The sequence below is a fragment of the Lupinus angustifolius genome, chromosome LG20 (genome assembly GCF_001865875.1).
Source record: "Lupinus angustifolius cultivar Tanjil chromosome LG20, LupAngTanjil_v1.0, whole genome shotgun sequence".
Taxonomy (NCBI): domain Eukaryota; kingdom Viridiplantae; phylum Streptophyta; class Magnoliopsida; order Fabales; family Fabaceae; genus Lupinus; species Lupinus angustifolius.
In genome coordinates this window covers 14,665,916-14,738,004 of record NC_032028.1, presented here as the reverse complement: position 1 = coordinate 14,738,004, position 72,089 = coordinate 14,665,916, and the positions used below count along the sequence as shown (strand labels likewise).

Genomic DNA, 72,089 nt, shown 5'->3' with positions numbered 1-72,089 from the left:
AAATATAAGACAAATATGTAAGAGTCTTATTTATTTATTTCAACATCTTGAATGTAACATTGATAAGATTTTAGTCTGACATAACACTATTAAATAAATTTTTTAGACTATACTTGTCAAAAGAGATCACCTCAACTAAATTGGGTTAACCCACATATGACACAAACTATACCAAGCCAGGCTAAAAAATCCAGTTATAATTTATATTACAATATTTCAGCCCAAGCCCACCCTAAATGGGCTGTGGTGGGCCAGCTTGTATAACCTTCTAAAAAACAATATTCTACTTATAATCTCAGAAATGAAATGAGAGTGTCACCCTTCACTCAAAATTTTACCATGTGGCTCAGCTTCACAATCTAGAAAGCACAAATTGGACTTCATACAGTATATCTGATCTATCCGTACACTATCAGTGAAGAAAAATCAGATGTTGCCATTGCCAAATACACCTAGGCTTTGTTTGAGAATTAGGAGAGAAAGGAAAGGGGAAGGATCAAAGAGTTAGAAGGGAAAGGGAAAAAGAGGGATCAAAGAGTTAGGAAGGAAATACTCTCCATAAACTAATGATAATGTAAGAATATTTTTTATTTTCCTTTAAAAATGTAATTAACAATGAGAAATGAACAATAATATGTAATTATATATTATTACTAAACATATTTAGCTATTTTGACATATTATCTCCTAAACCCCCAAATTGAGGGAACTTAAAAAATAGACACATGAAGGGTTTAAGAAACCCTCCAAAACCTTTCCCTCTTCATAATCAAACTCTCTAACAAGGGGAAGACTTTACAAAACTATCAATTCCCTTCTTCTCCAAAATCTCAATCATAAACAAGGCCTTAATCTTCATCTTCATCTGTGTACTTTAACAGTAGATATTGAAAAGTATACATATTAAACGAAAATAAATAAACGCCCAACGTAATGCAACAAACCACTGAAATTAGGTAGCTAAACTATAATATATCATACAACAAGAAAAGGAAATATGTGAGTTATCATGATATCGGTCAAAAGTAAATTTGAAATAGTATAAGTGGTTTGCTAAGATGAATGGAACCTATTTGGCGAAGGATCAAAATAGCATGAAGCACCTAATTATTATGGACAAAAAACACCCTCTTTAATTTTATTCACATAAGAGTTATTTTAGTAACTTATTATTATTATTATTTTAAAAATTAAAAACAGAAAATATATTTCTCTTTCTCCACCTAAGAGTGGAAATATGCTAGACCAAACTTTAACTTAAACAGACCAAACCTATATGATATATAGGAGTTTGGGTTTGAATTGTTAGTAAGTTTAAAAAACTTTCGAAACCTATGCATTGTCTTCTTAAAAGCATGACATGTTAGTCTATTTAAAGGTATGTTATACAATATGGTCTTAAAATATACTACAATGTCTACATTTAAATAGACTAATAGGCATACTTTTAACTAGATTCTAGATTAATCTAACTAAAACAATTAAGCTATATTTTTTGTATACATTTTTAAACTAAAAATACATATATAATAATATTACATAGTATAATATTAACATTACTATATAATATAATTAAATAGGTCAACCTATTTGACTTAAAGAATATTTTAGATGATTCGAAGTCTGACATATCAAGCTAAATAAAATTTTAAAAAGTTTGAATCTGACATGTTCATGAGTAAAACATGATTTGACCTAGCCTGTTATAGGTAAATGAGTAAAGCATGATCCGACGTGTTTCCACCCAGGGATGACAATGAGTACTCAAATCCGTAGGCACCAGCAAAAAATACCCGCAATGGGTTGGATTTGGGTCTCTATTTTTGCACCCGTAAGTATTTGGATATGGGTATTTTTCAAACCCGCTGTTAAATTGGCTGGATCTAGGTAATGTGGTAACTAGACCCCACATACCCGAACCCATTGATATATATATATATATAGTAAAAATAACTCAATTTCCTTATTTTCTAATTTCTAACCCTAACACCTATTGTTCCTTTCTAAATCCTAATTCCCTTATTCTCTTCATCTCCCGTCTCCCTCACTCCCTTTTCATCACTCATTCACTCTCCAACATTATCAATAATTAGAGGTTAGTATTCTTCAATTGTTATATATATCAGTAATTTTTCAAGGATTAAGATTATACTTATATTCTTATTCTCCATAAATGAAACATTGAGACAATGTACACTGATGATGCGTGTCGATCACTATTTATATATATGCATGCGACTTTCTTAATATGATACAACATTTTTGTTTGTTTCTTTTTCTATTTTACCGTTCTACCCTCCCATCCTTTTGCTCTATAGGTGTATTATATGAACTAGATGAATTTTGAGTTTTAGCTACTTCTATGAGTTTTCTCATTGTCGAGAAGCAATATTTAGTAATAGAGGTCTCATTGTTCTCAATCTTGAAAGTGCACATGTCAAGAGGAGCACTTTGGAAAGCTTACTCATTATGTGTTTTCGTTTTGATGAGGACAACTTGTGTTTCATAAGAGCTTGAAGATCATCAACAAATCAACGTGCTTAAGTCTCAATATTGGTATTAGACTTAGACTAGTAATTAGTTTAGGTTGAGTCTAAGGCTTAGGTAAACTCAATACATGTCTCATATACATAATTCGTTAAATCATTTTATTTTGAGATATGACATTCATAATATGTTCATGCATCATATATATACATGTTATCTGTGCATACTAGGCATAAAATTTAGTGTTGAACATGTATAAATTAAGTGCATAACGTATTTGAGTTTTTGCAATTTAAAAATACACTTGGAAATATGCAGTTAATTGATTAAGGTGTGTTTTAATCGATTAACATAAGTTTTTGAAAAGCTGTTGAAACAGAAAACTTGGAAAATAGAATCAGTTACAATTTTGTAACACGTTAATAGATTAACTGGGCTGCAGAATGGATTCTTTATAAACCGCGTTTTCAGAACTCAAGCCATAACTTGCATGTTAGATTTTAAGAGAGTTAGAGCATATTTCGTGTTAGTTGCTGCATCTATATGAAATTGCATTTGTGAGATTAGAAAAGAGAGAATTCTATGCTTTAGGATCGAGAGGTACTTCATGTTTAATTTTTCATCATTTCATCTCATATGTTCATGCATTTCTTGATGTTTTTGGAAAGATTTCATATTCTGTAAAATCTGTTTTTAACTAATGCATTATCATGTTATATGAGACTTGTGTTAGAGTTGTAGAGTAAGGTCTTAATTGTTAAATTTGAGCATTGTAATTGCTTTAGATTACTCTATGTTTTTGTTGTAAAAAGTGTTGTAACTTTGGGAATCTCAAGGTGTCTTACCACCAACGAGATTGTGTTGTATCTTCATTAGCTTAGAGATCTTGATAGAAAGAATAGGTTCTTGGTTGGGGCTACACCGCAAGAAAGGTTTTCTTGGGCGGTAGAAAGGGAGTCAAACCAATGGATAAGGTTCTTTAGTTTCGAGAAAGAGTCTAAGTGTTGTAATTGGAAGAATTGTTTGTAAAACGTTATTTCAATTATAGTGAAGAAAGGCCTAGATGTAGTTTACAAGTGGACCCGCAAACGAACTAGGATAAAAACCTTGTTGTAGGCTTTTTCTTTCCCTCTCTCTCTTTATTGTTTTAATCGATTACTTTGTATAATTGTTTTAATTGTAATAATCTGTTTCTATACTATACTGGTGTAACTCTGATATATCTGTTAGCTCTGTATATTTGCTTCGATCTTAGTTGATTGTCGTGCAAGAAACTGAATCTGTTTGTGTAATCTGAGCAATTTTAATCGATTAAATTGCTTGCGTTAATCGATTATTCCTTCTCTGTTAATCAATTAATCTGGGGTTAATTCAGCATTATTTGTTGTTTGCGAAAAGCCGATACTCTGACCGCTACACATATTCAACCCCATCTTCTAGGTGTATTTTAGCCACTGATACCTAACAAATTTTTCTATGAACAACATATTTTGTTTTCTTAATTGTTCAATGACATCAACACATTCATTCATAATTCATCATGTACTATTTAATTGACTTGGTTTTTTAAACTTGGTTTGGTTTTTTATATTGACTTGGTTTCGCATAAAGGAATGAAGATAACAGTAAACAAGATTGAATTTATGAACATAGAGCCATCATTCTCAAAAAATAAAAAAATAACACTTCTTTAAAATCCAGATTTTGGTTACTTTAAAATACATGTACTTTTCAACTATATGTTTCTATAAGATTGACAATTAATAATGATATGTTTACTTTTTTCTTTTTTGAAAATATGATGTTTTAGAGAATATGTTTACTTTTTTCTTTATTTTAAATTTATTGCCATTCTTTTTTGAATCTTTATTATCATTTTGTGACTGAAATTTATTCCCATTGTGTGACTGAACTTTGTTTTTGTTATATGTAGAATATTTAATCCACAATACTCTAATCCTATCGAAGAAGACTCTATTGTGCAAACTCTACCAAATATGGGGGAGTCAAACTCAATGCATATAAATATGGAAACAAGTGCAAATCAACCTGATACTCAACACTCAACTAGAAAGAAAATTGAGGCGATAAAACGAAAATTCATTTCACCTATTTGGAAACACTTTGAGTTAATGGTAATATGTGGTGAACATAAATTTGTTTGCAATTATTGTCATGCTAAACTCTTGGGTGAATCAAAGCAAGGAACATCACACTTACACAAACACTTTGTTAGTTGTCCACAAGAATAAGTCAAGATATAAGACAATGCTTGCTCAAAATTGAGAAACAAGGGAAAGATAATGTATGTGTTGGTTCTTATATTTTTAAAAAGATGTTTCAAGGACAAAACTTGTCAAGATGATCATTCTCCATAAGTACTTGTTGTCAATGGTTGATCACTATGGCTTTAAAGAATTTTATGCATCTCTGCAACCTCCATTTAAGGGATTTCTTGTAATACCATCAAGAGTGACATAATGAAACTTTATGAGTATGAGAAGGAGATTACAATTCCTATTGTCAAAAAATTCAATTCCTATTACAATTACCACTAATATGTGGACAACTAGCCACCAAAACAGAGGTTAGATGTCTATCATTTCTCATTACAATAATGAGTCATGGGTCCTACAAAGTCGAATTGTGAGGTGATAATTCTAAACTTAGTATTATTATTGTTGCTTTTGTTTTTTATTAATGGTTCATATCTTTAATATTGAAACATTCATTTTAATGTTAGATATATAGATGTGCATGCTCCACATACTGCCAAAGTTATTGGTGATGTCTTATTTCAGTGTTTGATGGATTAGAATTTAGATAGAAAGTTATCCACCTTAAATGTTGATAATTGCACTACAAATGACATTGTGATAAGGTTCATTCTAGGGAAGATTATACTAAGATCATTTATTTTGGGTTGTAAATTATTTCACATGTAGTGTTCTACACACATTCTGAATGTAGTTGTTAAAGATAGATTGTCCATCATCACTAATGCTATTATAAAAGTTAGAAATAGTGTTGGTTTTTGGACAACTACACCTAAAAGAAAAGAAAAATTCCAAGAGACATGTGAACATGAAAATATTCCATATGACAACAAGCTTGTTCTTGATTGCAAGACTAGGTGGAATTCAATATTCTCAATGTTGAGTGTTGCCATAAAGTATAAGGATGTTTTCAGACGCTTGCCACAACGTGAGGAATAATATAAAGATGTGCCAAATGAAAGTGATTGAAGATGGCGAGTGAAATTTGTCAAAAGTTGAAGTTGTTTTATAAGGTAACTGAATTGTTTTCTGGCACAACATATCCGACTGCAAATGTTTATTTTCCAAAGTAGTGTAAAAATTAATAAGTATTGGGGTATTGTTAATGTGTGACGGTTGTTTGCACCATTTTAGATCCTAGGTATAAAATGACTTTGTTAACTTTTTATTTTCGAAAATTTTATGGATCTTAATCATATTACCAAATAGAAAATATGAAGTCTATTTTTCAAGACTTAGTAATAGAGTGTGGTAGAAATCTCAAGGATAATAAGATCAATTCTTCATCTTCAACATCAAATGTAAACATGAACTGTGGAATCGATGATGATGCAGATTTTGATAATTATGTTATTAAAAATTAGAACTCTGCAAATTGTAAGTTAGAGTTAGACGCAACTTAGAGGAATCACTATTTCATAGACCAAAATGTGAATTGGACATCTTAAATTGGTGGAAGACAAATAGGGCAAAATATCCTACCATGCAAATGACTGCTAAGGACTTGCTAACAATTCATATCTCCACTGTGGCTTCAGAGTCTGCATTCAGTACTAATGATCTATTCCTTACTCCTCATCATAGTAGATTACACCTATATATAATGGATACATTGATGTGCTTTCAAGATTGACTATGGACTAATTTCAGAGGTAATGTAATTTATTACATTTAATTGTACATGTTTAATTACTCATAAATTATAAATATTATACTAGATGATATCGATGATGTTAATAAATTTGTTGAAGTTCTTATGTAAAAATTTGTGACAATATTAATTGTTTTATCTTTAAATTGAATGTTTATATTTTGTAGGAACTAATTGACCCAAATGTTGTTTTTAGAGGGATCCTAGAAATTTGATATGCCTTATTATCTTATTTTAAATCATGCTCTTAGTAAAAAAGATTTGTGTTTAAGTACAATTTAAAGTTGTAACTTGTGTACTTGTGTTTTAATTATGTTTTATAATTTTTGATATTATTTTCTTATTTTTTGATTGCCACATGCCGGATTAAAGTAGGAAAGATATCAACAAATGTATAAGTTGTTTGCAATTTTCTAAATATTTTTTGAATTTATGGTACCCATTGATCCGCTGGGTGCCCAAGAACATGTGGATAGCAGACCTGACGGGTATTTGTGTGGGTTTGGGGTGGATCTGATTTCCAAAATGAAAGAACGGGGCGAGTCCGAGTAGTGTACTACCTGGACCCATCCAGATCTATTGCCATCCCTATTTCCATCCTTACCTCCGCCTCACTCAAATTCTACCGTTCTTTTCCGATCCCAACCTCAATTTTTTTACCCACTGCCCATCTTCCACAACGCCTCCCATCTAAACTCATTTTTATCATTAATTTCGTTGTATCACTTATATGTTGGGTATAGATTCTTTGGTTTTAAAAATTGAAATGACATGATTACAATTGTTATCACTATTCATCATCTCAAAGCTTATCACACCACCATATAAGGAAGCGGAAATCTTATAAGTATGTTGGCATGTTTGCGTTTATTTTTGAGGAATAATGGGAAAGAATTTAGGAGGAAGAAGATGCAAGAAGAGAGTGAACATTTACTTTTCCTTTTTAAAACAACTCAAACAACTTAAATAATATTTTTTGAACAACACCCAACAGTAAGAAAGAAATATTTAGGTTAAGATTGAGAGGAAAATGTAGGATTTGCGTGAGGCAGATGGGGGTTTATTTTTGAATTTTTATTTTTTAGAATAATAGAAAGTTACTAAAACAACCTTGTTATGTGAACAAATTTAAAAAAGGTATTTTTTTATCCAAAATGATTGTTTGCATGATGCTGACTTAATCCTTAATAAAATAGGGTTTACTCATGGTAGTAAACCCCAATAATAATTTTTACGGAAGCGCACCTAACTACGATGTGAGAGATATCTTGGTGTTGCAGCAACTCATTGAAAGAAGGAGAGGAAAACATAAATTCTTATTGAATGAAAACTTGATTAATCATAAGACTATGAAGGCATACAAACTTTTATAACTAACATGACTACCTTGCTTGAAGGGCAAGTTATTGAACTATAATAACTAACATAACTACCAAAATATCCAAAGAGGAAACTAACAATGTCAATAAAGTCCTTAGAGTAAAATACAAATATAAAATGTGTTATTATTATAACATGTGACATGCCAAAGAAGAATATTATAAGGTTTCCATGAAGATGATGTTGAGTTGTTAATGTCTCAGTCATGAGCCAGATTTGGCCGGTCAGGTCGTAGGCCAAGTGGCAGGGATGCTTGATCACGAGGCCTGGTCTTGATGGAAAGAACTAAGTCTAGTGTGCTAGGAATACTCAGTCAAGATCCAAATATCTTGGTCAAGGCATAGGACCATTTGGCGCATGATTTATATTTATGGGTATGAAAATAGAGGTTTGTGGCAACTATAATCTTCCAATACCACTCTCAAGTTGGAAAATGGAGTTCATAGAGCTAACTTTGAGATGAACTATTTGCAAGCTTTGTTGTTAAGGGGTTTAGTGAATGCATATACTAATTGTGCACTTGATGGAACATGTAATAAATGCACCAAACCTTGTTGTATCTTCTCTTGAACAACATGACAACCAATCTCAATGTACGTAGTTCTGTCATAGAAAACATGATTGTGGGTCACATAAATTATTGATTTGTTAGTAGAGCAGACAAAGGTAGCTTCTGATTCGTTGATTTTTAAGCCATGAAGCAAGTACTTTAACCATTGAATCTCATAAATCAAGGTTCCTAGTGCTCGGTATTCTCCATATGAGGAAGATCGACTGACTGTATTTTGCTTCCTAGTTTTCCATTAAATGACGGTAGAGCCTATAAAAATGTAGAATCCATTGATAAACTTTCGTGAATTAAGGGAACAAGCCCAATTTGAGTTCGAGAAAGCAATTATTTTGAGAGGAGAATTTGGTGGGAAAAATAAACCTTGAGCATAAGCTCCTTTTAGATAATGTAGAGCTCGAAGAATATCCTTCTAGTTAGAATATAAAGTTTTAGCCGTGAAAAGGCTTAAGTGTTTTACTTCATAAAAATTGTATGGTCTTCAGATTGTAAGATATAGATGTTTGCCCTCTAGTCTTCTATAGGAAGAGACATTATTGGGTGGAGTTCATTTGTCTAGTTGGAGATTCATAAAAGGATCAATAGGAGTTTGGGTAGGCTTTGTGGCTAATGAACTTGTGTCTTCCAATAAGGATAATGCATATTTTCCTTGATTCATGTATATTCCAGACATATATCTTGAAATTTACAACCCTAGGAAATACCTTAAGATGCCCAAGTCTGTAATTTTAAAAACATTGTGAATGACATGTTTAACATGGTTTATTTCTGCCATACCATCTCCAGCTAATGCCATATTATCAACATAAACTAAAATAGCAGTGAAAGAGGATGATGTTTTCTTTATAAGAAGAATTTGATCAGCATGAGAATAGGAATAACATAAATAAATGAGTTTAGAGGACAAGGTAGCATGCCATTCACGATGAAGAAAGGATGGTTAACATCTAATTTCTCAAAGAACCGGGATTTTGAAGTTTTTGAAGCAATAAAACTCTAACAAATGTGATTTTGACCACATTGGAAAAATGTCAAAATAGTCCACTAATACTAATTGAGTATACCCTTTTGAAACTAACCTAGACTTGTAACACTTTATCGTGCCATTTGCATTGTATTTGACGTTATATACCCATTTACAACTAATGATAATTTTTAATTTTGGCAGAGATATAAGGGTTTAGGTATTATAAGCTTTATTGCTTGGAGTTTAGTTTGCATTGCTTCTTGCCAATAAGGACTCAATGAAGCTTGTTTGAAGGTCGTTGGTTCATTGATGCTAGTAATAGAGAGACAAAAATGTTAATATATAGGGGAACACTACTCATAGCTAGGAATAGAGGATATATGATATAAGACTGTGGGTTGAATTTTAGTGTCTGAGTCTAATTGAGAAAGACGGCAATGATAATCTCTTAGGGGAAAAGGTGGACCTTTGATTCTAAGGGATTTTCTTTGTGGGTAATAAGGTAGTGAAGGGAAAATTAGAGGATTTTCTCGCGGAATATTGTCTAGAATTTTAGGAGTTTGAGGATGAATATGAGGAATTGGTGGAGAGTAGGGAGGTTCCAAGAGAGGTTGAGGAATGAGTTTGGGTCTACAAGTTATTTGTGGTGTTGAAATAGAAGTATGTTCATGAGTGAAAGGAAATGTGTTTTCATAGAAGTGAACATTCATGGAGACAAAGATGCCATTGGAATATAGGTCATATAGGATATAGCCTTTGGTGTCTTCTTTGAAATCAAAGTGTTGGTTCACAAGGGCTCTAAACTTCACCTAGAGGGGGGTGAATATGTGGTTTGGTACTCAATTATGGTTTTGCGATTAAAAATATATTCAATGATTTTCCTTTATGTTTAATCGATTAAAAGATGTCTTAATCGATTAATTGCTTCTTCATATAATCGACTTACTTTAGATCTTAATCGTTTAATGAGTTCATGTTTCTTGAAAAACTTGTTTTCTTGATACACCAATATGCAAAGATTTAACAAAAATCTTGTATGCACTCTACCACATTAATTTATGCAGCTAATTACATAGAACAAAATATGCAATTAACTCAAAATGATTTGAATTCCAAGTAAAGTGAATCAAATATTGTGAAAACTTAAAGAGTAAGGGATAAGAAAATTGAGACAATGTCTTTTATCATGGTTCGATTTCTAATCCACGTGCAATCTACTTGTAGAGTGTACATAGCTTCTAATGGCTCATCGCCACTTCAAACCAGGGTTTCTCCAACCTTTTCTCTTCTTCTTGGTGATACCACACACCAAAGAGAAATAGTCATTATAATCGTCTAAATATGTACAAAAGAATAATGCACCTAAATATGTTGAATATACACACACTTCCAGAATCTAAAACCTTCCCAAAAGTCTCACAGAACCCAAAATATGAAGATGTGAGATGCATGGTTTTCTAAACTTCATATGATTGAAAATCTTGTAATATTTCTTCATGATTCATGATGTATTCTCCTATCTCATTTTGTGTATCAAAATACTTTTCTCTCTTTTCAGAAACACTTGGAAGATTCACTATTTGAATGTAACAATGAAAATCAATAATGCAATCAATAATTTTCTAACAAATGGGAAAATTTGGTTTAAAATACAGTTATGTTTTGTGGTGCAATTAATCGATTAAACAATTTACTTAATCGATTAACGTTCTTTTAAAAAAAATTCTGCAACTGTAACTAGCCTTTAATCGAATAACCATTAACTTAATCGATTTACGTGTTCCTATTTTGCACAACTTAATCAATTAATTCAACCTTAATCGATTAAGGGTTTTCTGAAAAAAGTTACTTTGATGTCTTATGAACCTTCTACATGATTTGTAAAAGTATGGTGCATGATTTTGATTGATGTATGATTTAACCTTGGTTTAATGCACCAAAATCATGTGATCATGTATTTATGCATGTACATGTAAATCATGTATGTATGCATATAAGTCTCATTATTAGTTAAAATCATATTTTAGGTGGCGAGACTTCTATTAAGATTCACCTAACATAAACTCTACCCAATCAAACATCTTAAGACCTAAGATAATAGAAAATACTCTCTGCCTTCTAGATCTTCTTGAATGCTGGAACTTTGAGCCTTAGCTTTATTGTTTGTTGATTTGTCAATATCTTTAAGCTTGTCTTTAAACTTTGTCTTCATCAAAATCTATGTGATGCATGCTTGCATTTACACAATTAACACACATTTTCGAGCTTTTTGGTAAAAGTTGGCTATGTGGGATAAGATAGTACTGACATAGGTAAGGCAAACAAAAACCTTTAGGTGATCAATGGTGGTGGTTTATCGTATAAGAGTTGGTAGGGGCTATGATTTTGGAGAACGGGAATAGGTAGTTTATTCATAATATGAATAGTATGTTGGATTGTAAAATTCCATTGTTTGGGAGAAAGATGAGATTGGAAGTATAATGCTCTAGCAATATTTAATATAGTTGATATTTTCTTTCAACCACCTCATTTTGTTGTGAGGTCTCCACACAAGTTGTTTGGTTGAGAATGCCTTTGGAAGCTATAAATTGGTGAAATAAGAATTCTACTTCATTATCACTCCTAAGGCATTTCAATTTAACACCAAACTATGTTTCAATGAAGAAATAAAATGGATCAAGTGTTGTCTAGTTTCACCTTTAGATTTCATCATAATAAATCAAGTGAATCTAATATAATTATCAACTAAGGTAAGATAGAATTTGTGCCCAAAATGGAAGGGATTGAATATGGTCACCATATGCCAACACACAATAATTGAACATATGTATGACTTTGTATAGTGCTATTGCTTTAAAAATGGCAAGTGTCACATGGAATTGAACAATCTTTACATAAAAATGTTGATAAGCCTATGAACGTTTGAAGGTTGGATCCTTGATATGTTCTATGTGTAGGAGCAAGGATCAACTAACAATGATTTAATCCAAAATATTATTGAAGTTGTTCATTCATGTGTGACTCAGTTTACATATAAAGTCAAAAATAAAACATAACATTAAACATGTAATAGAGTTGTCTGTCCCATGTGTTGATGGTCCTCCCTTTGATTTGGCTTGGCCAAGATGATGCTCATGCCCAAGGTTGATCCAGGTTCATTGAATTTCCAGGAAAGGAAAAAATCTCCATCATAACTTCTTATTTTTGAATTCCCACATGGCTTGTTTCCATTATGGAAATAAATAATATGGTGCATTGGAATCCCATACGGATTGCTTGAGGTTTGGGATGGTAACATCTCCTTGAATTGAATCCCCACATGTCTTGCACTCATTATGAGTATAATAATTCCATATTTGAAATTTGAATCCTTTAATTTTGTAATTTTTTGTTAGTTAGGTAACCTATTATGCAATTCCAATAACTTGTTACCAACTACTAAACAGTTCAGGTAACCTGTTACCTAGTTCTGGTAACTTGTTACTCAGGTCAAGTAACTCATTACTTAGCAATTTGACTTTTCATTTTAGACATATCCAATTCTTTACAAATGATTTTGATTTTTTTGAGCATTGCTTCTAAATATCAAAGTGAGTGCAAGGATAGAAGTACCTATATGAAGACTTAATCTTTAAACATCTTGAAGCTTGAGTCTTCTATGTCTTCATGGTCTTCTTCCTTTTCTTATATTTGTGATCTTGGTGTCTTCACCAAAACCGTGCCAAGGTTAGGAGCAAGATCTTCTTCACAATCTCCCCTTTTTGATGATGACAACAAACCAATATTTTTTGAAAATGGAGATGTGAATTTTTCTGAGGTTCAGCATATTGAGTATGATATAACTTTATTGTATGTTCGAATATGCTCCCCAATATCTTGTATACTACCCTTTTGTTTTATTGTATGTGCCTGAAAAGGTTTGACGGGAAAATACAATTCCAACTTTTCTCTCCCTTTTCACTTCATCAAAAAGAAGAAAAACTAGTTTTGTCCACCACAATATACATATATATAGAAAATGGTAACAAGATATGTTGACTTATTTATAAGCCAAGGTCATAAGTTTGTAAGATATGAATTTTGAATAATATCAAATGCTAGAGAATAATTAACATGTCATAACATAGCATTGAAAAGTAGTTTAGAGAATGTAATTCATACATAGAAAATAGTTAAAGAATGCATAGCATAGATGTTCTGAAATGATATCCAAACATACAAGTAAACAAATAGCAATAATAATAGTTTTTGAAATAACAACAACAACATCAAAATACTTAAGCAAGATCCTAGATTGCTAGACCACTACGCCTGATGATCTGGATCAACTTGTTGAGAATCCTAGTCCATGTAGTCCAATTGATTTGATAAGAATTTAAATTCTTCTTGGACTTGATGATTTGCTGTATCAAGAGCATCCATACGTGTAGTCAAACAAAGATCATTCAACATAAACTGAAGGATGAGTTGGAGGGTCAATAAAATGATTTTTTGGATTAGTAGTCTGTTGATCATTGTGATGCTTGTAGATCATGTCAGTGGTATCTCGAAAGAAACCAATTTTGTGGATTACATCCACATCAATATTATCGTGAGCATCGAGTGTGATTTTAGAATCTCCAGGAAACGAAACACCAAAATACTCAATTATAACAATTATGAGAATGACATAAGGCAATTGTCCGAACTGACCTATAAAGGTCCAAATTTGTCTCATTATAATTAATGTCCAGTTAATTGGAACATTATGTTTCATAGCATACATCAAATATAGTTCCATATCATTTACTTGCGAATGGTTTGAAAGCTTTGGAACTACAATGTAATTTAATATGTAATGAATCAAATGGTCCTCTAGGTTTAAGTTACCGACAGACAAAATATTTCGGTTTCATATAGAGTCACCAACAAAGCTTTTCTTACGCATTTCAATTTCCCGTTTGGAGTATCTACACATAGAGTAGTAGAAATCCATTTTATTGAACTCTTCTAAGTCGCATTGAATGCCAAACTCTACTATCGTTCATATGTGTGGTATATTACCGTAAAGTGAACTTAGAGCTTTGAAGTCTATGGCAATCTCATTTACTTTGATGTAAGAGACGATTTTATTCTTCTTAAAATTTAAATTATAGTAAAATACCCGTACAAGTTCCAGATAGTAAGAACAACGTATTTCACAAAATTCATAGAATTTTTGTTGTTCAAAGAGGGTTGGGAAAATGAAATTATTGTCCTCAAAAGAGCTTAACATACCATACTTTGGACTAAAGATGGGTCGTTGCATGAAGTGCTCCTTGAAGGTTTTGTGTTGATCCTCGTTTGCCGAAAGGTGCGCCAAATCCAATGTGTTGACTTCATTCTGGTTTTGTTGTCTTCCTTGAGTCACATTGGTTCTTTGCTTATTGGTTCTAGAGTTTGAAGCCATGTTGTTGAGTTTTGAAAAACTTTGGTTTTGAAGATTTTGAGATTTGGGTTTTTTGATTTAAAACTCTAAACACAAAAATGATGATATGAATGTGTTTTGGAGTGAAAATGTCGTATGAAACACCATAAAAATCAAGCAAAAATATTTAGAAATGAAGTTTTTCGAAGTTGTGGGGGGTTACCACAGTCGGAAGGAGGGAAAATGGAGAAGATGACGTTGAAAAATTTGATTTTTGCCTTAAATTGTGTAGACTGTAATCGATTACCGTGACTGACTAATCGATTACTCAAACTTTATGTTTCATAATTAAGCGATTAACTCATCCTGTAATCGAGTACATTGGTCGGGTTTTAGATTTCTTTGCCACTGATGCCTTGTAATCAATTACCCTTCCATGCATAATAAAATTGAAGCTGTAAAAAGAATATAAAAGTACATGTAGGCATACAATATATATAATGAAGCACATATAATATATGTTCACATGTTATGATAGATATACTTCATCAATGATGCCTAGTTCTCGTCTAAGTTTATAAAAGAATCTTTAGCCAAAGGTTTTATAAAGATGTCTGCTAGTTGTTCATATGTATCAACAAATTCTAAGAGAACATCTTTCTTTTGGACATTGTCCCTAAGGAAGTGATGCCTTATATCAATATGTTTGGTCCGAGAATGCATAATCAGATTCTTTGTGAGATTTATAGCACCAGTATTATCATATCTTAGGGGAATGCATCCTAGGTCTAAGCTGTATTCTCGCAATTGTTGCTTGAACCACAATATTTGGGCACAACATCTTCCTACAACTATGTATTCTGCCTCAATAGTACTTAGAGCAACACAAACTTGCTTTTACATGACCAAAAGACTAGGGCATTTCCAAGAATATGACAAGTACCATTGGTACTTTTCCTCTCAGTTTTGCATCCAACAAAATCTAAATTTGAATATCTCACCAGATTACATATACTTCCTTTAGGATACCATAATCCTACATCAAGTGTGCCTTTATGATATTTTAATATCCTCTTCACAACAATAATATGTGACTCTTGCCATATAGTCAATTTTTCTTTTGTAACTGTTTTCTCAGTCAGGTAACCTGTTACACAGTTCTAGTAACCTGTTACCAATTGCCATATAGTTTAAGTAATGTATTACCTACTTCTGGTAACTTGTTACTCAGGTCAAGTAACTCATTACTTAGAAATTTTACTCTACATTTTAGACATATCCAATTCTTTAAACATCTTGAAGCTTGAGTCTTCTATGTCTTCATGGTCTTCTTCATTTTCTTCTTTTTGTGATCTTGGTGTCTTCATCAAAACCGTGTCAAGATCATGAGAGAGATCTTCTTCACACCTTATGCATCAAATCCTCCGGCTCCACATAGAGTTGTAGCTCCACCACATCCTAAATGTCCTGTTTTAGCCCATGAAGGAATCATTCCATAGTTGCTTCACGTTCCTCATGGATATTTGACCTTGGCAAGGCCAATTCCATCTCCTTGTGGTATTCATCCATGTATTTTTTAACTTGGGTTAGCCTTTGGAGTTTGTTGTTAATGCCCCTTTTGGTAGGAAATAGGTACAAATCTCATCCTCATGACTATCTTCATTTCCTCCCAAGTGTCAATTGGCTTAGCTCCACACTTCTGCCTATCTTTCTGGTATTGGTCTCACCACACCATGGCATACTCCTTGAATTCCAAGGTTGCCACCTTGACCTTCTTCACTTGACTATATGTGTGGTAGCCAAACACCTGCTCCATTTTGAGTTCCCACTCTAAGTAGGCTTCTGGATTGTTCAACCCTAAAAAGGTTTGAACTTTGATATTTACTCCATCACTCCTATCTACACATCGCCTCTTTCCATGTGTTTCTTCTTCATGCCTTCCTCCTCAACCTCTTTCCTCATGTATCCTTTCCCTATGCCTCCTCCTCCTTAATGAGTTATAATCAGTTGAGTCACTACCACATCGCCTCTAATTTGGAACCCTCAATTGCTCCATTTGCCTTTGGAGGGACTGAAGTTGAGTGCTCATCACTTGTAAAGTTATAGTCATGTTGGTCGCCAATGGGGATATGGTTGGAGTTCTGTCTAGGCTGGACATTGTATTTAAACTTTCATGGAAGACTAGCTCTAATTACCACCTGATAGCAACCTCCAGAGGGTGGGTTTCTTTCTTTGCTGATTGTTCTTGTCTGAAAGTTAATTAACTCGCATAATTGAATTTGTTTAAGGAATTATTTATATTGTCTCGGTTTTGATGTTTATTTTTGGGTTTATAATTTGTGTATGGGGTTGTGTATTGTTTTGTGTGTGGGGTCGAATGGGCGTGTGTATGAATATAGACAGGAAAGTGTATGGTTTTTAGTGTATAGATAAAAGAACTTGGTTAAGAGACAAAAATGAAATAATCCAAGGTTGCTCGATAATCCAAGGTTGCTCACCATAAACAAGGATTCTTGATGAGAACTAAAGGTACGACACCACATCACTGGTGATAAGCCTATGAACGCCACAAAGAAGGATCACTGATAAGTTCTAAGTGTTGGAGTAAGGCTCAACTGACAAGGATTTAATCCAAACAAATTCAAACTTTTTATTTCATGTGAAAAGACTTACTAAATATAGTTTTGTGGCTGTCTACATGGCTCCACGAAAATTGCAAAAAAATAACACACTTTAATGGCCTAATTAAGACAATAAAAATCAGCCAATGGACGATATTAATCAGCCCCCAACCCACACGAGTTCCCTTGCAAAATGTTATTATTTTGAATTAAAAAACTACCTATAGAAGGATGCAAATAAAATATTATTAACTACAATCATAACTCCCTTAAATTTGAACTTGAATGGTTTGGTGATGACTCACACGACCAAGGATGTCCAAGTTTAATGTATTTCCTAAAAAAGGAAACAATACCACACTCTTAACTTCTTGGCAGTCATGTAAGGAAAATTACTACTTTCAGCCTTCAGAATCATTTTATAAACCATTATTCAGAGCAAAAGGTGTTAATTTAAGATGGGAACCATAACAAAAAGGCTCAAAATCTACTAGATTCCAATAGTTAGGGGAAACAGTTGCAGAGACGAAGAATGAAACAAGGTGTGGAAGAATATAAAGTTCGGGGCAACATCCAGCAAATAATAAGGCTACATCCAGCAAATAATATCTACATCATTGTTAAGATAAGTCCAACACTAGATGAGAATTTGATTGAAATAATGTCTACAAGGCTTATGTTGGGTCCAGCCATGGAAAGAATTTCAAGGCCATAGAACATGTCATCCATTGCAAAAGAAAAGTAATTGGGCGACACATGCCTAAAGAAGAATAACCAGTATAAGATGTGGTACCAAAGTTTAATAATTTGCAACGATTTCACACTTCAGAAGTCCTCAATAAAATAGAGGCATTCTGCTTCAGTTGAAAGAGGTAGACTTGAGAGAAAATTATAAACAACAAGAGGAAAAATATAACATAAATCTTTGCAAGTGAGAAAAAATAGAAAGTATGAGTAAATCCTAAAGATTGTAGAATGAATAGAAAATATATTGGGTTAATTTTGGGTTTCATCTCTATTACTCATTAGTACTATTTGTAGTATCTGAATAAAAGGGGTGGAACTAGGAAACAATATATTTGCATCTTTTATGTTACAAGTGTGTTAAAATGATATTGTAATTATCTTGTATATAATAGAATGTTTTGGAGGTTTTACCCTTGACATTTGAGGATTTTCCATGTTAAAATTTAGTGTCCCATTTTTCTTTGCATTGCACAGATTTATTTCAGTTGTGTTACTAAGTTTGTAAATTTAGTTTCATCCGATCTACTTTGGTGTTCATTGTCACATCGCAATATTATTTAATTTAAATTGTGAATTGATTACAGATTCCAACAACTTATAGAACTCTTATCTTATGAGGTACATGTTCCATCCTAACTCCAAGACATGTCACGACCGGCTACATCTGCACATGTCACGATCAAACGTCGCACAAGTAAGATCTGACTCATACATATCGATCATGCTCGGATAGCCTACCTAGCTAGATAAAGCACAATAATTAGTAGAAAAGGCTTAGTTAGCAATGTATAGGACCACAAACATTTGCTACAGGACTATCACATAGTCTGAATAGGATTGTCACATTACCTGAACAATACAAGCCTCTATTGCACGGCTAAACATGCCATATGCACCTGTACCACCCTATTCCATGTGTCAAGAATAAACCTAATATACGGCTATGACAGCTAGGACATGTAACAAAATAACCCACCTTGAATAACGCACTATACCAACCAAGGTATGGGCATGTCAGGACCGACTGACACAAATACAATAGTCCAAGCTTGTATGGAGTAGGCCTAACATGATTGGATGGTATGTCATGTCAATATCTACCAGAGAATATTCCATGCTCATTCTTTATAAATAGAGGAGACCCCTCATAAGGAAGTTAACACCTAATACCCTATTGATGACAACCAATTCGGGTCGAGTTGCCTTTTTATGATCCTTTTGTTTGAAATTTTATTAAGTGTTGTAGAAATGTTAGAAACAAAGAAGAATATGGAAAAGATGTGAAATGAATGGTGCCATAAGCAATGGAACTATTTGATAAGCCTAAGTGATTTTCACTATAAGAATTATGAGATTCTTGATAAGAACTTAATCTTGGTTCAACCAATAATTTATGAGAACAAACTCACTAACAATAGATAATTTCTAATAACTTCAAACTTATATTTCTCATGATTTTCATGTGTACAAATAGCGTGGGCAACCAATACTCTTGACATCCAAGAATAAAATGAAACCACCACTTGAATAACCTAGTTATAACATTAATTATTCACTTATGGCTAATTCCAAGCAGCCATTACTTCAATTCCCACACCCCACCCATGAGGAATAATAATTCACACACTAAAGACAATAAAAGATACTTAAAACATATCTATAATAGCTGCCAAATAGTCATGACAACCAACAAAGCCATATAACAAACCCCCTATCTCATCTTCATGTGGCAATTACACTTTCTTTTCAAATTATGAGTGAAACTCACTCATGAATTACAAGATATTATTCTCACCATAAAATAGTCAAGATTCCTATACCTAAGTTGCTAACTACATGTGAAATAGGAAGATGGGATGCTCAAAGTACATAAGTTTTCTACTTTCACAATTCTTCACTTATTGAATGGAAAAAAACTTAATGACTTTGGTGGATTAAAAAAATCCACACCATGCTCCTTCTTCAAACACGTGACTTTCATATGGACATTCTTTTGGATGACATAATTTGTCAATATGAATCCTTCTTGAACTAATTTCGAGCGTGTTTCCATTAGAAGTACAACCATGTGGTCGAGTGGTTGTTGTGCGTTCTTTTACTCTTGTTCTGGATATTAAGCTTCCAATATATTGTATGACTTCTTGACCCACATTGGGCTTGCTTCATAGGACTCACAAAATTTATCTTATACTCTTGAATCTTATTATCTCTACACACTTTTTCAAATATTGACTTGTGCGTCCAAATATCTTTTCAGGTATCCACCCATACGCATCTCCACTATGTCTAGCTCGGAGTCTAGAGTTCCAGCTCAGATACCTTTGCACTAAGAAAATTATATCTTTTCAGGTATCCACCAAGATGCATTCAGATAACATCTAGTTTAGATTCCATAATTTGAGCCGACTATCTCCACCTCCACACCAAAAAAAAAATACCCTTTATTGGTATGATTATGTGTGCTGAAAATTCTAATTTTTCATGTCTTCCATAAGACAAGTGTTGTATCATTATTCGTGTAATTCTGGTAACGTATAATTAAGTTATTAAAGTTAAAAAGCTCATAGATGGGCTGTATGTTACGTCTACCGGTCCATCTCTGGTATAAATTGATCGACTAATCGTGTTGTTATTTAAAGAGATTGGAGTGTTCAAAATAAATCTTGGTTTTTATACCACATTGAAGATGGTAAAAAGAAACTTACATGAATTGAAATATGTGAAACTATTTACGGAGTATAATTTTGCAAGTCACAATTAAATTAGCACTAATTTTTACAAAACTAATAAAATAGAAATAGAAACATTGGGTTAGTACACCACCGAATACAGATAGCAATGAATACCTAGACCTGTGGTTATTCGCAATCGGTCGGATTTGGGTTCATATTGTTAGATCCGCGAATAGTTAAGACCCGAGATTTTAAGACTCTTTGTTAGATGGGTCTGGGTTCGGACAGTCAGATACCCAAACTCGCTATTCCTTCATATATATATATATATATATATAAGAGATCCATTTACACTCAAATTAAGTTACATTCAATCTTAACCATTGATTTTTCAAATCTAATGGACTAAATGAGTGAGTGAAACAAGTGATGAGAGAGGAAAAATGAATCTTAAATGACCTTTAAGTTTCAGTCATTTGGTCCGTTGGATTTCAAAAAATGAATGACTGAGATTGCGTGTAACTATTATAACTTAACTTGAGTGTAAATAGATATCTCCTTATATATATATATTGTTAATCCATAATGTTAATTCAAAAATGTGATTATTATGTTGTTAAACACATATGTTATATTCTTAAGTAGTAATGTGATGTTATGTTGTTAATTGATATGCATAACTCAATATTTTGTTGATTGAACAATTCTTACTAAATCAATTTTACATCATGATGTTGAAATAATTAATTTAAAATGTGTTTAAAACTTTAAATATGTTTTATAATTTTTTTCTTTCGTTGATTACCTACATAACATATATGATTGTAGGAACCATATACACAATTACATAAATTATTCACAATTATTTTGAATTTGTAGATACCCACAGATCCGTTGGGTACCCAAGGACCTGTGGGTAGCAGACACAACGGGTATCAGCATGAGTCCAAGACGGATCTGAGTCCAAAACTGAAGCAACAGGGTAGGACCGAGTAATGTTCCACCCGTATCCAAGCAGACCTATTGCCATCCTTATCACTGAATGATTTTTTTATTAGCCGATATAGGATGGAGGACTAATCCCTTACAAAATGGTAACTACTACTTTTAACTAATATGAGATCTTTTATCTAATTTTCCTATGCATAATCAATTACCACAATAGGATTTTGACAAATAGATATCAAATAATATTAAATTAACTTTTTAAGTTAATAGCATTACACATGATAATATTTTTTTTGGGAATAGATAGATTTATTTTAGTATAAATGATTAATATTCCTTTTAACTAGGGGTAAAAATGAATAAAGTCTAATTTGGTTCTGAGCCGAATTTCGAACTGAGTTCAATGTTGAACTACTTTCTCTGTTCAAGTTCGACTGAATTATAATTTACAAAAACAACTTCTGAGCTAGTTAACGAAGCCAAATTTATGCCACTCATAAACATATATTGTGGATTGTACATACACATAATAGATTGGATACTAATTAAAGATTATGTAGTAAAAATTGTCTATATATATATATAGAAAGTGACTCTAATTAAAACAATTTTTTATGTGAGAAATAAGAACAGTTAACATGTATCATTAAATATTACATGAATTGTCAACATGAAAAGATAAACCCACATGATATTTTAAAATGATCATGTAACAAAGTTTTAATTTTAACCACTAATACATGATTGTATGACTCTGATTTACTATTGTCACAAGTCTTATATGGAAATTGTTTTCAATTGGATTAATCTCGTGTATATATATATATATATATATAGATATATATATATATATATATAACTTATGAATCTAAAAACTAATTTTTAACTTGAGTGATTATATATAACTAATTATACGTGACTCAAATTTGTCTTGTTTATTTAATGAATTCAATTTTTAGTTAAAGTCTTTTAGTTTATCAACCAAGTTTATCATGTTAGATGACAATTTGAGTTTTGAACAAATTAGTTAGTTTACTTCATTGTGAGTGTTACTTTTAACACATTCCTAAATAATATCATGAGATTAAGCTTGTATATAACACTGACCAATTGGTTTACTAATGTATATATATAAAATAACATAAAAAAATTAAAAACTATTTTCATGCTTGAAAGAACATGACCGTGGCTAATATATGTGTTAGGGATAAAGTACTATGCGGAAGCACATGATGGATCAATTAGGAACTAAAGAGAAGTAAGTGAAGGAGCAAAAAAATAACACATAAGATTTAACATAGAAAACCTCCTCCGTATGAGAGGTAAAAAACTACAGGCGCTCACAAGGAAAGTTCTACTATGTAAAAATAAGAGTACAATAAATCATCTTATAAAGAATAAGACAAATGACAATATTTTGTTTCAAAAATACTCTCGTAAATGGAACAAGAATCTTCACTAAAATATACTCAACACTCTTGTGTTTTGTTTATGTTGTTGTTGCGGTCGCTAGACATGGCAAAACCGGCTGCCCGACCCGTTTAGCTTGTGCCCGCAATAATTTAAGCGGGCCGGGCATGCCCGCATTGGCTTAACGGACAAAATTTAATGTCCTGCCCATTTTAAAATGGGCTTGTGGGCGGCCCGCGGACATTGTTGAATAATTAAAAAATTCATATAATGAATAAAATAAAGTAGTTGAAGATAAAAAAATAACAAAAACTTTCATATTTTATATGAAGTTGATCAAATCACATTATATTACAATTTTTTAGGGATTAAAAATCACATTACATAATAACTTATTTGAAATTACTTAATTTTTCCTTAAATATTGTTTGTGGGCCACTAACATTGCTCAATGGAAATGTTCGCAGGCTTGGCGGACAAATTGGACAGGGCGAAACAGGCAAATGGAAAAAATTTGCATGCCCTGTTCGCAAAAAAATGTGGGCTATGCGGGCGCGCCCATGGGCAATGCCCATTTTGCCATCTCTAGTTGTCGCTCAGAAGATTTTGTGATGCCTAATCACAATACAAGCACTTCCATTTATAGGTAAATATATTGTCATGGAATGAATAAATTATCCATTTTTAACACGGATGGAAAAAGCTCCAGGGAACACAATTATGAAAGCCATCCTTAAGTAACATCCAATTGCAAAGTCTTAATATATCAAGAAACTTAGTAGTAAAGCGAAAAAACTTCGAAGGGAAGTAAACTTGAGAGTCATGTTTCCTCACAATCTCCACCTTGGCTCGAATTCAATAAGTTGTTCATCGTCCAATAAAACCCTGAAGGATACTCAAATGATGTAGAGACTAACCAAGTCGAGACAATACTGAAACTTGGTATTTGGAAGTGGCTTGGTAAGTATATCTACTGGATTCTCTTATGTGTCAATCTTTTTCACTATAATTTCATCAACAGTAACAATATCTCTGATAAAGTGACGTTTCATATCAATGCGTTTGGTCTTGCCATGATAACGATTATTCTTGGTCAAAGGAATATCAATTTGACTATCACAAAACACTGTAAGGAGACTCTATGCTAGACCAAGTTCATTTACCAAACCTAGGAGTCAAATATCTCATTCACATCCTTTGTTGTCGAAATATATTCTACTTCAGTCATAGGCAATGCAACAATGGGCTGAAGAGTAGCTTTCCAGCTAAAAGCACTATTACAAAGAGTAAAAATGTAACTAGAAAGAGATCTCCTTCTATCAATATAAGCACCATAATCTGAATCAACATAACCTACAACATCATCAGTTGTAGCCATGCTTATGCCAAATACCAAGCCAAGGCCAGAATCACCTTTTAGATACCAAAAAATCCATTTTACAACACTCTAATGATCCTTTCTAGGATTATGCATATATCGACTCACCATGCTAACAACATATGCTAAATCAGGTATAGTGCACACCATAACATATATAAGATTACCAACTACACTAACATAAGGAATATGCGACATATGCTCCATCTCTTCCTTTGTGTTGGGCAAAGATTCGAGACAACTTAAAATGTGCAACAAGTGGAGTAGAAACATATTTGCACTCATTCACATTAAACATTTTAAGCACTTTCTCAATATACTTGTGTTCAGATAAGAACAATTTACCAGCTTGACAATCCTTGCGAATCTCCATACCAAGAATTTTCTAGTGTGAAGAAGATTTGGCTCCTGACTTTGGCAAGGTTTTGATGAAGACACCAACATCACATAAAAGAAGAAAATGAAGAATACTTATGAAGACAATAAAGACAAAACTTCAAGAAATTAGAATATAAGTCTTTAGGTGCTTCTATCCTTACACTCTCATTTATACGCTTAGTAATAATGCTCAAAAGTATTTTAAAAGAAAATTGATAAACACAAGTATAAATAAAAACAATTTTCAAAATAATGTATAACAAGTTACTAGATCTACGTAACAGGTTACTGTGACAAAGTAACAGGTTACCAGAACTAAGTAACAAGTTACATGAGTGAGAAACGAGTTATCCAACAACAATTGATCAGGATAATCGATTACACCATGTGGGTAACCAATTACACAACACGGTAAATAATTACCAAGTTGAACAGAAAAATTGGTTAATCTATTACACCATTTGAGTAATCGATTACTTCCTGTGAAAATTAATTTCTCAGTTGGACAGACTTGTTGGGTAATCGATTATTGAGAGCTGTGACACCAATTTCTCAGATTCAAATCGCACAATTTTCAACCCAAACGAAATGGTTTCATTCCAAAAAAATCCTACCTTTTCATAGAGGTATTATTGTTGATTGGAAAGTCTATATAAAGGCTTTGAATTTCATTTGAAATAACAAGAGAACCATAATTTTCATAACACAACTCATATTGAAATCACTCACTAAAACTACAACTTTATGAAATACTTGTTCTACAAATGGTGCAACTTGTTCTTAACTTTCAGAACTTGATTTGCAAAGTTGCCTTAAGTGTTATTGCAAGTTATTCAAACCTTGTGAGCATTAGTACTAAAGTATATATTGAGTTGTTGGAGTGCAAGAGTTTATAACTTCAAAATATTGTAAAGGCAATCCATTGCCATTGTTAAACATATTCTTCATTCAAAGTTGTGAATTAAATTCTTTCACAGGGTGTGATAAGAAAAGGGATAGAGTCACTTGGAAAGGGTGTTTTCCAAATAGTGATATAGGTGTTAGAGAGTGAGTAAGGTACAAGGGAATCTCTGGGTGAGAAATTGTAATTACTACTCTTAATATCTAGTGAAGAAATCTCTTGTGCTGCAAGAGTACTAGAGTAGCCTTTAGTAGACAAGAAGGTGAACCAGTATAAAAACATATGTGTTCTCTCTTCTCCCTTATCTCCTTACATTTTGTTGATTATTTTTGCATATTATTTTCCACTGCTATTAACTCTTGAATTGTGTAGAAAAATCAGTCATAGTTTTAAACAACTAATTCACACACCCCTATTAGTTTTCATCTCAATCTTACAATTGACACTAGAGTTTTTTTGAGTAATGCATTCTCAAAACTGATCCTGTTTCGAAGATGGTCGCAAGATCATTTCTAGGAGAAGGTTCCAATATCAATCGCCCTCAAAGCTTTATTGAAGAAAGCTACGACTTTTGGAAGATCAGAATGAGAATCTTTAGAGTCTCAAGATCTGGACATTTGGAACGCGATTGAGGAAGGACCCTATGAACCTTCATGGTTGTCAATAGTATAAAGGAAGTAAAGCCAAAATCCTCATGGAATGAAGAAGACAAGAAGAAAGTGCAATATGATCTGAAAGCAAAAAATATCTTCACTTCTGCACCCGGTATTGATGAATTTATTAGTGTATCAAACTGCAAATATGCTAAAGAAATGTGGGATACTCTAGAGACCAATCACGAAGGAACCGAGGAGGTAAAAAGGTCGATACTAAATACTCTTTCCTAGGAATACATAATGTTTCATATGAAGTCTAAAGAGAAAATACTTGATTTTCAAAAGAGATTTACTCTCCTTACAAATCATCTCATTGTACTTGGAAATTTTTTATCAAATAGTGACTTGAACCTGAAAGTTCTAAGATCACTTGCCAGAACATGACAACCAAAAGTTACAGCCATTTCTGAAAAGAAAAGTTTATCAAAAATGTCCATGGCTGCTTTGTTTGTTAAATTGTAAGAACATGAACTAGAACTCAGCCACCTTGAACAACATGAAGAGCAAGAAAAGAAGAAGAAGAATATCTCTCTCAAGGAAAAAGTGGATACATATGATTCATCAGGAGTTGAATCTGAAAAAGAAGAGATGAAAGATATAAGTTTGTTTATAAAGAAGTTTAGCAAGTTCCTTATAAGTAACAAAAGCGCTAAAATTGAACAGATGAAGAAATTTACCAAGAGCAATGACACTTCCACTTCAAACCAAAACTTTACATGCTTCGAATGTGGCAAGCCTGGTCATATGGAAGTGGACTGTCCAAATCTGAAGAAGAATACCTTCAAGGGTAAGAATGAAATGAAGACTAGACAAAGAGCCTACATTGCTTGGGAAGATAATGATACAAGTTCCGCCTCTGAACCAGAAAATGAAGAACATGCACATCTCTCTCTTATGGCATCTCATCACTCAGATGATGAAGAGGTAAATGAATCTACCCTATTTTCTTCTTCTAAATTGCAAATTATTTACATGATGAATACGTCAAACTTACTAAGTTGTTTTTGAAACAAAACAAAAGTGAGTTAGAAGTATTCATAAATAAACCATCTTCTTCTTCATGTCAAAACTGCATTACTCTTGAAAAGAAAGTTTGAATATTAAGTCTTGAACATAACAAAAACAAGAGTCACAAAGAACTGGACAAAATTATCAAGGTTCAGAGACATTCTACAGACCGAAGAGGTCTTGGCTATTCTAACAGCCAAGTTTCTAAGAAACAAAATGTCTCAACAAAGGTAAACTTTCAAAAAAAAAAGTAACCCTGCATCTAATATTAATAATAACAAATCTAGGATACAGAAGCATCATCTCATATGCACTTACTGTAAGAACCATGGGCATACATCAAACACTTGCATGATTAGAAAACATGGTGTACCCTTAGGTGATTATAAATGGGTTGAGAAAGGTTGTAACCATGTAGGACCCAAAGAAAATTGGGTACCTAATATTACTTAACCTGTTTTGCAGGAAAATTTGAGAGCCGCTGCAATTTATGATACTTGGACAGTGGTTGCTCAAAGCACATGACGAGCAACAAAGATAAGTTCTATGTCCTTACTCCAAAGGACAAAGGCTATGTCACATATGGTGATAATAACAAAGAAAAAAAATACTTGGAGTTGGTAGAATCGGTAAGCCACCTTCAACAACTACAGAATGAGTATTATATGTCGAAGGACTCAAGCACAACTTGTTGAGCATAAGTCAACTATGCGACAAAGGATTTCATGTGGCACTCTACTCGGGTAAATGCATCATTGAAAGTAAGGATTCTAATAACTCTATACTAATTGGTAAGAAAATAAATAATACTTATATGATTGACATAGATTCCTCTTTACCAATAAAATGTTTAGTTGCTAATAATAATAATGATGCATGGATTTGGCATAGGAGACTTGCTCATATTCATATGGATCATTTGAATAAACTGATTAATAAAGATTTAGTTGTTGGCTTACCCAAAATGTGTCAAGAAGATCTTTGCTCTTGACCTTGGCACAGTTTTGATGAAGACACCAACATCACCAAAAAGAAGAAAAGGAATAATACTTATGAAGACAAATAAGTAAAAGCTTCAAGATAAATTAGTCTAAGTCTAAATAAATACTTCTATCATATACTCTTGAATACATAATAGTAGTAATGCTTAAACTATTTTTAAAAGAAAATTGAAACACTTTAATATACTTAAAACAATTTTAAAAAATAGTGTGTAACGAGTTAGTGCATCTAAATAACAGGTTACATGTGTGAGAAAAGAGTTATCCAACTTAAAACTGATCAATGTAATCCATTATTGTCTTTGAGTAACAAATTACCAGTTTTAATGAAGTTGAGTAATCGATTACTGACTTGCTGTAATCGATTACTCTGAATCTATTTTAAATGCCCAGTGGACAGAATGTTTGGGTAATCGATTACCCACTGGTTGTAATCAATTACTGAGAGCTGTTGTATCAGATTTCAGATTTCAAAATAAAAGGTTTTCATCCCAAACAAAATATCTTCACTCCAATCTATTCCTACCTTTTCATAGAGGCACTATGGGTGATTGAAAAGTCTATTTAAAGGCATTAAATTTCACAACACAAACGCACAACTCTCATACAAATTTTAAAAGCTCTTACACACATACTGAAATTATTTTTCTGCACTTTTGGCAACTAGTTCTTAAACTTTCAAAGTTGATTTTTCTGAAGTTGCTTAAAGTAAAGTGTTTCAAAGTTTACCAACTTATAAAGAGCATTATTACTAAGTATACAAAAGAGTTGATTGGATTGCAAGTTATATTAATTTCAAACTTGTAAAAGCAATCTGCCATTGTTGTACATTCTTCATTATTATTGCAAAATACTTTCTTTCACAAGGGTGTGATAAGAAAGGGGATTATAATCACTTGGAAACTTGTTTTTTCAAGAGTAAATAAGGATTAGAGAGTGTGTAAGGTACATAGAGATCTCGGGGTGAGATATTGTAATTGCAACTCATAATCTTTAGTGAAGAAATCTCTTGTGCTGCAAGAGTACTGGACGTAGCTTTCAGTGGACAAGAAGGTGAATCAGTATAAAAATCCTTGTGTATTCTCTTTTTTTTTATCTCTTGATTTTTATCTGTTAATTTTATACATAATTTCTCCACTGCACTTTAACTCTTGATTTTGCAGAAAAGTGGCCATAATTTTAAGTCAACTAATTAACCCTCCTCTTAGTTACAATTTCATTCTTACAAAATGAAGTTTGTTAAAGACAAACTATGTAATGCTTGTCAAATAGGTAAACAAATAAAGACTTCTTTTAAACCTAAGCATATGGTTTCTTCTGATAGACTATTGCAATTTGCAATTACTACCCATGGACTTATTTGGCCCCTCAAGGACCAAGAGTTATGGTGGTAATTACTATGCTCTTGTTATATTAGACGATTTCTCAAGATATATTTGGACTCTATTCTTAGTTCATAAGAATGAGGCATTCAACGCCTTTAGCAAATATGCTAAAAGAGTTCAAAATGAAAAATCTCTGAAAATCGCTGCTATAAAAAGTGATAATGGGGGAGAATTTCAAAATACTTCTTTTGAAGAATTCTGTGATGATCTAGGTATCAATCACAACTTTTCTGCTCCTGGAACACCACAACAAAATGGTGTTGTAGAGAGAGAATTGGTCCTTAGAAGAACTTGCTCGTACAATGTTGAATGAAACTAATCTCCAAAATATTTCTGGGTTGATGCAGTTAGTACAACTTGCTATTTTCTAATAGAGTTCTTATAAGACCCATTCTCAAGAAAACCCCTTATGAACTCTTTAAAGGTAGAAAACCAAACATTTCTCATTTCCATGTATTCCATTGTAAATGTTTTATTTTAAATAATGATAAAGAAAACTTAGGCAAGTTTGGTGCAAAAGCTGATGAAGCACTCTTCCTAGGCTACTCTCTTACGAGTAAAGCTTATAGAATTTTCAATAAAAGAACTTTAGCCATGGAAGAATCTGTTCATGTATCTTTTGATGAAACCAATCATATATCAAAGGATCTGTTAACTCTTGATGAAGAGGACTTACCAAGTTCCCTTTTAATGGAGGATTCTTTTACCAATGCCAGAACCCATATTGAGCACTTGAAAATGGATGATGTTCTATCATCTCAAGAAGAACAAGTTCATTTTGGTTTACTCAAAGAATGGAGAACTCACCGAGACCATCCTATTGACAACATTATTGGCGACATAAGTAAGGGTGTTACTACTCGTTTAAAGTGAAATGATGGTTGTTTGAACATGACCTTCGTTTCTCAAATAGAACCTTCCAAGATTGATGATGCAATCGATGATGAACACTGGATTCTTGCTATGCAAGAAGAATTGAACCAGTTTCAGAGAAATGAAGTTTGAGAACATGTTCCTAGACCAAATAATAAGCATGTTATAGGAACTCGTTGGGTATTCCATAATAAATCAGATCAAAATAGAATTATTGTTAGGAAAAAACTAGACTTGTAGCACAAGGATACAATCAGGAAGAAGGTATAGATTTTGATGAGACCTTTGCTCAAGTTGCTAGACTTGAAGCCATTCGGTTGCTACTTGCATATGCACGCTCTTGAAATTTTCACTCATATCAAATGAACTTAAAGAATGCATTTCTTAATGGTTATATACAAGCGGAAATGTTTGTAGAACAACCTCCAGGTTTTGCAGACTACAAACATCCTTCTCATGTCTATAAAATAAAGAAAGCTCTCTATAGCTTAAAGTAAGCTCTGTGTGCTTGGTACAAACGTCTAACAAACTTTCTTATTGAAAAAGGTTTTACAAAAGGAAAGGTCGACACTTACACTATTTATTAAGAAAATAAATCATTATACTCTTCTTGTTCAAATATATGTAGATGATATTATTTTTGGTTCTACTAATGAAACCTTGTGTAGTGATTTTGACAAAAGGATGCAAGGGGAGTTTGAAATATCTATGATGGGGAAGCTAAATTACTTCCTTGGATTACAAATCAAACAATTCAAGGATGGTAGTTTTGTGAGTCAATCCAAATACTGCAGAGACTTGCTGAAAAGATTTGAAAGGATGACTGCAAGCCAATTTCCACTCCTATGGGTTTTGGCACATACATTGATACAAATTAAGCTGGAAACTACATTGATATATCAAAGTATCGAGGTTTGATTGGTTCCCTACTTTATTTAACTGCTAGTAGACCTGATATAATGTTTACTGTCTTCTTGTGTGCTCGGTATCAACCTAAACCAAAATAATAACATTTAGTTGCTGCCAAAAGAATCATTAAATATCTAAAATGTACAACTGACGTTAGACTATGGTATCCAAAAGGCTGTATATGTGATTTGATTGGATATTCAGATTCAGATTTTGATGGATGCAAAACTGAGAGATAAAGTACAAGTGATACTTATCATATATTAGGAAATGCATTGGTCTCATGGTCATGCAATAAACAAGTGTGTGTTGTTCTAAGTATCGCAGAGGCTGAATACATAGCGGCAGGTAGTTGTTGTATCCAAGTGTTGTGGCTTAAACAACAATTGCGAGATTATGGCTTGGACTTAAGCTGCATACCCCTAAAATGTGATAATACTAGTGCTATAAATCTGACAAAGAATCCAGTAATGCATTCTAGAACCAAGCACATAGATATAAGACATCATTTCCTTAGGGACCATTTCCAAAAGAAAGATGTATCTGTAGAATTTGTTGATACTTATGACCAACTAGCAGATATATTCACTAAACCCTTGGCAAAAGAACTTTACTATAAAATTAGACGTGAATTAGGATACTTGATGAATCTTACTTGTCTTAAATGCTTATTCTTGATTATATGTGTGCTTTATTATGCTTATAATATGCCTACTTGTACTTAAAATTGTTTTATTCTTTTCAAAATTTTCAAATTATTGGATATGTAATCGATTAAAAATGATCAATAACCGATTACCAGGAATCAGGTATGCCTGAGAATTCAAATTTTGGGTTTAGTAACATATTACTCTGGAGAGTAACAAATTACAATATTGAGCAGGAAGCTTCAGTAACCAATTACCCTCTTGTGTAATCGATTATGTGAGATGTCAGTGTAAATTCTGGGAATTATTTTATGTTGAGTAACCGATTAATCACTTTGTGAATCGATTAGTCTTAGCTTTATTTAAGTTTCCCTCCTCATTTTTCAAGCACTTATTCTTCCTCCTCAAACCCTCTTTTTCGTGTTCAACCTATAGTTTTCCTAAAAACCTCATTTTTATCTGATTTGTGTGATTTTTGAGTCATTTTATATCACATTTTCAATTCTAAACACTTCTATTCCATATATACCGTGTTTAGTGGCCCCAATTCTAAACACTTCTATTCAAAACTCAAAACCTAACCCTTCAAAACCGCAAATCCATGGCGTCATCATCAAGAGCTAAGAAGCAACGTATCGGTGTGTCCTAAAGAAATCAATGAGCTTCATCTTCTGAGGCTAATACTTTGGACTTGGCACGTCTTCTTGCAAATTATGTTTAGAGCATTTTCTTGGATGCTCCATTTTCGCTCCTAAGTATGGTAATGTAAGTAAATTTGAATTTGAATATTTTCATTTCCCTACTCTTCTAAGGCAACAAGACCTTTTTGATTTCTGTGAGGAATCAAAAGCCTATTATCCTGAACTTGTTAAAGTGTTTTACCGTAACTTGAACTTTGGGAAAAATCGTCTTACATTCTATGTTAAAGGAAAGAAATTGTTCTTGACATTAAGACCTTGAGTTCAATTTGTTGTAACATACCTTTTCAAGGTAGCATCAAAGATTTCGGTCTAGCATGCGATTGGGATAACTATGATAGAAAATAGTTCTACTATTCTATGTGTAGATTCTCTAAGAGAGAAATTGAAATACGTAAGCAAATGGTGCTAGGTGAAACTGTAAAGAGTAGAGATATCCTTGTTGTAGGAAATCTCACTCTCGAAGATTGCTTTCTTCATTTCTTTCTTAGCTTTGTCATTCTACCAAAATATTCAAATCATTCTCAAATAAATGACATGGAATTGGAATTGATGAATGCTCTTAAGCATAACCTGTCAATCAATTGGGCTAACACAATAATGAGACATATGTGGTATGTTTGAGAATCTCATAGCCCTTTGCCTTATGCAATCTTCATAACTAACATACTAGAGCATTTTGGTGAATCTACTACTGGTGAATCCAAAGTCACACTTGATGCACGAGATAGCAAGATTGACGTGGATGTAATCCACAAAATGGGCTTCTTCTGAGATTCCCTTGATAGACTATATAAGCATCAAAGTGATAGACAGGTTGCACCTTCTGATCATAATGTAAATGCCTCTACCAACCCTCTTGGAAAAAAAACCTATGAGTTTCATGTTGAATCTTCATCATGTGTACCCAATGCCTACAAACCAAATGATCATGGATGAGTTATTCTCTCTTCGAGGCTACATATATAATCATATGGATGCTCTTGACGCTCATAATCAACAAGTCCAATTCGAGTTTCAACGTCTTTATTATAAGATCAATAGCACTGAACCTGAATCTTAGATCTCTGTCTGTCTAGGATTTCTTATTGTAATGTTGTGTACTCGTGGACAATATGAAGTTTTGTTGTTTTTATGTTTTATGGTTGAATTTGTATGAACATTTTTTAAATTTTCTGTTATGCAATATCACTTTTATGATTATCATTATGATTGTTATATACATATTGTATGATATATATATATATATATATATTATGTTGGACTCTTGGTTTTTCTTATTTTTGAGGAAGTCAAAAGGGGGAGAAAAGTTGGGGAGTGTATTTTATGGATAAAACATTTCAGGCACATAACTCCAAATCAAAAGGGAGCGTACAAAATAAGGGGAGCATACTCAAGACGAGTCAAGAATATCACAATGTATGCTACTCTCAGAAAATTACACTGTCAAGAAGATATTGTTTGTCATCATCAAAAAGGGGGAAATTGTGAAGAAGATCTGACTTCTGACCTTGGCAAGGTTTTGTTGAAGATACCAACATCACATAAAAGAAGAAAAGGAAGAATACTTATGAAGACAAAGCTTCAAGAAATTAGAATATAAGTCTTTAGGTACTTTTATCCTTACACTCTAATTTATACGCTTAGTAATAATGCTCAAAAGTATTTTGAAAGAAAATTGATAAAGACAAGTATAAATAAAAAAAAATTCAAAATACTGTGTAACAGGTTACTAGATCTAAGTAACAGGTTATTATGACAAAGTAACAGGTTACCAGAACTAAGTAACAAGTTACATGAGTGGGAAATGAGTTATCCAACAAAAAATGATCAGGGTAATCGATTACACAATGTGGGTAACCGATTACAGAACACGGTAAATATTAACCAAGTTGGACAGAACATTTGGGTAATCTATTACACCATTTGAGTAATCAATTACTGCCTGTGAAAATTAATTTATCAGTTGGATAGACTTGTTGGGTAATCGATTACATCGATTAAGCAATCGATTACTGAGAGTTGTTACACCAGTTTTTCAGATTCAAACCACACAACTTTCAACCCAAATGAAATAGTTTCATTCCAAACGAATCCTACCTTTTCATAGAAGTATTCTGGTCGATTGGAAAGTCTATACAAAGGCTTTGAAACTCATTTGAAATAACAAGAGAACACACAATTTTCATAACACAACTCATATTGAAATCACTCACTAAAACTACAATTTTCTGAAATACTTGTTCTACACTTGGTGCAATTTGTTCTTAACTTTCAGTACTTGATTTGCAAAGGTGCCTTAAGTGTTCTTGCAAGTTATTCAAATCTTGTGAGCATTGGTACTAAAGTATATATTGAGTTATTGGATTGCAAGAGTTTATAACTTCTAAATGTTATAAAGGCAAGCCATTGCCATTGTTAAACACATTCTTCATTCAAAGTTGTGAATTAAATTATTTCACATGGTGTGATTAGAAAAGGGATAGAGTCACTTGGAAAGGGTGTTTTCCAAAGAGTGATATAGTTGTTAGAGATTGAGTAAGGTACAAGGGAATGTCGGGGTAAGAAATTGTAATTACTACTCTTAATATCTAGTGAAGAAATCTCTTGTGCTGCAAGAGTACTAGACGTAGCCTTCGGTGGACAAGAAGGTGAACCAATATAAAAACATATGTGTACTCTCTTCTCCCTTATGTCCTTACATTTACTTGATTATTTTTGCATATTATTTTCCGCTGATATTAACTCTTGAATTGTGCAAAAAAATTAGTCATACCTTTAAACAACGAATGGTATATAACTGTTCTTTGAGACGAAGCTTGTTTACGAGGCTCTTGGTCATGTATAAAGTTTCTAACTTCATCCACAAAGCTGCAACGATTTCTTTAATGGTAACTTCACAAAGAAAATCCTTGGACACGCCAAGTTGGATTTACGAAAGCCCATTTTCATCTAACTCGTCCGATTGATCATCATTCATGGAAGTTGGTTTCTTTGACTTCCCATATGAAGCTTTCTTTAATCCGCTCTGGATAAGAACGACCTCATTTGTACTCGCCAAATAGAAAAGCTAATCTTGTCATCAAACTTTTCAATTTCAAATTTAGACATTTGAAGCTCTCAATTGACTAGGAGCTCTAATGTCACTAGTTAGGGATAAAACACTATGCGGAAGCACAAGATCAGATCAATTGGGAACTAAAGAGAAGCAAGTAAAGGAGCAAGAAAATAACACAAAATATTTAACGTGGAAAACCCCCATAGTGTAGAGGTAAAAAACCACGAGCGCTCACAAGCAAAGTTTCACTATGTAAAAGAAGAGTACAATAAATCCTCTTATAATGAGGAGGACAAATGATAATATTTTATCTGACACATACTCTTTCAAATGGAAAAAGAATCCTCACCACAATACACTCAAAACTTGTGTGTTTTGTTTATGTTGTTGTTGCTGTGAAGATTTTATAATGGTTAAATACAATACAAACACTGTCTTTTATAAGCAAATATATTGTGATGGAATGAATAAAATATTCATTCTTAACATGGAAGGAAAAAGCTTCAGGCCACACAATTATGAAAGCCATCCTTCACTGTTAAGTAACATCCAATTGGAAAGTCTTAGAATATTAAGAAACTTGATAGTGAAGTAAAAAAACATCCAAGAGAAGTAAACATAAGAGCCATGTTTCCTCACAATATGTTTTATGGCTGGCTTGATGGTGGCACAATAATGCTATCTTTGATACTATTGCTTAGGACTTATCCTATGTTACTAAGAATGTTCATCAAGATTATAGAGATTATACTTCCACATATATCTTTTCGATTGATGTGGCTTTGGCTAATCTACATTGGTGTTGTCCTGAGAATGGGTGGATAAAGCTTAATATTGATAGCAGTTGTATTATTCGTGATCAAATAATTGAAGGAGGAGGAGTTATTTGTAACCATGACGAACATTTTCTTTCAGGATTCTCTCGTAAGTTTGGATTTGGGTCTCCCATTCTGGCTGGATTGCTCAGTATCAAATATGGTCTTCACTTGACTTGGACTCAGGGTCATCGTGCTGTTATTTTAGAGAGTAATTGTCTCGAAGCAATCCACATGATAACGAGAGACACATACTCACTTTCTCCATTTAGGTCAAGTTCTTAATAATATCTGCGAGTTGCTTAACATAAATTGGGAAGTTCGTGTACATTATATCTTCAGAGAAGGGAATATGTTGGCTAATTTCATAGCTAAACTCAGTTTGCATCCTATGTATCATCTCAGTTGTGGGACATGTCTCATGTTTGATCGCTAAACATCATGCAAATGGACTTATACCTCATCGTTTAGTTTTTCTGTCTTTCTTTTCCGATATCCCAAAATAAATATATGTTTTCTGAATTCTCCAAAAGCCTCTTAATTGATATTATTTCTTCTCTTTATGATAATATTTTAGTATATTCGAGTAGTGGGGGATTAGTTTCTCATGTTAGGTTGCCACGCATTTTGTCTATACTCAACCATCATCATCACGATCTTCTTAACATATGAAAATGCCTCGGAAGCATAGCCATAATAATAAATCATCCGTGAATTTTTGAATTAAGAATACATTTTCAATTAGATGTGATCTAATACAATATGATAAAGCTCAAATATGGACTAATATGGTTATGTTGCAATCATATCATTATAATTTGATGTCATACCTCATTTGTGAATTAATACGTGTTGCGCAATGACTCATATCTCTAGATAACAACAATATAAGTTATGGACTTGGGCTGATGTAAAGGGTTAGGTAGATAGCTATATATATATTGATGTTATGTAAACATAATGTAACAAGGAGAAGAATAGTAAAACACTAATCCTTATTCTCTAATAATATATAGTGGTAGCCGCTCAACGCTCCCAGGGACGTAGGCATAATTGGCCGAACGTCGTTACCAAATCTCTTGTGTTATTCTCTTGTCTCTATACTCTTTACTATTTGATTGTTTGTTTGTTCCCAACAATACGATTACAGATATTACCACAATATCATGATTGTATGATATTATGTGGTTCATAATTTGTTACAGTACTAAACTCATATATATGACTTATATATATATATATATATATATATATATAGGATTGTAAGATTACAATACAATGACACATAAAAGCAAAATAACAAAGACGAGGCGAGTGAAAACTCTTCAAATTTAAATAAAGAAGCAAGAAAACTTAAACCCCAAATATAATACTCAATCTCAAACATAATAGACAAGAAACAAAACTACCTTCTGTTAGTAATCTAACTAGTTTTTTTGTGATCAAACTTTTTTCTGATAGCTCCAATCAACTAAGAAGACAATCCAAAAGCCTTCTTTAAAAGCTCCTCATCAATCCCTTAGCCAAATAAAGCAGATGGTATCTTTTGAAGGCCAGGGTTTTGGCTATAGAAACTTCCAAATAGTGTAGCAGGTTTGTCACCAATGTTCATAAGGAAATGTACAAGACCTCTTGGAAAAACCATGACTTCTCCTTCTTCCAGTATTGTAGAGAAAACTTTATTGGTAGAATCAACAAAACCTGAATACACTTTCCCCTTAACCACATGAACTAGTTCTGTAGCTCTTGGGTGAAAATGTGGTGGATTGATGCCCCCAACTTTTATATCCGCCCTTGCAAAGGACATACCTAAAGTGTTAAGGCCAGGAAAATTGGTAGGGCTTGCAGATATCACTCCTAGGCCTGTATTAGAGAAGATTCCAGCCACTTTCGGGCCGGAGAAAACAAAGTCTTCGGTGTTAGTCTCAGAGGAATTCTTGCATGGGATAATGGTATGCAGGCCATGAATTGTTCTTATGGAACCAAACTTTGGGTTTGGTATGCAGAAGTCTTGAACTGGATCAGGGTCAGAGGCCAATGTGATGCTAAAAAGCAAGGGGAAAATAGGAAGCAAAAGCAAAAGGGTGTTGTGTGAAAGAATTTCTCTCTTTTGTATTTGCCTCATTTTATTTGGATTCAGTGTCGCTACCTGTATGTTTTTGAGCAATGAGTGTGATTTGAGTTGGGTTATATAGATGTGAAACATATAAATGATATACTTTATGAAGCTCTTTTGATTTCCATTTTAAAATAGTTACACCATAATTATAAAGTAAAACATAGATGCGTACCACCTATCTATGAGTTACACCATAACTTGTTATAGAAGACTGTTGTAATAATAATAATAATGTAAAAAAACCATATAGAAACTAATATCATACACTAAAACTGGTACTACATACCATCACTATATAACTGTGAGCTACACTACTCTCTCAAAATGATTACATGGGATAAGATACAAAACCTTTATTACAGGATCTTAGGCACATATTATGTAATTTTTAGATCAAGAAAAAACATCTATTCCAATTAGTAAAGTACAACCCGATCAAAAGACCCAGGGATACAGACTAGCAGACAAGGTAGAGGTCTAAAAGAAAGCTAGAGCTTAAGTTGCTCACATTAAAGATTTAATCCACCGTAGAGACTAGCATATTGACAAATTGTTCTAATAACATCAGACCCTATGTTGGAATTAGCATTGTGTCCCTGGAAGATACAAAGGTTCCTAAAAGACCAAATAGCATACAATGTTTCAACCACAACACTCTTTACCAGTTTTATCCTCATGCTTTTCCCTCTAGTGTTTTTTTCCAGCCAAGTCAAGTCATTACACCAACTCCCATGTTGGTGGTTTACCTTCATCCAGCTTAGGACAGAGTTCCAAATTTCTACAGATTTTGGACAGGAGAAAAAGATGTGTTCCGCAGTTTCCATCAAGTCACAGAATGTGCACTTTTCATCTGTCCCAGTGCCAAATTTGAGCATTCTATCTTTCGTAGGGAGTCTATTGTGGCAAGCCATCTAGAGAGTGAATTGTGCTCTAGGCCAAGCCATGTTTCCGTAAAAGAGTTTTTTCCCGCTGACCTACGGCTTGGGCCCTCTTAATTCTAAGTACATCTTTTTGGTTCTGAATTTACCTGTTATGTTAGCCTCCACCCAGCACATGCTCTGCATAATCTTCGTTCTGCACTTGATTATAGCTCTGAGAGTCCAGGAACAAGAGGGACTAGGGTGGAAGTTAAAGATATCTGCTCCCTTCAAGTAGTAGGTGTGGATCCATTTGACCCATAATTTATCTATTTTTGATGCCAGATTCCATAACAGCTTAGTCATATTGGCCTTGTTCCACTCCTCCAGAGATGTTAAGTTCAGTCCTCTAGCTTGTTTGGGGTCACAAACATGGTCCCAGGCCACAGGAGCCTTCTTGCAGTTCTCATCCTTACCACTCCATAAGAAGTTTCTACACTTTGACTCAAGGTGGTGAAGTACCTTTTTGGGGATAGGGAAAACCTGCATCCAATAATTGATTATGGAGAAGAGGACGCTTCTAATCAATTGAATTCTGCCTACAAAGCTCAACAATTTTGTGCTCTAGTGATTCAATCTTGAAGTTATCCTTTCAATCAAAGGGGTATAGAGGTTCACAGTAAGTTTCATGTTGTAGAGAGGGACTCCAAGATACTTAAAAGGGAGGGATCCCATAGTAAATCCAGTAATGCACGTGATGTGCTCCTGCAAAGCCAGGTCCATCCCCCAAAGTCCACTTTGCACTTCGGATGGCTTGCCTTAAGCCCGGTTTTGTCTGAGAATTCCATGAATTTATCCATGAGGAGCTAAACAGATTTTTGGTCACCCCTACTAAACATAAGGACATCATCAGCAAAACAAAGATTGGTAATGCCTAAATGTTCACATTTGGGGTGGAAGTTAAAGTTATGCTCATATTTTAATTCTTGCATAACTCTATGCAAATATTCCATGACTAACACAAATAGAAGGGGATAGATAGGGTCTCCCTGTCTCAAGCTTCTTTTGGCATTCAGCACATCAGAAAGAGATCCATTGATAGAATATCTGTATGAAACAGTTGTGACACACACCATGATCCATCTCACAAATTGGCGAGGCAATCCAAGCTCGGTCATTATGCAATGGAGAGCATCCCAGTCAACAGTGTCCTTCCATACCCTCTCACAAGCTCTTGTGCAAGGATGATATTGTCATGTATGAGCTTTCCAGGAACAAAGGCTGACTGACTTTCATCTACCACCTAGTCAATGACTTTGTTCAGTCTCTTTGTAAGAATTTTAGAGATAATCTTGTAGAAGGTAGTACAGCAAGAGATAGGCCTCATGTCTTTCATTGTGCATGCATCATTAGATTTTGGTATCAGAGTGATTAAGGTACAGTTGACTGTAGGGTAAAGGCTTTGCTTGTTGAAGAATTTTTTTACAACCTCTAATACCTCTACTCTAATAACATTCCAGGCTGCCTTGAAGAAGTGTGAGGTGTACCCGTCAACCCCTGGTGCTTTGTTGTCTCCAATGTCATTTAAAGCATCCAAGACTTCTCTTTCATTTACATTATGGACAAAGGTATTAGCCAGGTCCCTGTTGAGGCATTTGCCCTTCCTTAAGGCCACAAGATTCACCCCTTTCCTCACCTTAGTTGTTGACCCCACCAGATTCGTATAGAACCCCAGGACCTGATGCATAATTTCCTTTTGATTGTAGACCACCTTACCCTTAGGAGTTGTCAAATGGTGCAAGCCTTTTCCTTTGGCTTTGTCTTTCACAGTTGCATGGAAAAAAGCATTGTTCCCATCTCCTAGCTTTAACTACTCAATCTTCAACTTCTGCCTCAGGACATCCTTCTCTGCCTTGTGAAGCTTCATAAGGTTTCCATTGCAATTTTTTACTTCCAAAAGTAGGTTTGTATTAAATTTGTCTCCCTGTAAATGTTCCTGGGCTCTATTCAAAGTGTCCCTAGCTCTCACAATCTTCTCAGATAACATGGAGAACCTTTTCCCCAATAACCTCATGTTGGCCTAGAGTCTATACAGTTTCATCCACAGGCAGTACATGGGGATGCCCATAACATAAGGCTTCCAGTTCTCTTGTACCATACTTAGAAATGCATCTTCTTTTGTCAGGCAATTTAAGAATTTGAACATGTACCTTTTGACCTTGGAGGGCTTGATGCTAGACTGCACTAGGAGAGGACAGTGGCCTGAAATGCCAGGCTGAAGGACCTGAACTCTCATATCTTGAAACTGTTGGAACCAAGATACATTACAAAGAACTCTATCAATCCGTGAGTAAATAACCCCCTCTATGTGTTTGTTTGACCAAGTGAAATGAGGACCTTGAGTGTCAGCCTCATAGAGGCCTATTTGATGCATCATGTGCTCCAAGTCCACATATTCGCTATGGTGCACCACTTTACCTCCACACCTGTCATTAACACTCAACACATTATTGAAATCACCCAAAATAATCCAAGGGCCTGCCAGGCCATTTGAGATTTGAGCAATATTTGTCCAAAGAGTTTTTCTTTTTTCAAGCTGGTTGTGGGCATAAACAACAATGACCCAATATCTGAAAGTGCCATCCACCTCAGATACACTCGCCTGCAAAAGTTGATCTTTTGAGTAGACTAATTGTACCTTCACTTTTGTATAGTCCCATAGACACCACATCCTTCTGTTATCATGATTGGCATAATTGTCACTGTAGTTCCAATGGTGGCCCAAATGCTTCCTGACCTTATTCGCATTGTGACTTTTAACTCGTGTTTCCAGCAGAAGGGCTATAGACACCTCTAAGGACCTGAGATGGGAGCTAATCTCACGTTGTCTAGCCAAATTATTCAACCCCCTTACATTCCATGAAAGGATCATGGAACCATATGGTTCTCCCCTGCACTTGCTTCTCCAATGCGAAGAGGAGAGTATCCATTATGACACTGTAAATCAAATGAATTAGGATCACCCTTAGGGAAGGGGGTGTCATGTCTACTACTGCCAACGACTGTCCAAGGATGTTCCAATTGGGGTTCCTTTGCTGTTTGTTCATCAAGCTCCCCGACATGGGTCGAAGGTGTTTCTATTTCTTTCTGTTTCCAAACATTTGGCTTGGGTTTAGGTTGAAAGCGAGGTCTTTTGAGAGTCATTGTGGCACAATCGTGCCCAATGGACAAGCATTTGTCACAATACTGAGGCTTCCACTCATACTCAATCGTTTTTTCAACTCTCCTTCCCAAGTGGTCTTTGAGGGTGATCTTCTCTTTCAGCTTGGTTGTGACATCAACCTCAACCAGTAGTCTAGAATAAGTCACCCTAAGCTTTCTAGTCGTGCATTCATCTGTTACGACCAGTTTTCCCACTCCACTAGCAATCTTAGAAATGCTTTTTTCTCCGCATAGATGTAGTGGAAGTTGTGATAGTTTAATCCAAATGGGAAGAACCCTTAGTAGGTCCTCTTTCAGTTCAAAGTCAGGAGTCCATTTCCGTAAGTACATTAGGATTCCATATATGGAATAAGGTCCTTTGGATAGCACCTCATCCTTGTCCTGACTTTGTTTGAAGCGAATAAGGAAGTACCCTTTTCATTGTAGTATAGTTCTGGGAGGCTGACAAAGTTCCATACCTTCTCCATGAAGTATTTCATTGCATTCATGGATAGGTCCTTCCCTAATGCATACATGATCATAGCATCCTCCCAGAATTTTAATTTCGAAGCAACATCATCCTCCTCAATTTGGATTTCAACCTCGTCGTCAACATAAGTTGGGGGGATGAATCCGATTGCTAAACCTCTATCATGACTCATATTCCCCTTGATTACATCCACCCATGGAAATTGTATCTTTCATGTATCTTCATTCTACACGGTGTCATCGGTACTTGGATTTGCTCCATTATCTCCTAGTGACACCGTACGATTCTGTTGGTGTTCTTTGGGTGATCCCTCAACCAACCTGTTATTTGTTTCCGTTCCTTCTTGTGTTTCCTCGATTGCTACTTCTGGGAGTTGTGTGGGCTTTCTTTGGGCTGCCGCTGTGTACGGTGCCGTCGCCTTTTTCCTCGGCTGGCCGACACGCCGTTGCACCATGGAACCCTAAATCGCCTTCTTAATAATAATTCTAGCATATTATGGTCCTACTATTTGTCAAATATGATTTTATACGGATAGACATCACATGTCTCAAATGATGTCTCACTCTCTATCCACGTCAATCAGAATGCTACTTTTTATTACCTTTTGTTTTTTAAAAAATAATAATTCATAAATACACATGTCGTCTTTTCCATTTCCATGTTATATGTACAACCTTGTTTAAATTGATTAAGATTTTTCAAAAAAAAAAAAATTTATAGTGTTGTACAAATGACTCATATTTCAACGGACTTCACTTTTTTAGAAAATAACAATACAAGTTAAGAACTTGAGCTAGTCTAAAGAGATTGAGATAGATAGCTATTAGCTGTGTGTGTGTTATCAATGACCGTGAACGTGCATAAATGATTATTCTCTAATATATAATCATAGTATGTTAACATTTTTGGAGATATAGACGTAAATTGATTGAACCTCATTAATAAATTTGTTATATTATTTTTTTTTCCATATTATCTTTAATATTTGATTGTTCGTTTGTCTCAACAATTAAGATTTAAAGGTGAATAAATCATAAGCTATTTCACGCCTTGTATAAAGAGATGATGATAGTAACCATGCTTAAAATGATTTTTTTGGGTAAGTAACCATGCTTAAAATGATTTTTTGGGTAAGTAACCATGCTTAAAATGATTAATTAAGAATCTATGTTATATTCATTAGGAAATATAAAATGTCCGTGCACCACTAGCACTAAGGTATGTTGATGTCGGCTCATTGGTAAACCATTCATTTCATGTCATATGATCATTCCATGTACTCATCGATGTTATGGTACTCTTCTCTTCTCTTCTCTTTTGTTTTGCTTGTCTGTGAAGGAAGGCATGCTATCGAGTAAGAACAATCATAATGATGAGTTTTAATGCACGCATTGGTGACGTAATTATTTGTCACTTGTTAGCAAATAGCACAGGTGGTCCTCTTGGAATGAGAAAGTGAAATCATATAGCCCAATTTATGGAAAAAGCATCATTTATTGTGATATTAGATTTGGAACAAGCAACCAATTAAATATTAAAATAGAATATGGATAAGAGAAAATAACATAAGAAATTTGGTAACGAGGTTCGACCAATTGTGTCTACGTTTTTTGGAGTGTTGAAAGGCTACCACTATGTATTTGAGAATAATAATTTGTTTTTGTGGTTATTGTTCTTCTTGTTTCATTAGGTTTGTATAACATAAATATATAGCTCTGTACTCCAACCCATTTGCATCATCCCAAAATCATAACTTGTCATTGAAAATGAGTCATTGCACGACAATCTGCACCTTGGCGAATATCATCAATCTTCATCTTTAATCGTTGGATTGTGGTGCTTCATAGTCCAACATTAATGAATGTTCAGAAAGCTACTAACTATTTGATTTTGGTTAACATATCACCTGCATTTCTAAAATGTGAACTTTCTACAATAGTATCTACCCACAAGCTACTAATTATTTGATTTTGTGAAATCTTACATCAATATGTTTGGTCCCAGCATGATACACCTGGTTCTTTGCCAAGAAGATAACACTTTGTTTGTCACAATGCAGCGAAACTCCACCTTGCTCAATGTTTAATTCAGTTACCAGCCCCATAAGCCAAAGGGCTTCGTTAGAAGTTTTACCAACTGCCATGTATTCTCTTTAGTTTGGGGACATAGCAACATAAGACAAAACTGATGATCTCCACATGATTGGTCAACCTGCAAGGATGAAGACAAACCCTGTTGTGGACCTTCTATCATCGAAGTCTCCTGCGTAGTCTGAATCAACATAACCAACAACTATAGGGTTACTCTATTGGTTGCCACACATGATACCGAGACATGTAGTCCCCTTCAAATATTTGAAAATTCATTTGACTACTTCCCAATGTTGCTTCCATGCTTTCGACATGTATTTGCACAATTGGTTAACTACATGTGCCAAGTCATGTCTAATGCAAACCATAGCATACATCAAGCAACCTAGTACACTAGCATATGGAACCTTTGACATATATACTTCTCCCCATCTGTCTTTGAAAACTGATCTAGGAAAAACTTGACGTGATTTTCCAATGGAGTGCTCACTACTTTAGCATTGCACATATCAAATCTATCTAAGATCTTTTCAACATACCTTTGTTGGGAGCCTTGTCCCCATGAACATCCATCCCAATAATCATCCTAGTAGACCCTAAATCTTTCATGCCAAACTCTTTGTCGAACATGACTTTTAGGTCATTGATATCACTCAAATGATTAGCAGTAATCAACATATCATCCACATAAAGTAGTAGAAAAATGAAAGAACCATCATCAAGACTTCTCACATAAACACAACAATGATACACACAATTTTTGTAACCAAACTTCAACATATAAGTGTCAAATAACTTGTACCATTGTTTGGGAGACTACTTCAACCCATATAGAGACTTTTTCAACTTGCAAACCAAGTGACTCTATCCCGCTGTACTGAACCTTTCTGGTTGTGTCATGTAAATTTTTTCCTTTAATTCACCATGGAGAAAAGCAGTTTTCACATCCATATGTTCTAAGTACATATCCTGACTAGCTACAAAAGCAAACACTATCCTAATAGAAGTATGTCTCACAACTGTGTAACACCGCATTTTTCGGAACTTTATTAACTTCGTTAATAATGGATTAATAGATTAAATTTAATATTTAATCGATGAGGATTCAAGCTAAAACTCAATAGAGTTTTAGTCTTATAATGTTCCTATTTGGTTTTCTCTGTTTTTGTAAAGCTTATGGAGACAGAAAATATCTGAGACGAGTACATGCCCCGTTTTGCCGTAATCGCCTCACAAAATGGGTTTTAAGTTCGGTAATTCGAAATCAAATTATGATCGCATTGATATCTTTTAAAAATTAATTCTATGAAAAATGGCTACCATGTTATCTTATATTGCTACTTGAGATAGTTTTTCCAAGATTTTTACTTTAAAAGGTTTTAAATGAAACATAGTCGCTACGGGTGTCATTCGATTCATTTTAAATCATCGGAATAGTTTTTCTCAATCATTATATTATGTTAAAACTTATGGAGGTTTTATATTTCAAAGCTTTCAAGATCCTATTTTGAAGTCTTACACTGTATTAGTGTAATGACGATATTATTTAAAATTATGTTTTAGTTTGTGCTTATCAGATAAAAATCTTAAATCGAGTAATCGCATAATGCTCAACTGTGGTCATCCAATAAGCACTCAAATGTGTATAAAAAGAGACGTTGGAGACTTGTCTAATCATGTCACTTTATGTCAAATCAAGTTGCACTTAGTCACATCATTCACTTTACTTGCAAATCTCTCCATAATCTACTTTCATCATTACATCTACTTGCTTTTTTTTCCTCCAAAAGTTCATACACTTTGGACTATAAATACACATGATGTGGGAATGTGAGGAACTCAATTTTCTTTCATTCTGACTTGCCAAATTCATGGTCTCACCCAAAGGAAGAACAATGTATGGTCTTCAACTTGTTTTCTTGATTCATTTTAATCCTACCATTTAATTTTAAATATTTTTTTAGTATGTATGTAATAGATGTTTTGAACAGTTGGATTTTCCAAAATATTTCTTTAACTCATATTCCTCAATTTTTTATTCTTGAAGTTTTATGCATTTTTTCTTCAAAGTTGAGTTTGATTCTTAGTTTTGTTTCAGTTGTTCATGAATGAAGGAGATTGGCTTGAAATAGAAAATAAAACCTCTCATTTTCCTCTTGTAAAACTGTGACCCCCTAATGGGAAAGTTAAGAGTTATGTTAATGTGGTTAGTTTTTGGAGTGTGTTCAAGTGCATGGAGGAACTCGTGACCTTGTACTCATCCCCCTAGGCTATGAGCTTGTTTAGGAAAGAAAGAAATAATGTTGTTTTTCAAGTGTTAAGTTTAAAGCTTTTAGTGTTTAAAATATAATGGTTATGAAAATTTTAGTGACTAGATGTTAATGGTTTCACTACACAAATCCTTTTGCCTTGAGTAAAAAAGGAATGAGTTTGGTGGACACCCCTTAGAAGACCTTTGATCTTTTATTTATTTTTTAGTGTTGAAGGGTTTGATCTTTTTTACTTGAGGTAAAGTGTTGCAAATTTTGGATTTTTATATAAGTTAAAGTGTTATTTTTATCAAAGTTACATTGCTTTAAGGTATTAATTTTATAAGAGTAGTATTACCTTAAATTGTTATTTTTTATACAATTATTTTCCTTTAAAGTGTTCATTTTATTAAAGTGGAATTTATTTTAAAGAGTTGGTTTATGGATGTCTTACCATGATAAATGAAGATTCTAGAATATGTGATCTTGAAATGGATTGATGGAAAGTAATTGAGTTTATGCTTATAAACTACTTAAGGAATTACATAGTGTTACTTATGTCAAGTAAAGTTTTAATTTAGAATGTTTTCTAATTTCTTTGTCTTGTATGATGTCGATGAATGTTGGAAAAGTTTTAACGAGAGTCAGTACTCTCACCTACCACCAAAGAAGTGATACACTCAGGAACATCCAGTGAGGGAAAAGTATCATGAAACAGTGGTTTTAGAATATGACATCGAGAACTCCTAAACTTCCTCAAGAGTTTGGGGATGTCTCAAGTGTTAAGCAACCATGCCTTTAATTAATTGTCTATCTATTTGAATTTAAAGTGCGTGTGACTTCTTACCTAAGTCATATTGTTTGGACTGTGTCTTATATTTATTTTTCTTGATGAGTTGTGTTGATTGTAGTATGGAAATATTGTGGTAATAACCATGGATAAACATTACCTATATTATACTACTTTTTGCAATATTAAATGTTGTGTGCTTGATGTAAAATGTTATGCATGTTGTTATCAAGACATGAAAAGAATGATGTTGATAATGGGAAGAGTGGCCTTGAATTAGGACTCCACCAAGAGAAGTGAAGGATTGCGAGATGAGAAAACAATGCCTTAGGATGTGAGGATGAAAACACAAGTAAAAGTTCGAAAGTGATGAAAGGTTAAAGTAACCTATTTTTGAAAATCTCTAAGATGATAAGTCTTGGGAATATGAATAAGGTTAAATAAAATCCATGAGAAAGGAATAATTTTCCAAAGATATAACAAATACCTATCACACAAGAGCATAATGTAAATGTTATTCACCAGTAGTATGTGATGCTGGTGGTAGAGATTTACTTATGGCGCTTTTGATGAGGCAGTGAAATATCGGTAAGGGCAAGGCCCTAAGTTTATGTTTCCACCCATTATGCATCGTTGGCCGTTAATGGCGATTTTTGTTAGGTCGCCCAGGATGAACCAGCAATGAGTCTTAGTTGTGGTGAGGTTTTCTTACAGGATGTTATGGTTTAAGATTGGGTTACATAAGAAGCATTCTGTCGGGAGATGTCTTAGGATGGGTCGTTCACGTGTAAAAGAATGATAAAAATGGTTAATCTTGCTAACTTCAGTTAGTGTGCATACTCATATATTAATAAAGTAGTAGAGAGAAAATTGACGAGAGACGATGAGCCCCAAGACGTTGAAAGGGACAGTGATGTGTCAGTAAAGTCTTGAGGGAGCATCTAGGTGGAACAGTCCAGTGAGTGTCATGAGTGAATTCTCTGTTGGGACCAGGATAGTCTCACATAGCTAACTAGATAATTTCTGACACGCCCTTTGAGCACAATCAAGGACCAATGGAGAGGGAACTAGAAAGCATTTGATACTATATCGTCCTCATATGGAACAGATCGATCTCGTATCCTTTTGTAGCTATGTTTGGGTGCGATCAAAATGGTTTGGTATGGAACATGTACTCTCGGTAAGTTTCGAACTAGTTAATTGGGAGGATATGGTTTAATGCATATGTAAAATTTTGGAGAAAATGTTCATTTTCATATATATTTTTTAGGATGTACATTTATTTAAACAGTAATTTGTTTGACCATAAACTCAAAAAAAAAATCAAAACCTAGTTGAAATTGGCTAAATAAGACATTGTGGCAAAGTTGCATGATTAAAAGTTGCTAAGCATAATTTTATTTTAAAATAAAAGCTTTCATTGAGCAAGATGAGATATATGTTTAACTTTTTTGTAAAAACAGTACATAATGCCATAACAAGAAAATTTTGTGCAAATGGAATTTAAACTTGTATAACATGATTTTTGCAAACATTTGTTAAAACAAAAAAGTGTAAATCTAAGCCAAGTGAGAATTAAAGTAAAATCATCATTTGATTTATCTAATTAAACTTGCTTGAGTCTTTAATTCTCTTAATTGCATAACTATGATAGGAAGTGATCAATGCATGTTAATTTTTTAGTTGAACCAAAATGGCCAAAAAGTCTAACCAAATTAGGATCATCCTTTAATAAGCCCCTTTGAGCCAAACAAAGTGAAATATATTATTTTTAAAATAAACTCATGAACCGAATTGGAACACAAGGCTCCAACTAAGAGAGCGTGAACTTTTAAGGGTGTTTGAAACAATTAAGTTGAGGAAAAATTGGTGGACCTGGCTTATTGAAAGAAAAATAAAAATGAAAAAACTTCATTCTCTTTACAAAAACAACAAAAGTTGTAAAACTAACTCGAAAAACAAAAAGAGATTGAAAAATAAAAGATAAAAAGACAAAAAGAGTCAAGGTTCAAAAGCTAAGAGGTTGGAGAAGAAATTGTGAAAAAAATGAGTGAAGTGCTTCATTGAGAAATTTTGAAAATTTTGCTCTCTTTTTACTTGAAATAAATTTGTTTATCTAGAAAAACCATAATTTTTTCAAAGCCTAGCCTCATTACAATCGAAAACAAGACCCTAGTGATCCTTGATTGAATATTCAATTTAAGAGAATAGGTGAGACAAAGAACAAGTTCAATTATTATAATCAAATGGTTGAAAATCGAGTGAAACACTTACATCCTTTGAAAAAGTTCTATTGTTGAACTTATGTGCACAAAAACACTTTTAAATTGAAAATTATTTGCTTAGGTTTGATACACATTTTTTATGAACAAAAGCATACATTTTATGTTTGAAGCATTATGAGTAAAAATTCACAAATCTTGAAAAATATCACTGAGAAATTTGATCATGCTTAAGCAAACTTGAAATCAAGTCAATCATATCTTAAAAATATGCCAAGATTAAATTTGGGTGTGCTTTGTGAAGAAGATCTTTGCTCCTGACCTTGACAAGGTTTTGATGAAGACACCAACATCACCAAAAACAAGAATAGGAAGATTACTTATGAAGACTAAGAAGATTAAAACTTCAAGACAATTAGTCTAAGTCTAAATAGGTACTTCTGTCCTATACTATTTAATATACCAAAGTACTAATGCTCAAAATATTTTAAACGAAATTGAAACACTTCAAGTTTTAAATGAAAACATTTTTCAAAATATTGTGTAACAGGTTACTGAAATTTGAGTAACAGGTTACATGAGTGAGAATCAGTTATCCAACAAAATTGAATTGGAGTAACCGATTACTCAAATTTGAGTAACCGGTTACTCTAAGTGAATTTTAATTCACTGTTAGACAGAAAGTTTGAGTAACCGATTACTCAAGTGAGTAACCGATTACTCAATGTAATTTTTCAAAACGTCGTGTTTGGATAACCCATCACCCACTTGTTGTAATCGGTTATTGAGAGTTGTTACATCAGTTTTTCATATTTGAAACTCGGGGGTTTTCATCCCAAACGAAATGTATTCATTCCAAACAACTCCTACTCTTTCATAAAGGCACAATGACTGATTGGAAAGCCTATTTAAAGGCCTTAGAACTCACAATCATTTAACAACTCTTTCATAACTCTTTCACACTTTTCTAACAATTTTCCTACACTTTTCTGAAATAGTTTTATGCATTTCTAGCAACTTGAACTGAAACTTTCAAAGTTATTTTTTCTGAGTTTCTTGAAATAAAGTGTTTCAAAGTTTTGTAAACTTAAAAAACATTATTACTAAGTATACAAAAGAGTTTATTGAATTTCAAGTGTTATTAGATTTCATACTTGTAAAGGCAGTCCAAGCCATCATTGTAATTCTTCATTCATTGTAATTACTTTGTTTCACAAGGGTGTGAATATAAAGGGGATAGAGTTACTTGGAAAGGTGTTTTCTTAGGGTATAAGTATTAGTGAGTGTGTAAGGTAAGGTACATAGAGATCCCGGGTGAGATATTGTAATTACAACTCATAATATTTAGTGGAAAATCTCTTGTGATGCGAGAGTACTGGACGTTGCCTTCGGTGGACAAGAAGGTGAACCAGTATAAAACATTTGTGTACTCTCTTATCCCTTACCTCTTTGATTTATTCTTGTTTATTTTCTGCAATATTATCCGCTACCCTTTAATTCTTCATTTTGCAGAAAAAATGGTCATAATTTCTAGTCAACTAATTCACTCCCCTCTTAGTTGCAATCTCAGTCTTACATGCTTTGCCATTTGTTTGAGGATAAACAAGGTCTTAAGTTGGGGGAGTTGATAACTGCCAAAAATACCTTATTTTCCTACACTTTTTATGACACTTATCCCATGCAAACTTTAGAAAACCAACTTAATTCAATATTTTTTATATAAATTTTCATTGTTATGTATATATATATATGTACACCTCTTTTCTATTTCTCTAAGTAAGTTTTAGGAGAAATAATAAAGAGAAAATTCAGGTCAAAAGGTGTCCAAGAAGGCCAAAATGATGCACATATGAAATGCTTAGGCTTGGCGTGGCAAGCTTTGTGCTTAGCCTTAAGCATGTCTCAAAAATTGGCTTTAAGTGGAAAAGCTTGGAGTCAACGTGAAGCTGCTCACTAAGCAGCTTGGCATGGACCATAGGCACGCCTAATGTGACCTGACCACCAACTTGGCATGACCAAAATCAACATGTCACGGTCAGAGCCAACTTGGCATGACCAAAATCAACATGGCATAGTCATAGCCAACTTGGCACGGTCAGAGCCAACTTAGCACGATCAGAACATAAGCCAACACACGCATGGCACAAGCTAAGTGCTCAATGAGCAGCTTAGAGTGGAACTATGACTGCCCATCACAAAACCAAGCACCTGACTAGATAGGACAAGCAGCTAGCCAACTCAATATCAAGCACCAATATGGCCAAGTAAACCTACTCAAGTAGGCAGCTCAGTGGTGCCGCATAGGCGCCTAGAAGTGTGCACCCAACAAGTGGACAAAGTTGGCTTAACAACCAAGCAAGCTTACATCATGCATGACCTCACTCCAAGTAGCGTCCATTGGCTTTTTCAGAAGTAGCTCACTATAGTTAGTTCAAGTAGCTCACCATAGCTTGGGTGAGTTATGTGAAGAAGATCTTTGCTCCTGACCTTGGCACGGTTTTGATGAAGACACCAACATCACCAAAAAGAAGAAAATGAAGAATACTTATGAAGACAATGAAGATTCAAGCTTCAAGATATTCAAGACTTTTAGTCTAAGTCTAAATAGGTACTTCTATCCTATACTCTTGAATATATAATAGTAGTATTGCTCAAAATATTTTAAAATAAAATTGAAACACTTCAAGTTTAAATAAAAAAATTTAAAATATTGTGTCACAAGTTACTGAAATCTGAGTAACAGGTTACATTATTGAGAAATCAGATATCCAACAAAAACTAAACTGAGTAATCCATTACTGAACTTTGGGTAACAGATTACTCAAGTTTCAACGTTCTTGAGTAACCGATTACTCTAATATGAGTAACCGATTACTCTAAGTGAATTTTAAATTCACTATTAGATAGAACATTTAGGTAACTGATTACTCAATGCTATAACCGGTTACTAAGAGCTGTTGCATCAGATTTTCAAATTCAAAGTGAATGAATTTCAACCCAAAAGACATGGTTTCATTCCAATCAATTCCTACCATTTCAAAGATGCATTTTGGCTGGTTGGAAAGCCTATATAAAGGCATTAAAACTCATAATCAAAATACACAACTTTCATAAAACTCTCACACAAACTTTCTAACACAATTCTGAAACTTCTCTGACTATTTTTTGCACTTTTGCATTCAGTTCTTAAACTTTCAATAGAGAATTTTTCTGAGTTACTTCAAGTAATTGTTTCAAAGTTTTACAAACCTATTAAGCAGTATTACTTAGTATACAAGAGAGTTATTGGATTGCAAGTGATATTACATTTCATACTTTTAAAAGCAATACAAGTCATTGTTATAATTCTTCATTCATTGTAAATATTTTCTTTCACGGGGTATGATAAGAAAGCGGATAGATTTACTTGGAAAGGTATTTTCCAAGGTGATAAGTATTAGTGAGTATGTAAGTTACATTGAAGTGTCGGGGTGAGATGTTGTAATTACAAATCATAATATTTAGTGGAAAATCTCTTCTGCTATAAGAGTACTGGATGTAGCATTTGGTGGACAAGAAGGTGAACCAGTATAAAATTCTGGTGTACTCTCTTCTCCCTTTATCTCTTTAATTATTTACTTGTTATTTTCTGCAAATTATTTTCGCTGCTTTTAACTCTTGATATCACAAAAAAAAGTGGCCATAATTTTAAGTCAACTAATGCACCTCCCTCTTAGTTGCAATCTCAGTCTTATAATTGGCACCAGAGCTATTTTTTGAGTAAGTTATTCTCCATTCTGATCCTATATTGAAGATTGCCTCATGATCATTCCTAGGAGAAGATTCCAACATCAACCCCCCTCCAAGCTTTGTTGGAGAGTGCTATGATTTCTGGAAAATCAGAATGAGAATCTTTATAGAATCTCAAGACTTGGATATATGGAATGCAATTGAAGAAGGACCATATGAACCCTTAGTTGCAATCTTAGTCTTACAAGTTAGCCCCAAGAAACTCAATAATCAACTTGGCCAAGTGACCAAATCTATGTTCAAGGGTTTGGCCAAGCGCTTGGCGTGTGAAGACTAAGGCCAGGTAGTGGGCAGAAGCCTATAAATAGATGGCACTTATCAACACAACACACTTCATTCTACACTTCTCTTCTTCACCAAATTCTTCTCCCAAAAAATTTCATTTGTTATTACTTGGATATATGGCTAATGTTCCTGCATATGGTTTGGATTGTGGTGTAATGTTATTTGTTAACTTCTTTTGTATCATCTTTTGATTTCTATTTATTCAAGTTATTACTTTTGGTTATTTTTTTTCTTTAAGAAGTTCTTAATGGGGTTTTAGCTTGATCACATAAAACTTGACTTAAAGATCCAAAAAATGTTTCTTCTTAAATTGTTGACAAGTGAACTAAAAAGTATAACCTGCACCTTATTTCACTTGCCATATCAAAGCATCTATTTTAAGCAACTTGTATTCAATGCTAAACAATGTTAGCGAATCCTGGAGTAGGGTGTGACAACCTACTCCGACGAGTGATAGTTAATTATTGTTTAGTGTATAATACATGGTTTAAAAACCAATTTTTCCAGGCCAGGACATTGGGTGGAAAGTTAAGACATGGTGTATGAAATTAACCAAAGTATAACATATAACTTGCATTAAGTTTTCAAAACTATTTATGTTAAGAAATAATTCCATCATTCAAACCAAAACTTCTCCTCAAGAATTTTTAAAAATTAGTTTACATTTCATTGTCATTTTATGCAACGATGTAAACTAAAAACCATTGAAAAAGTTGTTAATCATTATTTTTGCTAAAATATGCTTATATGGTTATCTTCTATTAGACAATTCATTGTAGATCGACATAAACATATATTATACTATAATTGAATCTTGAAAGATATACATGTATAGTAAAGTGTTATCAATAAGTTTTAGTTGTTGAAAACATAGTCTATTCACAAAAGTGCAAAACAATTCATGATTTGTAACTCTGTGAATAAAACCAACATACAAAAAGTGCAATTTAATCAATGGATTGTTACTTGACAATAAAAGACGGGTGAATTAATAAATCTAATCACTAACATTTATTTTCTGTCATTTACTTTCTGCTGCTAACTTTTTATTTTATTTTTTTACATTCTGCAACTAACTACTAACTCTTTATTTGTTTATTTACATTCAGTCATTTACTTTTCTGCATCTAACAATTTATTTATTGCTTTATACTAACCCTTAGTAAGATGTTGTACAATTAACTATTAACTTTATTTTTTATTCATTTATTGCTTTATATCAACCCTTCACAAGAAGTAGTACGGTTAACTACTAACTTTATTTTTTTATTCTGTTATTATTTGATACCAATCTTTCATAAGAAATAATATGGTTAACTTAATAGAAAAAGACCAACCTTTATGGTACGGTTAATGGAACCCAAAAGGGAATAAATAAATAAAATATTCATCACTCTAATTTTAACTTGCTTACAAAATAAGCCTCTCAACATATTGATGAGAGTGCGACCTTTTGACCCTTTCAACATGGAGTTGAGATGGTGCGAGGGCCATCCTGAGGATAATATTGATGTTGATAACTGTGTAGAGTTGGTTGTGATAGAGGATATGTTTGAGGTGGTAGATCTGACCTCAAATTCTGACCATGAGGTAGTTGGCCTAGTCGGAGCGGGTGTGGGAGCGGTCCCCATGGCTAACAAGGATGATACCGAAGGGGATCCAATTGAGGGATCTAGTGCCCCTTCCATTGAGATGGCTATTTGTTAGGAGACTCTTGGACTTCTCTTTTTGAGGTGTACACATGGAAACCCGTAAATGATACACTTACGTAGTTTTGATGTCCCCAGTTTTATTTTGTATATTTTGAAATCTTTATGTATATTTCGGGTAGATTATAGTGATGTACTTTCCGCTGGTTATTTTTGATACAATATAACATTTTGTATACTTGATCGGGTAACACTTTGCTGTTGTGTTGCATCATCAAGTTTTTTTTGCATTCTGTTATGATATAAGGAACTACTTAGAGAAGACGTTTATCTATTATTTTCCTATATTCATGAAGCTTTTATATATTATAATTCCGCAAAAACAAGTTGAGAAAATGTGGTGTTCTAATTTTGGTTATTATTTCGAGAGAACTTGATCTTACTTATGAATAATGTTTCAAAATTTTTTTACCTATATTTCTCCAATAAATTATTATCATTAAGAATATTATTTCTGGTTAGTATTTTGGGGCGTTACACACTGGAGAGAAAATCTCATTATAGTCGATCCCCTTCTGTTATGTATACTCTTTTGCTACAAGACGAGCCTTGAACTTTTCCTCTTCTTTTTCTAATTTTGTTGGCTTCCTCTTGTACACTCACTTGTACCCAACTACACACTTTTTAGTGGGGCAATGGGACAAGATCCTATGTTTGATTTTTGTGTAAAGACTTCATCTCCTCCATTGTGGTACACATTCATTGTTCTTTCTCCTAGTTGTTTACAGCCTCTTGAAAGTTACATGAATCTCCGAAACTGTTATAGAGAGCAACTGAAGTCATATCCTCAAAGCCATATCTCTTTGGAGGTTTAATAGGACTAGTATCTCTGTCTCTGTCAAGTAGATACTCCTACACACCTGAACTTTCCGCTTGAGAATCGTCACATTCTTGACATGAACTAGTGCATGTGATGACAACCTCTTTGTGGATTGTCTTTGTTGAATGATCGTTTCTTGTGAATGTCCTCTTTGATTGATTGTTGATTTGTATTGAGTTTTTATTTGCTTTGATGGATTATTATACTTGTGTTGCCTCGGTTGGAATTATAGAATTGTTGTAAGAATTGTAGAATTTTGGAACTTTGAAGAATTGCTTGCGGAAGTGAATGAAATGAATTGAATGATCAATGGTTGATGATGAATGTGTGAAGTTGTGGATGTGTATGGATGGTTGCGGTTGAAAGGGAAGTGAAGTGAATGGAATGGATGCTCACGGTTTGATGATGGTGTTTTGGTTAACTGTTTGGTAATTGTTAAAAATATGGATGGGGATTGGAGATGAGATGGTGCCACAAACAATGGAATGTTTGATAAGCCTTGTGAAGTTCGCCACAAGAGAATGATACTCTTGATAAGAATGGGGTCTTGGCTCAGCCAAGAAGTTAGGAGAAAACTCACTAACAATGGTAGTTTACTTTATTCATCCTCATGCACAGTTCATATATAGACTTTAACATTAGGCAAATCAACCATAAACAAAAAAGATTGAGAAGATAACAACCTAATCTTATTGTCGCGACCCGATTTTTGCTTGGAAGACCGGCTCTACGACTTAGGAAGAGGCGAACTCGATTTCTACCTCTTTCTATTTATTTGGAGTCGCCACTACGTTTTTTGCCATTACGTCAATTTTTACTCATTTCTGCTCTTTCTTTTTTTATTTGTTTTAACTCATTGATCATGCCTTGGCTAACGATTCTTTTTTTATTTGTTTTAACTCATTGATCATGCCTTGGCTAACGAATGCATGGCTTTCTATTACGTACCCTTCATATTGATGAAAAGAACTATTAACTTGAACATCTATGCCGATCAAAAAAACTTGAACATCTACGTTACATCTGATTCGACCTTTCATGAATATAGTAACTAGTAATTGGTCTTTGATTTTAGTTTATGCTCAACTTATTATAAGCTATTAAAAACTGCTGACCTTTGATTTTAGTAGAAAGGGATTAGTTCTTTTCCAGAAAATGATTAACTCTTTCTCTAAAAGGATGAGAGGTTACCCTTAGTATTACCAAAAGAATCATATACACTATTTTCTGTGGCCCATAAAAGGATGCCAAAATTTTAATTTTGATAAAAATGATAGATCAGTGCATGAGACTCCTACTTAATGAGGTTTGAGGAAGGTAGATGTGAGCAACCTTACCTTTACAAACGGAAAAACTATTTCCAGGATTTAAACTCATAATCTCATAGTCACTAAGCATTAGCCTTGTCATTGCGTCAAACTCATCCTCTCTAAAGTTTTAATTTTGATATTCTATTAAAATAAGTATCAGGTGTATAGATCCCGAATTCCCAAAACGATGAAAAACTTACATATACAGGGTTGAATAAGGCATAATATCAATATCCAATTGTATAGTTTTAGTGATCCACTCTGTAGTATCCAATTAATCATATACTATTCAGTACCCAATTGTACAGAAGCAGGCACAAAAACTAATGTTGAAGAAGAAAACTAGAATTTTAGTTTTCCATCGCATAGTATAATTGAGTAAAATTTTAGTTTTCCATCGCATAATTGAGTAAAATTTTAGTTTTTCTTTTACAACATATAAGCAACATGATTATTAAAGTCCCTTTGACTATACATATTGGTGAAACAAATTCAACTTCGTGAATAAGCAACCATTCAACCATCCATTACAGTTAATAGAGGCTTTCGATTCAATTGCTAACTACTTGAAATTGAAACTGGCATGTTCAAGAAAAAAACAAGTTGTGGAGTAGGATTCATAAAATCCCAAAGGGAATAAAAAAGAACACAAAATTTGTTCAATACAGGAAAATCCAAGCAAGTAAAAGTCACCACACTAGGACAGTATAATAGTTATAGTGGGGCAGTAAAAAGAAAAACCTTCTATTCATACATAGCACACACCACTCCCCTTTCCCATACAATAACAAACTAGAAAACAAAATGTGTTTTACACAAAAAATTAATCATTTCACAATTGATGAACTCTTTTGCCTACACACTTCAGGAAATGAACAAGGAGAAACAACAAAATTCATGGGATACAGAAGTACCTTCTTGGTGAATGATAATACTTTTACAAGCATGAACAAGTACTAGAGAAATCACTACTCATATTCAAACTCAACCTTTACATGCATATATTTTCTTCCAAGTTGAATAATGAATTCAGTAAACTTGGCAAAAACTTGGCACTCTTCATGTGTTTTAACATCTGAAACAAAACCATAAATAATCAATTCTTTTAAATTGGGACATCTTTCCAAAAGTCCAGCTACCCACTCCGAGAAAAGATCACTAATTGAAGTCCATCCAAGTTCTAACACTGACACATTCATCAAAAGAGATAAACCCTGCAAGCCATAATTAAGCACTCCATCCCTTAAATCATAACTTAAGGACAGGTGCGTCAATCGAGGAAAACAAACAGAAATTGTTTCCAAGTCCAAAACCTCATCCTCATCATCAAAAACAACACCCCATAGTCGAAGCCTGTGTAAATTTGATGCTTTTGAGATCATATGATAAAATTTTGGCCACATAATTGTGAAGTTACTAACATCAACAATCTCCAGGTTCTCCGCATTCTCCCCAATATCAAGATGGATAACACTCAAATCATCAACCTTCAACACTTTCAGTGCTCCCTTGCCAATCAATTCAAAGACCTCAAAGGTACAATCTTTAAGATGAAGATTCTCGAGCAAATCTGCCTCTAATACAAATTTGTCTAAACCAAATGACTCAACATAGAAATCCTTCAAAGAAGGGCTGCTAAGCTCCATGGAAGCGTGCGAATCTGACACAGCAATTTCAGGACTGATCATAGACAAGGCTTCAAGCCTCGGACAAACAGAGAGCAGAAGACTCAAATCCAATGCCGAAATGCTAACAAAGCTCAACGAGAGTGACTTCAAGCAAGGAAATTTCTGATAACTGGGTTCCACGCCCGAGATAGAATTGCGAGCCAATACCAGCACTTCCAGCTTTTGCCTGCCACACTTTTCAAATATATTGAAATTTGGGGTTGTCCTTACATTATAATGTAATTGCCGCAATGAATCCCTAGTATACATAAGCCAAGCAATGACTGGGGAAGCAGAAAACTCATGCACATCATCCATGGAAATTTTCAAGCACTGCAGTGCCCGGGTTTGAAGGATAGTTTGAGTGATAAGTATTTCCAACCTATTAGGTGTTAATTCATGATACATGGACCAATCCGAAGAATTGAACGAAAGCGTTTGAAGGTGGCTGCGCCACGCTTCCCTCCATTTCTTGCAAGTTGCTGAGGCAATTACAACATCTCGAGCAGACCCGAGATGAGATAGTATATTACCAATTACTTCAACAGGAAGGTTCTCCATCGTTTTAAAAGAATAGAATAAAACCCTCAATCACAAATACTTAAGCATGATCTGAAATTGTACATTATATCATGATTTTATGAATTAGACATAGACTTAATGTTAATATAAGAATAAAAGAAAGAACAATTAAATACAACACATTTAAGAGTGAAACTACAACATATAAGTGAATTAGATAACGAATCAGTATTAGGGTGCACACAAAAATTAAAAAGGGCGAATTAACAGTTGCGATTTCTATACAAAAGAATCGAAGGGCGATAGATTAGATGAGAAACAGAGATTACATGAATGAAGCAATCATCAATTTGTTAGAGAATCTGGAAATGGATCGGATCAAAGAAGAAAGAGAGAATTAGGTTTGTGATTTGATTTGGAGGAAGAAGAAGAAAAGGGAAATGAACAATATTATCTTCTCGTGTGCAAAGTCATGCGAGGACTGCTTTTATTGGTTAACCAAAACCTATATAAAAAAATGCATGTACAAGAGTTTTATATGTGGAATAAATTATTTGTTATTTATATTTAATTATTATTAAATGTGTAAATAAATTAATGATGAATGATATATTAATTGTGATTATATTTTATAATAATATTGCATATATATTATTATACTATAAAAATAAAGGTTGAAAACAGTATTTACATAGGCAAAAATATATGTTATATATTGTCACAGTATCCTCCATCATGTAAAAGTAATAACCTAGGCAAAGGTAACTACCGATAACTGTTGGTAACTGCTATGTAACTGCTTGATAGAAAGAGAGAGAAAAATGAAAGAGAATGAATCTGAGTTTATTAAAATGAATCTTGAATTACAAAAGAATAGAGGATCAACTCTATTTATAGAGTACGGTACATATAGGCAAGCTAGTGCTAAATATTAAAAAACTAGCTTATCTAATTGTATTTCCTAATATTCCCCCTTGAAACCCATGGTGCTTTTGAACATCATGAAAATCAAAGACCCTGCATTTTTGTCTAAGAAAACATAATCTAGTAGAAGATAATGATTTTGTTAGGATATCTACAGTTTGAAAATCTGTTGGAATATGCTTGACAGCAAGAGCTTTGTCTTGAACTTTGTCCCTGACAAAGAAAAGATCCAATTCAATGTGCTTAGTCCTTTGATGAAGCACATGATTGTGAGCAAGAGCCACTGTGCTTAAATTGTCACACAAATCAAGAGGAGTTGAGAAACTGAAGTGGAGTTCAGTCAACAAAGACTTTACCCAATGAAATTCTTGAACCAAAAGAGCAAGACTTCTATATTCAGCCTCTATGCTAGATCTGAATATGGTTGTCTGCTTCTTAGACTACCAGGTTATAGGATTATTACCTAGTAATAAACAAGCACATGAGGTTGAATTTCTATCATCATAATCAGAAGCTCAATCTGCATCACAAAAACCAGTCAATGGTAGAGGAGAACTAGGAGAAGCAGGTTGCAAAAGCATGCCATAATCTTGAGTACCAAACAGATACCTAAGTATCCCCTTCATAGTAGACCAATGTTCTTCCAAAGGACTAGAAAGAAACTGACACACTTTATTAACAACATAAGCAACATCAGGTCTTGTAATTGTTGCATATTGAATAGCCCCTACTATGGATCTGTATAAGGAGGGATTTTCAAGATAGTTGGAACCTTCCTTAGTGAGTTTAGCAGTTGTTACCATAGGTGAAGCAATAGGTTTAGCATTGCTCATATTGGCTTTCTCAAGAAGATCTCTAATATATTTTCTTTGAGAGAGAAACAATGATCCAGTACCTAGCCTTTTGACCTCTATGCCAAGAAAATAATCAAGAGATCCCAATTGCTTAAGTGCAAATGTAGAGCTAAGTTGAGCAATAATTTCCTTAACCTTTTGCAAAGTAGAGCCTGTGACAATTATGTCATCAACATATACCAAGACATAGACTTTGTAGGTGGAATGATTGAGAATGAAAAGAGAGTTGTTACACCTACTATTAGTGAAGCAAAAGGATAAAAGAGTGTGTTTTAACTTTTCAAACCACTGTCTTGGGGCTTGTTTAAGCCCATAGATAGTTTTGTGAAGCCTGCACACAAGACTCTTGTTTGAGTGTTGAAAACCCAAAGGTTGATGCATGTAAACCTCCTCAGTTAACTGACCATTGAGAAAATCATTGTTAATATCTAACTGTTCAATATGCCACTGATAGGTAAGAGCCAAAGTCAATAGTACTCTCATGGTAATAGGCTTAACAACACGACTAAAGGTTTCATTATAGTCAACTCTGAGCTTTTGATGGGACCGCTTTGCCACAAGCCTAGCTTTGTATCTATCAATAAATCCATCAGGATTTTGCTTGACTAAAAAAACCCACTTACATCCAATAGCATGCTTTCCAGGAGGTAAAGTAGCCAAAGACCAGGTTCCTAATCTCATTAAAGCATCATATTCCTCCTGCATGGCATCTTTCCACACAGGAATAGTAAGGGCTATCTTAGCACTAGAAGGCTCAATGTGAGTGAGAAAAGCTCTAGGAACTCTAGGAAAAATTTGTTTAGAAATTCCAGATTTAGATCTAGTTTGCATAGGATGAACAAAACTAGATGCGGGAATATAATTTGGACTGGTGTTGGTGTCAAAAAAGGAAACAGAGACATGGCTAGAGTTAGGAACAAAGGACTGAGAATTAGGAGAATTGGACACAAATTATGTTCCTACAGGAGAATGATGAGTAGAAGGATTAGAAATTATAGGAGATGATCCAAGCAGGTTGACAGAGGGTGAGTTGTAGGAAGAAACACCACTAGGATTATGAAAATGATAGATATTAGGGCCATAAGAAGGAACCAAAGAAGAGGAAGACAAAGACTTAGACTCAGAATTTGAAATAAGTGAATAGGGAAATGAATACTCATTGAAAACAACATCCTTAGAGACAACAACCTTCCCAGATTTAGTGAGACATTTGTACCCTTTATGAGAAGTAGAGAAACCCAAGAAAGTGCACTTAGAAGACCTGAACTCAAGTTTGTATTTATTGTAAGGTCTAAGATGAGGAAAACAAGCACAACCAAACACTTTGAATAAAGAATATTCCGGAACTTACCAAAAATAAGAAAATGAGGAGACTTAAAAGACAATGAAGGAGATGGAAATCTATTGATAAGATAGACAACATGTAAAAAGGCATGATCCTAAAATAACATAGGGAGACAGACATGAACAAATAATGCTAGACCTGTCTCAACTATATGCTTATGTTTTCTTTCCATAGTACCATTTTGGTGATGTGTGTGAGGAGAAGTAAGTCTGTGAGAAATACCAAGAGATTTTAAATGATTAGTGAATTGTTTGAACTCCCCCCCACCACTTTGGACAGACTTTACAGTGTAAGGAAATTGGGTGTTAATCATTTGTATAAAATGATTAAACATAGTAAAAGTCTCATATTTAAGTTTAAGTAGGAAAATCCAAGTGTGTTTAGTTGTTGCATCAACTATGGACAAGTAATACTTAAAACCATTGAAGGATTCAATAGGAGATGGACCCCAAAGATCTAGATACAACAATTCAAAAGGAACAGAATAAGTATTAGAGGATGCAATAGCATGCAATCTATGAGACTTTCCAAGACAAAAAGCATTGCAGAAATCAAACACAGTTTTATTCACATGAGGAACCTTACAATCATTCATTACATGAGTAACAACTTTCTCTTGTGCATGTCCAAGATGGCAATGCCAAAGAAAATAAGATGAACCATTGCTAGAAACAGTATTAGTCCTAAAACAAACAGTACTAGGAATACTACTAGGTAAAAGAACATTATTAACACTGCTGAAATTACTTGCACAAGAGTGTTGAGCAGAAAACAACAAGTGTAGACCAAAGATAGCAAACAACCCTTCAGAGGTAAGAGTCCCTCGAAGTAGCACTTGATTAGAACCCTGACATTTAACAAGATAGTGATTAGAGTAGAATTCAAAATAACACTTGTTATCTTTAGAGAATTGGGAGACACTTAAAAGGTTTTTGGTAATAGATGGTGCAAAAAGTATAGTTGTAAAGGAAATAACAGTGTTAGGACAACTAGTAGAATAAAATTGAGAGGAACCAGATGCTTTAATGAGGATCCCAACACCATTACCCATGTAAATCTGATCAGATGAGAACTTCTCAGTAGGCTCCTGGATGGGGGATGGATCTGCAGTTATATGATGTGTAGCACCTGAATCAGGATACCAAACATGATTAGATGCCTTGGCAGGTGGTACTTCTATTGAAACAATAGTCATAGCATGAGTATTCACTAAAGCAGTAGGTTGTGAGTGACTAGGAGCAGTAGTGGATAAGGGTTGTGTGAGAGAATAAGGAGAGTATGGATTTGAGGGAAAGTAGGGATCCATATAAGGAGGCATAAAGGATTGGTTAGGGTGAAAATGTGCAGAGGATTTCAGATGATGTCGTGGCAATCCAGAGTTGAAAGATGTAGGACCAAAGAGAGAAGAAGCATCATATGAATTAGAATGTTATGCACCAAACTGAGGAGGTGCATAGTAACAGAAGGACAAGTTATATCCATACTTGTTGCAATAGATGCAAACATAACTGCTCTTGGAGGAAAACCTACCACCACCACCACCACCACCACGTGAGCCTCTGAAACCACTGGAACCACGAAAACCACCACGAAAATTAGCAGAACCTCCAGAACCACGAAAACCACCTTTGAATCCATCAGGTCTAGTGTGAAAATATGAAGAAGACCCAACAGGTCTTCCAGGAGAGATAGAATCAGAGGAATGCATAGGGTAAGAGAGAGAGAAGGAGAGAGAAAAAGGAAAGAGAATGAATATGATTTTATTAAAATGAATCTTGAATTACAAAAGAATATAGCATCAGCTCTATTTATAGAGTACTGTACACGTAGGCAAGCTAGTACTAAACATTAAACAACTAGCTTATCTAATTATTCAAATGTTTAATTGAAGTAAATGATTGAAATGGTTTTTGAAAACATTTGATCATCATCGAAGTAAATGATTGAAATGTTTTATCGGTAGTGCATACATCATTCATATTTAATCGAAGTAAATGATTGAAATGTTTTTTTTTCTTCCACTTTTTCATGAATGCCATTATTGAGGAAACAATGCTCCAATAATTTGATTACATTTTCATATTTTGCTCATGTTTAGTTCTTTTTGTACTATTAAACAACTATCTTCATCTGATCATTTAGTAGATCTATTTAGTAATCGAAGTAAATGATTGAAATGTTTTATCAGTAGTGCATACATCATTCATATTTAATCGAAGTAAATGATTGAAATGTTTTTTTTTCTTCCACTTTTTCATGAATGCCATTATTGAGAAAACAATGCTCTAAAAATTTGATTACATTTTCATATTTCACTCATGTTTAGTTCTTTTTGTATTATTAAATGTATCCTTTATATTTTTTGGGTAAGAAACTAATCACTTTTGGGGTTCGTGGATATCTCTCCCAACAAGTGTCACTCCTAGAAATCAAACTCTCGACCTTGGAAATTTAATGGAATCTTATACTACTAGATCAACGTCTTGTTGGTTAATCATGTTTAGTTGATGTAAAATGTTTGTAGGAATGTGATTTATTATTCAAAAATACACCTGAACAAAAAATTAAAAAGTTTAGAAACAGACAAATATGGACATTATTTTGCATTAAAAATTAAGGTTTTGAATTTAATATTTTCTTATCCTTCGCATTTTAAGATTGGTGGGACAAGCATATTTCATATGCTTTACATATTTGTTGACATGTCAATATGGTATTCTTGAAATAAATTTAAAGACAAATGGATATACAACCCTAATAACTTATATGTTCTTCTTCTAAATAGATCTACTAAATGATCAGATGAAGAAAAGCTTTCAATTTTGATAAAGTCAGTACGCACTACCGAATACAACCTACCAAAGTCAACAAAGACAAATCCAATAATATTGACTGTACGTATCTATCTTTAACTAGCAATAATTGTTATATTACTCCTAATCTTTATTAATAAGATATATGATATAAAAAGGTTATGATAATCCGGTTTATAATATACTTTATAATTATATACATCATTTCTTATTTTTCATTGTCTATATTAAAAACAGTCACTATTTTGATTTATTATTATTATTAAGATTAGAATATTAATTAAGGAGGAATATTAAATATGTAATATTACATTCACTTTATTTTTACTACCAGGTTGATAGGCACAGCAATTAAGGAACAATATTAAATATGTAATATTACATTTATATTATTTTGACTAGTGTGTTGATAGGCACTACCATGCTTATTAACCCGTTTTTTTATTGTTTGTAATGTATAGTCTACATGTTATACATGTTAAATATAATAAGTTGTGTTAAATATAGTAATTTTCAGTTAAATATATTTGATCTTAAAGAAGGGATGCATATACAATTATGTTCATCAGGAACAGAGCTTGCATTCTCATGCATGTTAACTCATTTTCCTATTGTTTGTAATGTATAGTCAACATGCTATAAATGTTAAATATAGTAATTTATGTAAAACATTATAATTTGCAACTGAATATATTTGATTGTGCTAATTGTTGAACTTAATTTTTTAGAAATTCAACATTCAAATAATTGAACAAACAGTGACTCATATATGTAGTGAAAAAGACAACATGGTGGACCTATGAATCTTAATAGAGATATGACTATTGACAACCATTGGGTTGTTCCTAATAATCCTTGGTTGTTATTGAAGTACGACTATATGTTAGGTATGTATTAGCATCAAGAGCATAAACTTAAGACGATAAAATATATTTAAAAACAATATTCCTTTAAAAAATGTCACATTTCAATTAGACTTCTCTAAAGAACTTGCATCAAGTCAAAATGTCATTTAAAAAATATATTATGAAGCATCTTAATAATACTATAATAATTAGATTTATGAGTGATGAATATATCATGATTATAAAAAGTAGGAATTCTCTGAATCTATTTTCTACATAATTCATCTAAAAAGAGAACAATTTTTTTGGGAAACATTTAAAGAGTCTATTTATGTAATATTAATTAATTCATGAAAAAATAATTGTTCAACTAAATATTTAGAAGGTGAAAGATGGATTGTGCCAACAAAGATGAAAAAATAAGTTTTTTTTTTTACTTTATTTCAAAGTAGATCATTGAATAAGTCTTTAATTAAGTTATTCACCCAAATGCACCTAATAAATAAAAGTGTTACCCTCCAATAGCACCAAGGAGAACAACATCAGATTGCTTAGCAACAAAAAAAGAGTGTCCTCCAACAATGGAAGTCCAGTAGCATCCAATGCAGCTCAACCAAGAAGCTTCTCCTGAAAGTCATATTTGATACACATACTATAATTAGGCATGAAAATCATGAATTAAGTGTAACCCAATTGAAAAAAGTGGATTTTGAGAATGCCCAAATGAATGAATTGTAGAATGACATATGTAAGCATGTACCTTCAATAGAACCAAGTGAGTAGAAGAACGTCTTTAGCAACATAAATAACTTCAGGGCCGATTCCATCACCGGGAACGAGACTGATGGTGACACATGTAAACAAAGTTAAAGATAAAACGAAATTATTTTATAGAAAAAACTCAAAATAATAGCATGTATATAGAACTGACATTAAACCATATTAACAAACTGTTGGATAGGGTAGATGAAATAAGCATTGACCCTCACCTCCTAAGAGACATTAGAATCACATTCGAAGAGTTTAAAACTGTGGTAAAATTACGCAATAAGTTGCAATCTTTCTCTCTAGCTTTATTCAGCTATGGAAAAGTTAATGGGGTGTTGACAAAAACTGATTTTCAGAGAGCTGCATCTCAAGTACTAATACCTCTCTATGCCACAAAAAATAAGTGTGCGTTAAGATATTGACCATATTTAATCCACAAATAATAATATCTTTGGTATTATGTTATATTGGGCGGACATTTGCTGTCCAAAAAATAGTGTGTCATTCCATGTGTCACTGCTTGTGATTGATCAGAAAAATAATTAACTATTAAAATTTTAATTTAAATATATTTTTTCAACCAATCACAAGCAGTAACACACATGAAAAGGAACATTTTGTAGTACAACAAATATGCTCATAATATATTCATGTACTAATGTGGCATGACCATGACAAGATAAAGTGGCTAACATTATTTTTCATGTGTTTGATGCAAACTCGGACGGGAACTTGCTTGAACTTGGTATTAGGGAGAACACGGTGTGAAATCTAAAAAACTCTTAAGTCTCATATAAAAGAGTTTTGAAAAAACAACAACTCTCAAGTCTCACATTGAAGAGATGAAAAACTTGGAAAAAATCATATATTATAAATAGAGGTCTTGTCCCCTTATTATAAATCGCTCCAAGTTGAATGCGTTTTCATTCAACTTTTTCTTTCTCCCTCATATTTTTCACCAATGCATTTTCGGCAAACTTCTCCCCCTTTATTTCCGTGACACTTGAGAATTGGCACGGTAGCCATATTGTGAGAATTTCGAGAATTGACACTTGGAAGCCATATTGTGGTAGGTGTATTCGAGATTGGTTCTTATAGTGCAGTAAGAATTCGATAATAGAGATCTGTGTTGTTTTATCTAGGGGACGGCGTGGTTGATAGTCTGATTGCACATTTTGGACAGTGCCACGAAACGTCTTAAAGAGAGCGACATGGTCGTGACTCAACCAGTAAGTATTATTTTGTGCCATTTATAATTGTAGCAAGCTACGATAACAACAATTTTAAGACGTTTGTACTACAATGACATTCGTAGATAATATTAGTGGACCGAACAATTTTGAAATGAACAAACTATTTCAGTTTGATGGGACAAATTTCAAACGGTGGCAACATAAGATGATTTTTTTCTTCACTATGATAAAAGTTGCATACATTCTGAAAAACGATATCTCAGTGTTAGTGGAAAAATCTGAAAAGGAGAAAAATGATAAACAAACTATTAAAATAGCTCTTTGGAATGAAAATAATTACTTGTATAAGAATTTCATTCTGGATAGTTTGTGTGGTGATCTCTGTGATTACTATAGTCCATATAAGTCTGCCAAATTAATTTGGTATGCACTTGAAAAGGAATATGGTACTAAGGAAACTAAGACTAAAAATTATGTTGTTAGTCATTAATCAAGTATTATATGACTCATGATAAATCAGTAGACTCTCACTCTAATGAGATATATAAAATTGTTCATCAAATTATTTCTAATGGTGTGCCCCTAGAGAGTTAAACTCACAGAGCATATAAATGTATATTTATTGGGTATGATGTAAACATCAAGACGTAGAGGTTTTATGACCTTAACGCAAAATTGATAAGTGAGTCTAAATGATACTGATTTCAATGAAAAAGAATTTCCTTTTTAAATTGAGGAATAGTGGGGGCACATCAACTAGTCACGTACATGTGATTAGAGATAATGATAAAAATGAAAGGTTTGAAATAGAATCTAAATTAGTAAGAGAGCAACAACTACTAGATAGTATAGACATGATTATATTGTCTATATATTGGAGGAGAATACATCAACTTTCCAAGAAGTTTTGACTTCTTTGGATGCTAATTTGTGGCCAGAAGCCATAAATGATGATATGAACTATGTAGAGTCTAACAAAGAAACAAATTATTTTAGCTCAATCCACTATGGAAGTTGAGATGATAGCAACAGCTAGTGAAGAAGCAAGTTGGTTAAGAAACTTGCTTGTAGAGATTCCCTTATGGGAAAACCAATACCAGCCATGTTGATCCATTGTCATAGTACCGCGACTATCACAAAAATTGAGAGTCGTTTTTATAACAATAAAAAATGAAAAATTCATCGTAAGCACATCACCATTAGAGAGTTACTCTCTATAGGAGTTGTTAGAACGGATCATGTACACACTTAGAATAATTTAGCAGCCATTTGACGAAAGGACTAGCTAGAGAGAAAGTCCATAATACTACTAAAAGTATGTGACTATTGCCTTTAGAACGAGGATCACTCATGATGGTAACCCGACCTAACTGATTGGAGATCCCAAGAAATAGGTTCAATGGGTAATAACAAGTTCTGAAGTGATATGAGAATGAACATGCTATAAAATTATGAGAAGCATGATTCCTGCAGCATATATAAGGACGGGTTAAACTCTTAATGAGATCTATACTCCAATTATAGTGAGGTACCTAGGCTACATGAGTACTTTTAATAGATTCACCTATGTGAATTTGGAAGTGGGGGTCGTTTCATATGAAATTTTGGGGCATAAATTTCTAGAGCGTTCACTATACTGGATAGATGTGCATGACCTTTAACACACATGCTTTACAGAATACACATTTGAAAAAGTTGTGTGTGGTTTGATGGTGGAGATAGAGTTCAAGACTACGAGTTACTCTAATAAAATCTGGATCTTATTCATTATGCAAAGGTTCAAGTCGCATGATACCTTTGTTTATGCACAATCTTATTGAGACCAAAAAAATTCTCAGAAATCATTTTTTAGTTTCAAGTGGGGATTGTTGGAACATGGTATTAGTAGAAACTTTTGTGCATGAAATCTAAAAAACTCCCAAGTCTCACATAGAAGAGTTTTAAAAAAAATATTACTCTCAAGTCCCACATTGGAGAGATGAAAAACTTGGAAAAATCTCATGTTATAAATAGAGGCATTTTCCCCTCATTATAACTCGCCCCAAGTTGAATGCGCTTTCATTCAACTTTTTCTTTCTCCCTCATATTTTCCGCCGAGGCATTTCTAGTAAACTTCTCCCCCTTTCTTTTAGTGGAACTTGAGAATTGGCATAGACAACCAAAGTGAGAATTTCGAGAACTGATATTGGTAGTCAGTATTGAAGGAAAAGAATTGGCATGGGTAGCCATATTGTGGATATTTCGAGAACTGACACCGGTAGTCAATATTGTGGAAAAGAATTGGCACGGGTAGCCATATTTTGAGAATTTCAAGAATTGATACTAGTAACCATATTATGGTGGGTGTATTCGAGATTGGTTCTTACAGTGTAGTAAGAATTCGATAACAGAGATTTGAGCTGTTTTA

The 72,089-nt window shown here is 33.6% G+C and overlaps 2 protein-coding genes across 2 annotated transcripts; both read right to left on the bottom strand.

Annotated features, from left to right (window-relative positions):
• On the bottom strand, nucleotides 38,098-38,958 carry LOC109335672 (germin-like protein subfamily 3 member 2). The gene has a single exon (XM_019571830.1). The coding sequence runs from the start codon at nucleotides 38,943-38,945 to the stop codon at nucleotides 38,340-38,342; it is 606 nt and encodes a 201-aa protein (XP_019427375.1). The 5' UTR covers nucleotides 38,946-38,958; the 3' UTR covers nucleotides 38,098-38,339.
• Nucleotides 59,387-61,412, bottom strand: LOC109336762 (F-box/LRR-repeat protein At1g67190-like). The gene is made up of 2 exons (XM_019573563.1): nucleotides 61,270-61,412; nucleotides 59,387-61,030 (listed from the first exon to the last, which is right to left on the bottom strand). The coding sequence occupies exon 2, from the start codon at nucleotides 60,977-60,979 to the stop codon at nucleotides 59,720-59,722; it is 1,260 nt and encodes a 419-aa protein (XP_019429108.1). The 5' UTR covers nucleotides 60,980-61,030; nucleotides 61,270-61,412; the 3' UTR covers nucleotides 59,387-59,719.

Bases quoted from the DNA above. Each gene is read 5' to 3' on its own strand.
- LOC109335672 (XM_019571830.1), bottom strand. From the start codon at position 38,945: ATGAGGCAAATACAAAAGAGAGAAATTCTTTCACACAACACCCTTTTG.
- LOC109336762 (XM_019573563.1), bottom strand. From the start codon at position 60,979: ATGGAGAACCTTCCTGTTGAAGTAATTGGTAATATACTATCTCATCTC.